General features: G+C 32.1%; 4 protein-coding genes, 2 long non-coding RNA genes and 1 pseudogene across 8 annotated transcripts in view; 2 read left to right on the forward strand and 5 right to left on the reverse strand.

Moving 5' to 3' along the window:
* Positions 1–5,494: 5,494 nt before the first annotated feature.
* On the reverse strand, positions 5,495–7,782 carry LOC134232735 (uncharacterized). Its single transcript, XR_009984839.1, has 3 exons — positions 7,703–7,782; positions 6,644–6,721; positions 5,495–5,733 (listed from the first exon to the last, which is right to left on the reverse strand). It is a non-coding gene; the product is annotated as an uncharacterized LOC134232735 (long non-coding RNA).
* Positions 7,783–13,221: 5,439 nt separating this feature from the next.
* On the reverse strand, positions 13,222–15,645 carry LOC134232742 (uncharacterized). Its single transcript, XM_062714726.1, has 4 exons — positions 15,094–15,645; positions 14,360–14,422; positions 14,135–14,187; positions 13,222–13,240 (listed from the first exon to the last, which is right to left on the reverse strand). Exons 1-4 carry the CDS (start codon positions 15,484–15,486, stop codon positions 13,222–13,224), a joined length of 528 nt encoding a protein of 175 aa, XP_062570710.1. The 5' UTR covers positions 15,487–15,645.
* Positions 15,646–26,083: 10,438 nt separating this feature from the next.
* On the forward strand, positions 26,084–30,975 carry LOC134232736 (proteasome assembly chaperone 2-like). 2 transcript variants are annotated; one of them, XM_062714722.1, is made up of 7 exons: positions 26,084–26,164; positions 28,800–28,971; positions 29,214–29,272; positions 29,400–29,518; positions 30,009–30,188; positions 30,432–30,552; positions 30,856–30,975. In XM_062714722.1, exons 2-7 carry the CDS (start codon positions 28,857–28,859, stop codon positions 30,967–30,969), a joined length of 708 nt encoding a protein of 235 aa, XP_062570706.1. In that variant the 5' UTR covers positions 26,084–26,164; positions 28,800–28,856; the 3' UTR covers positions 30,970–30,975. The 2 variants fall into 2 exon arrangements, with proteins under 2 accessions (XP_062570706.1, XP_062570705.1); XM_062714721.1 differs by lacking the exon at positions 26,084–26,164 and adding an exon at positions 26,345–26,484.
* Positions 30,976–33,588: 2,613 nt separating this feature from the next.
* Positions 33,589–43,444, reverse strand: LOC134232716 (AFG3-like protein 2). Its single transcript, XM_062714699.1, has 19 exons — positions 43,219–43,444; positions 42,058–42,265; positions 40,967–41,048; positions 40,273–40,489; positions 39,996–40,070; positions 39,582–39,691; positions 38,984–39,044; positions 38,549–38,670; positions 38,134–38,374; positions 37,727–37,880; positions 37,374–37,503; positions 37,011–37,108; positions 36,765–36,875; positions 36,499–36,614; positions 36,249–36,329; positions 35,374–35,493; positions 34,869–35,063; positions 34,630–34,744; positions 33,589–34,015 (listed from the first exon to the last, which is right to left on the reverse strand). The coding sequence occupies exons 1-19, from the start codon at positions 43,309–43,311 to the stop codon at positions 33,879–33,881; spliced, it is 2,466 nt and encodes an 821-aa protein (XP_062570683.1). The 5' UTR covers positions 43,312–43,444; the 3' UTR covers positions 33,589–33,878.
* Positions 43,445–45,733: 2,289 nt separating this feature from the next.
* On the forward strand, positions 45,734–52,173 carry LOC134232723 (dysbindin-like; annotated as a pseudogene).
* Positions 52,174–52,204: 31 nt separating this feature from the next.
* The window catches only part of LOC134232722 (uncharacterized), a 20,275-nt gene continuing 390 nt past the window's right edge, over positions 52,205–72,089 (reverse strand). The window contains exons 2-12 of one of the 2 annotated variants that reach the window (XM_062714710.1): positions 67,371–67,416; positions 66,726–66,890; positions 63,344–63,448; positions 63,150–63,186; positions 62,995–63,045; positions 61,630–61,754; positions 57,281–57,340; positions 56,893–56,916; positions 56,759–56,794; positions 54,542–55,009; positions 52,207–54,101 (exon numbers count right to left, since the gene is read on the reverse strand). In XM_062714710.1, the coding sequence (XP_062570694.1) occupies positions 53,380–54,101; positions 54,542–55,009; positions 56,759–56,794; positions 56,893–56,916; positions 57,281–57,340; positions 61,630–61,754; positions 62,995–63,045; positions 63,150–63,186; positions 63,344–63,448; positions 66,726–66,879 (1,782 nt within the window). In that variant the 5' untranslated portion in view covers positions 66,880–66,890; positions 67,371–67,416 and the 3' untranslated portion in view covers positions 52,207–53,379. Of the gene's footprint in view, positions 54,102–54,541; positions 55,010–56,758; positions 56,795–56,892; positions 56,917–57,280; positions 57,341–61,629; positions 61,755–62,994; positions 63,046–63,149; positions 63,187–63,343; positions 63,449–66,725; positions 66,891–67,370; positions 67,417–72,089 lie in introns of both variants that reach the window. The other variant, XM_062714711.1, reaches the window with a different exon arrangement.
* Positions 58,867–60,454, reverse strand: LOC134232724 (uncharacterized). Its single transcript, XR_009984834.1, has 3 exons — positions 60,158–60,454; positions 59,442–59,512; positions 58,867–58,983 (listed from the first exon to the last, which is right to left on the reverse strand). It is a non-coding gene; the product is annotated as an uncharacterized LOC134232724 (long non-coding RNA).

The following is a 72,089-nucleotide window of genomic DNA, read 5'->3' on the forward strand; positions in this document are numbered from 1 at the left end:
CATGAGCTATAAATTAATTCAATAAATAATTTGAGTAACACAAAGGACAATGTTTGGTAACACAATAGATGTAAAAACGATTAGATATTTATGTTATTAATATACTCTTGCATGTTCTTTTGTTTCTGTAGGAAAATATACAACTTTTACTCCTTTTGAATAAATTGAAATATCAAAATTCATTATGTAATGCAATCATATCCCCTTTTATGCTCTTTAAAGTAACCTATGGTAACACCATAGACAAATTCAGTTACTCAAGGGACACAGCAAGGATTAAAGATAGAAAAATGAAACAAGCGTATCGCATATGGAGTGGTAATTGCGTTCATTGTATTGCAGAAAACAAATGTGGTGGGATATTGCAATTCACTAACAATAAATAATGAAGTGCTAAAAATATATGATGGTTAAAAATGGTAACACAAAGGAAGTTTTAGGTAACACAAGGGAATGTGAAATAAGGCAGAATATGATTTGTTTTCTTTAGTCTGAGGATTCTAGTTATGTTCTCTTGATGAAGATGATGTAAACAAGACACATTAAAAAGTTGCAATGAAGCCAATAAAATCCAAGACGTAAAAGGTAGATTTATATCATTGAATTGAAAATACCTTTATCAGATACGGAACATTTCTTTGCAAATGCATTTAAAGTCCTTTAATCATGTAAACCCTTAGATGAAAAAGTCACAAATTGTTCATAACTGTTCTAAAAGGATTTCAAAAGATGTTTTTAAGGAGACAATGTACCAGTCATTACCCTAGAATACAGTTTTGCATTTAGTTGAGGATGTTCTTCAGATTTGTCCAACTGAAATCCCTCATGACTGTGTTCCACATCCTGTAAAAGTTGGTGCTGAAAGAAGTTTTTAACCTTGGATGTACATAAGCTTTTGGAAAGTGGTGGTGAAGATTATATAGTCGAGGCAGCATTGGACAACAACAAGGCCAGATATGATGGCAGACCACTACATTTCAAGCCACTTTGTTGGATTGTTACCCTGAAGAACTGTCAATGAAAGTTTGGCAAACGATCAGTGGATGCAAGAGCAAAAAGGGCAGAAAAATATCAATGAAAAAAATGAAAAAGAGTACAGATTAAAAAAAGTCAAAGAATTCCTGATAGGAAATTCGACTAAAGAAACTGAAAAGACTGACACCCTGGAAGAGAAAGAATTGGAGTCAATAACGAACATCAGACTACAGATGAAGAGAAATCAGATCCCTTGGAAGAGAGACTGGATAAAGATACAGAAAAAATTGAACTTAAATGTATCCACAGGGTTAGATAGAACCTAAAACCACGTTCCTTTTTAACAGGCCAAAAACTCTAAAAGATAAAAGCTGGTATAGCATTGCTAATGTTTTAATAATATTGTCACCATCATATCTTGTAGATGTGTATTAAGTAGAGAGCTCATTGTGGAAAGAGGCTAGCTGTAGATAAATGAAATGAAAATGTAAAATCCATAAAAAGATTAATGCATTCTATATGTTTGAAATCTGGTCATTTACAAATACATGTACATGTTCTAGTTTCACAATTATTTCTTCATTAAAAATTAGTTCTAGCTGATCTAAGACTCATCTATGTAAACCTTTGGATCTTTTAAAGGTGTCCTTTGTGTTATTTTTTGTCATTGGTGTTACAGCTTCTGCTTGGATATGTAAATACACTAACAAGTACTGATCAATGATTCAAAGTCATTTGATAGTAATTATTTATTATTTGGGGATAACAATTTGATTTCATTTTTCTACTGTAATATATCTTATGATTGGATAGTTATGTCTATGTCGTTACTGTTTTATCCTTGGTGTTACTAGTCAGACTCAAAATGTATAATGAAAGAAATCCCCCGCCAATTTCTTATGTTAAAACCATATACTCTTATATTCACCTCTAGGGTAATTTCCTTACTATCCTTTTCTGAAGGAAGGAGAACAACTTTATTATTTCTTTCTAAGTATTACACAAAATAACCTTAGTGTAACCTTTATGTCCTTTGTGTTATGCAAATATCCTTGGTGTTACCAACACATTTTTCCTATATTTATGTTCTAAATCTTTATACAATTTTATCGAAACTTGCAACACAATTCTGTCGTTTTCTAATACTAAGTTTATTTGCAAAGCAAGTAATTTGTGCTGAGGTAAATGATGTATGCCTTAAGTAAACGTGTAAGATATAGACAAAAGTTACAACACTTACAACTTCCAGCTATACTTTATCTGATAATTTTCTGTTATGAAACTTCAGTTTGATTCCATAGAATAATTTTATCACTATGTTGAGATTGTTATTCTAAAAACCTTAATTTTTTTTTTAAATTATGATTTTACTATGACTTTTAACTAAGTAACACCATGGACATTTATTGTTGGGTCCATGTACATATAATGGTTTTTTTAGTATAAGTTAATAGAATTCTTTGTGCTTTAACATTGTTTATGCATCTATGATGTTTAAATGCTAAAATAAAACTTTAAAAAGTTTAGATCACCACATTTATTTTTGCAAAATACTGGTGGTGGAATTTGGACAAATTTTGAAAATGACTCATGTACATATGACTTCTTAAGGTAACTCCACCCTCCTATAATGTCATAGGTTTTAGCAAAAACTGTTATTAAATTAAATTCATACCGAATAGAACAAAATATTTAGGAAGAATGATTTTCCGTAAGTGAAATGATAAATATTGTTAAGTAAAAGAGTTTTTAAAAATGCATATTTTCTTTATTCAATCAATTATTCAATCTTTAAAACATGTTGACGTGGGCAATAACTCCTGCTCAGGTAGATTCATTCAGGCATTTTCTTTATTGTACTTCTAATATAAAATAGTTTTCCTGATATTCACAATTCAAAAGTATCTTATAAGTAGCAAGTATATAGGAACTTTCAGAATCAGTTTTTACATACAACTGTAATATTTATGATTTACAAAAAATGTACAATTTTTTTATGTTGACATATATGCTTCTGTTTATTTACGTCTCCCATCTTAAATAATATGGCGACCTATACATTTTTGGCAATAATTGGTAAATTTAAACTTTATTGAATGAAAATAAAGTCAGTTTTTGTACTTGAAACCATTTAATTTGTGAGGGTAAAAAGACCTTAATATACAATAGACATGATCTAAAGCAAGCCAGTCGAAGACATCCGTTTAACTGCTATGGTCTGCTTATTCAATGGCTGAATAGTTTAACATTTGTTTATATATCTAGATTGCGTATATCATGAAGATATCATGGATACCACAGTGATGCTATTTTGAGGTATGAAGTTACGAATGTATAAAAGAAGTCGTTACAAGAAGCATAACTTCTTGCTACCGATTAGAAAAATATTTACAGAATAGTAATTTGATTTGCCCAAAGTATCATTGTGTTACTAACGTGTAATTACAATGTAAATATCAGTTAAATATCTACCAGTGGGCTTTTAATAAGATACCACAAAGTCTTCCATATCTTTTCCATATTTAGATATTTTACTAAATGGTAACCAAACCAGTCTTTATGATAAACGTGATTTCTACTTTTCTACGAAAGCCCAGAAGGCTCATTCGAGATTCGAGTTTCCAAATACGAGATTCGAAATTCGAGATTCAAAATTCGAGTTTCGAGATTCAAGATCCAAACGAACCAATCAAAAGCGGGTTCAAGATTTGATTACTTCCCTTTATTATGTTTTTACTATCAAGAAATAGTTCAATATAATTATATCAAATGGTTCATTTGATTAAATTACGATGCAAGAAAAAGTGTTATATATATTAGAAGGAAAGTTAAATAATTAATGGAATTTTGATCAGCAAAAAATATTTTAATTTATATTATAGATTCTTAAATATTAACAGCCTGTCTCCGAGAAAAGCATGCAAAATAGTCCGAAAGCAGGTTTCTCCGATTGCCTTCAAATTTTAAGAGTCAAATCTACTATGCATAAAATGAAATCAGACAAATTTCTATTTAGCTACTCCAACCCACATATGTTTTATGGACTGTTACTAAAAATAGCTCTTATGCAACAAAAATTGAGGTAATTTTTTTAACATTTTAGACATATTTTGAGAAGAAAAATAATTGCAACTTTAAAAATTATTCAAATATTTTGTTTTGTTGTAAAATAATAAAGATTAGTTCTTTTTAAATGCATAGTCAGAATGATTGACATTCATTTTGTTTTAGTGCAAATAGGTCATGAAATTGGCAATATTCCAAAATTTGAAAAAAGTTACAATTTTTAGTGGAATTGAAACTATTCTAGTTGAAAGGGGGGATGTTTTAATCCAGTAAATTTTATTGCTTATTGTTAATAATACCTATGTTAACAAAATATGAAAAAATTACCCTTGGCCAATGTACACTTTAGAAAATATTGAAAGTCAAAGTTTGTGAAATTTTCACATAAAAAAATTTCAAGGATACAGTTAGCGCTACTCAAAAAATAGCTCAAAACATGTCCAAGACTAAAAAAATTATTTTCTAGAGTTCTTCCTATCTGTATTACAGAATTTAAACAAACATAGCTCTCAATTTAATATTTAATGACTTTAAATTTTAAAAAATACATGGAAAAAGAGGCCGGGGGGGGGGGGGGGGGACTGGCTATGAATTCTTTATAAACCTCTAAATGGATAAACTTAAGTATAAACCTTTATTATACAATTATAACCTTTTGATGAGGTCAATCCCTCGATATATAAACCTTAGAGAAAGTATATCGACCGAGCACGAAGTGCGAGGTCGATATGCTTTCTCTAAGGTCTATATATCGAGGGATTGTACCGAATCAAAAGGCTACAATTGTTTTATTATTTTTCATCAGTTAATAAGAAAAGTCTTAAAATCCTTCTTTATAATATTCAGAGCCTTCTCATACAAGGCATTGTTATGTCATTGCATTATGATGTCACAGTAATGAAAACCAGCTGCAGTACCTGTTTTTAGAAACATCCAGTCTATAAAGACTATTGTGACGTCAGCACTATTGTTGCTTCACAGAAGAACGTTTCCAATTTTAGAAACAGCAGGTTTATAAATTTTTAAAATAGAAACATCCAGTCTGTAACACTTTTTATACTTGATCATGTGATCCAGTTTGAGCCAATCAGATAGTTGGAATAGTAAAGAAAAATAATAACACTTTTTATACTTGATCATATGATCCAGTTTGAGCCAATCAGATAGTTGGAACAATAAAGAAAATAATAATTACATTTAATGCATGTATACATACTTGGTCAATATTTACACAAGTGAACCAAGTGAACAGATTATTCATCATACTAGTCATTTGATCAACATATTCATTTGAGTGTTAAAGTACAAACAATTTCTGCAATTTTTCAACATCATCGATACAAACATTGAGATATTTCAGACAAGTTCTTTTTACTGGGGGAAGGTGAAATGACTTGAAAATTTTTTTTTGATGAATGTGATGTTCTTACTTGATCTTGAATTTGTAAAATAAGTGAGATTTCCAACTGCCAAATATTTTTCAAATTTCAAAATTGAACATTCTTTTTGATGTGATGAATATTAACAGGAGTTACATGAATTGATGATTACTACTCTCTTTGCTTGCTGTAGTGTTTTGACAACTTTCACAACTGGTATCATCTTTCACTTGATCAGTCAGATCATGGTTTTATTGAAATGAGTTTTCAGTTCTGCTCCATTGTTCCTGCTTTCTTGGAAAAACTGCATAACCTATGAAACAAAATGCACCATAAAATGAAAAGAAATATGTCCTCCTTCTTTGAGTATATATCAGTAAAATATGACGACATAAAGAATAATTTTTTGTACATGCATAAGTAACTGCTAAATGGAGGAAAAGTGAAGTTGGATCATTGGAAAGGACTAAGTAAGAAAATAATGACAAAATTATTGCTGTCATCAACACTGATTTTAAGAATATTACATTTATAATTAAAACAAGAGGCCCATGGGCCACATCGCTCATCTGAGCACCGTGGCTAGCATAAAAGCAGAAATTAATTTATTATTGAAAAGTTTAAACCCAAAAGTAGTCCCAATCATTCCTTAAAGGCGAGAGGTAATTGCACAAACTTGAATCAACACTACCCGAGAATGCTTCCATATAAATACATGTATGACCAATCATGGCTTTGCGATTCTTAAAAAGATTCTTAAAGAATTGTCCTATATATTTCTATGTAAAACTTTGGTCGGCCATTGTGGCCCTGTCCTATCCCCTGGGGTCATGATTTGAAAAAAAATTTGAATCTACACTACCTGAGGATGCTTCCATCTAAATATGATTATTCATGGCTTTGTTATTCTTGAGAAGAAGAATTTTAAAAAACTTTTCCTATACATTTCTATGTAAAACTTTGGTCGGTCATTGTGGCCCCGTTTTACGGTAAATCATTCACATTTACACTTAGACTTGATCTGTAGATAATTAAATTAGTGTGATCAAGAGAATAGCAAATATGTACCAAACAAAGTAAGAAATCACTGGCTTTATCATTGTGACAAAACTGAGTCATTGAACATGCTGAATAGCTCTATTAAAGAGCATTTGACTATTATAATAATTGTTTTTTTTTCATATAAGACTTCTAAAATATTTTTTTCAGATAACAATTCTTACCATTTACATCTGGATCAGGACACTTGTCTTTTAATGTATTGGGGTCCAAAAAAATCCTCTGCATGTTGACAAATGTTGCTACAAGAAGTGAAAGTTAATAGTAAATTATTTATAACTTTACCCAGGTTTGTTATACAATTTGAATAATTTGGACCTCTCCAACATATGGTATACTAATTAAATATCATATTGTGCATGCTTAAATGTTCTGTATAAACTTTCTGTTATGAGTTCATATTATCATGACCCATTACCTTTCTAAAATATCAATTTTGCAAAAATTGTTAAAGTAAATATGATAGAAAAATATGTGTGATAATATTTGGATAAAAAAAACTTTCCTTCTTTGAATACCTGGTACTTTTACATATACTCTTTAGTTTAGACTTATTTTGAGTAGCAAACTATTTCACTACTTGCACAATACCACAATTCAAAAGCATAAATTACATGTATGCGAATCAAAGCATATGTGCAGTTGAATGTTGAATATATCTTAATTAGAGAAGTTATAATTTTTACTCCATCTCTTAACAACTGTTTGAACTTTCTTAATTTCTTTACAAAAGTTTACATGTATGACATATCAAACGATAAACATGACTGTTCCTAGTTAGAACATTTTCATTCAATATATAAATTTCTATTACAAATTCTTTATAGGTCACTGTAGATATTGAAATAAATAGGAGCTGCAACTTGGATGTCCAATTTTTTTATTGCAGAATTATTTCAAGACCAGAGAAAAAATATTTATAATCTTCTGTTGTTCATATTTGCCGCATGGCGATGAAAAAACTTTTTCATAACCTATGATTGAAGCAAGATTGCATTATCGTTGTCCTGTACAATATTGATTTCTAAATAATTTTAATTTGCTTGTACAGAAGTCTTTCTTCTAAAACACTTTAATACTTCATTTTAGTCTTGCTGAGCATACAGGTTTTAATTTAAATACAAATCTAACATTATAACACATTATAAAATTTTTATGGCAAAATAAATTTCTTAAAAATGCAGCTCATATTACTTGAAGTAGAGATAAGATATTTGGCCTACCTGTCAGCATGGTCAGATCCTTCAGTTTCTCGTCAACTTCAAGGTAGCAGAAGTTTGTTATTCTTCTTCGCCATTTTAACCATTAACCCCCCCCCCCCCACGTTATCCGTATGTCTTGGGTAGATTCATAACTTAAAATATACCACTGTATACATGGTCAACATGGTCATGAGAAAAAATCCACATTTCACAATCAATCATCCAGTCGGTCCATAACTTTTTCCCATACAACCTGATACTATAGCATCTCGGTCGGAGCTTTAAAGAAGTGCAAACAGTGTGATGGATCCTTAATACAGTCATACAAATAAAATACTTGACATACACGGCACGAAATGTATAAAAAATCTCTGAAGTTGCATTGTCCTCTTGGCGATCCTGACACATTGGAATGTCATTTCCGCCTTTTTCACTTGAAGACTTCCACAACGGGAGATAACTCTTATGCACACTTACTCATTCTTGTCATCTTATTTTCTTTGATCATTTTTGGAGTAATTTTAAGTTTTATCAACTTATAAATTTTTACAGCCTTTCTAAATATAAATTCAGACTAAAATATGTTTATTGGTCATCAAATGAATCCATATTAATAGTATTTGATTAATTCTGTGGTACAAAATGAGAGCTTTGCTAACATGCTTAGGTCATCATTTCAACAATTTATAAAATATATCTGCACTAAATAGCCAAGGGTGAATTTTTTATATTTGATAGAACATAAATCAATTATTATAAAAAACTTTATTTGATCAAATTATTTTATCCCCCACCGCTGTACCATTGTACTAAATATCCATAATAATTCTGAATTTCCAAATTTCGCCTAAGATATGGCTTCAGTATAGACTGCAGATAGTTGTAATCATTATGGAAAATAGGTATTTGTAATTTTTGACATATATGTATTTATGAAATAATAAAATACTGTATCTAAAATAATTATGCAGTGACTTTATCAGGCCTCAAACTTTCCTATTTTTACCTTCTATATAATGCCAATTATTGCTAAATATAGAAATTGGGTTGTTACTAAAAATAGATGCATGTGACACACTTTTACAATTTATTTTTTATATCCTAATACAACCTAGATCTTAAAAATATATGACAAGATGAAAAGCTCTATACACCCTTTTGGACATTTTTTCAGATTTTGCATGTTTTTCTCAGAGACAGGCTGTTAAATAGATTTCATATATCAGGAGTATATACATTTTTGAATTGTCTACTAAGCGTCATTTTTATGAATTTCTTCTGTTAGGAAAACTACAGGTATTTGTGGGGGGGACCCCCCCCCCCCCCCCCCGCACACTCTCTTAATATTCAACCCAAGGGCTTATTGGAAATTTTTTTCACAAGATATATTTATTTAACTTATTCATCATGTATACAATAACAAAAAATGTAAAATCCCCAGAATAATCGCTCAACATCCCCCCAAATACCCACAATACATTATAAGAGAAAGATATGCCACTCTAGTCTGTTTACGTTGTACCCCCTCTGGTATTAAATGCATTTATTTTGTTTTAACTTTAAAAAGTTAAAACAAAATAAATGCATTTAAGAGGCAGTCCACCGAAAAACCAGGCAGTATTATACTGATAGGCGGCACATTGAATGTGAGGAATATTTGATATTTTATTGAAAACAACATCAATGTAGTCCAAATGGAATAATGTAATCGAAGATTTGTTTGAAAATTGCCTATTTTGTAAAATATCCTTTTCTTTCATTTAAAAATGTCGATTCACACTGCAGGCGCAGATTCAGAAATTTTTCAAAGAGGGGGGGGGGGGTGAAGTATTTTTCAAAAGCGGGGGTTGAAGGCGAAAACAGTTAAAACGTACGTTGTACACATACATATAGTTAAATAACTCAATAGAATATCGATACAGGGTGGAGTATGGTTTTTGAAAGTGGGACGTTGATCAATCTGGGAAAAAGTACTTGTATACATTACCAGAAAGTTTTTGAAAAAGAAAGGGAAATAAATCTCCGAACCTGAAAATCCTATTTTGTAAAGGGAGGGTTTTTATTTTGTTTTTACAACCGAATTTCTTTATATAATACAACATTAGCCTTTCACCTTACATTTCCTATAGTAAAAACACAACGAAAAAATTGGAACTTTCTTATTTCTCTTTCTCTTAAATTGCAAATCCAAAGGGGGGGGGGTTGCAACCCCCGTAACCCCCCCCTCTGGATCCGCCACTGCACTGTCTCTAAATATACAATGTATTTCTGTCTTAGTCCATGCTATCAGACTGACTCTGCATCACGTAATAATCCCACATTTTCTCCGTAAACAGCATTCTTTCTTGTAAAGTGGAGTAGTAAATTGTGTGTTTTTTTTTTTTTTTTTTTTTTTTTTTTTTGTTGTTTTTTTTTTTTTTTTTTTGGTTGAGCGATTATTCTGGGGGTTTTACGCCAGCAATTTTTTCGTATTGTAAGGTTACACATAACAGAGAAATAAGCCCTGGGGTTCAATATCAAGGGGATGGGGGTGGGGGAGGGTCTTGTCCACACGTACCTGTGTTTTTCTAAAAATTAAGACAAGAAACATAAATTATATTGACGCAAGCGTAAAAAATCATCCGCAAACCAATTAATTGTTCCTTTTATGGTCCCTCTAGATCCGCCACTACATTTCTTTATCGGCCGCAGCAGCGGCCGATCTATTTGTGGTTGTGTTAGAAAGTGCACATGGGGAAATGAGATATTATTATTTTATTAGATCAGAAAAATAATTCTCAAATGATAACATGTATAAAATCATGAGTAAAATATTTTAAAAACTTGCTTTAAATTAAGTTTTAATCGTTGTTATTTTGTTTCAATTTCATTATCATTTGACATCAGATAATTGATAATTTATGGTCACATAAAAAGATTTTACAATAGGTACTCCCCATCCAGGGAGTGTGTAAGATACGAAAGGAAATCGTTATGATTTTCCGGATAAAAATAACGTGCACGTGGTAAAAGTGCATGTTGAATAAAAAATTGAAAAGTTTCTCTACTAGTAAAAATTTGTTTGAAAATCCAACAGCTGTGAATGACACAAAGATTATTTTTATACATTTTGCACCCGCACCATGCAGCATAGCCATCATATAGGCATTATCACGTGACAAATGACCAGGATATCAACACGTGGTATATCTTGAAAGGCATACATCTTCATTTTGATGACAATAAAACTTCTCATATCATAGGCGTCGGAACCGGAGTAGGGGGGGGGGGGGTTAGCGCGCACACATTTTTTGCAAAGATATACATTATACCTAGGCTTTGAAAATGGGCTTCACCATTTTTTGTTGGTTAAGCCCCCCCCCCCCACTTTCAATTAGCCCACCCCAACCCAACCCACTTTCGATTTGCTTCCGATGCCCATGCATATTCATCATAGACTTTTTTACATCGATAAATCCTTTGGATGAGTAAATGCACTATTTCTAGTTCAAAATATATATTTTATTCATTGAATTGGACAGAACAGCAGGTCAATCTAATTAAAATTAGATCTTTGATCCGCTCCAGTAGCGATCAAACTGGAGCGGATCAAAGATCTAATTTTAATTAGATTGAACAGCAGGTATGATACCCAAATTTCTATCAATTTTTAAAAAAATATTTATCTATTTATTTTGAAGACGGCCTGAAATAAAAATGATGACTATTTCAGCTTTGAATATCCTGTTGTTTTCTTGCATGAATGCTTTGAATTGTGAAATTACTTTCTTGACATCTTAAATATGTTAGCGGCCGATTTGATGCTTTGCATCAATTAACTTGTCTCTTTGAGTTGTAGCGGGAAAATTCTTGGCACATTGTAAAACGTGCATTATCCTCGTCTGCTAAGGGCCAAATCTTGTAATATTCTGTAGCCTGCTAAGTCTTTTAATGAATTAACATTTAAACATATGTTTCAAAATGTTTATATATGTACATATGTACACGTCATTTTAAAATAAATACGTACAACAAATCCCGTTTGAATGGAGAAAGTAAAATTGCGTAATATACATAACGCGGTCTTTGCTTTAGACTACGCCCAACACATGTCCTAATTTTCTCCGCACCTCAAACATGTCTAAGTTCATAAATAGGATTGGATGAAATATTTACCTCATTCTTCATAAGAATTTTTAATTTTATGTTTATGATGCGTTCTTCTTTAACCTTTAGACGCTCTTTTTAATATACTATTATATTAATGTTAAATATTTTTATTTAAATTGTTTTCACACCGCAAAAACGCACAGCGACTTCGAACTTTCATATCATAGAGCCGACCGCCTCCTGGCCGGTAATTAGTTGACGATACAAAAATATAATACTTCTGATATATGTAATCTATTTAATATTTAAGAATCTATAATATAAATTGATATATTTTTTGCTGATCAAAAATCCATTAATTATTTAAATTTAGGTCTAATATATATAACACTTTTTCTTGCATTGTAATTTAATCAAATGACCCATTTGATATAATTATATTGAATTATTTCTTGATAGTAAGAACATAATAAAGGGGAGTAATCAAATGTTGAACTCGCTTTTGATTGGTTCGTTTGGATATTGAATCTCGAAACTCGAATTTTGAATCTCGAATTTCGAATTTTGAATCTCGAATTTCGAATCTCGTATTTGGAAACTCGAATCTCGAATGAGCCTTCTGGGCTTTCGTACTTTTCAGCTGTCAACTTCTATTACTTATGTTGCAACATAAACTTATCATCTGCCTATTTACGCAAGAGCATGCTAACTATTTCCAGAACGAAGCAAACAACAGCGAAGCAGGATAATGAAACAAAGATATCAACAGTCTCGTTTAAAGTCATCATAATACAAGTTCTATGGCCGATACAGTGACCTCACCAAATACAATCTATCATTAAGTCGAATGCGAACTGACGTTTTTCATACTAATTTTTAACATAGACATGGATTTCCTATTATTTGAAAAAAAAATTGATCGTGATAAGGAGCAGACGGCGGAGCTAACCGGTTGGCAGGGGAGTTCATTCCTCCATGGCATCTAATCCTAACTCTGGTTGTTTTAAAAATTTAGGTCCGTGTATGCTCTCCTCCTAATTTGTATTCTTAATTTGAATGGACTTACTCGTATAAAGTTGAATGCTGTTTGTTATTTCAATATTTCGCTGTATTGAAATGCAAATCACTTATCATGCTTATGGGAGCCATAACGATTTAAAAAAGAATATACATTTTGTACTTTCGATCAATTTTAAGAGGAGCAGCACACAGAGTACTTGAACAAAAGTACCCTTATGCCGTTCTTGTGAGCATGTACAATCTCTGATCAAGTTTGTTATGTATGTATTATTATTCAAGGGGCGCATTGGAAAGTGCAGAGGTTAAAGAATCATGTGAATCTTCTGAGTTTTATCCAAATCAAGGAAGGTAAATTGTCAAGGGAGTTTAAAATACTCTCCAAATCAGTCCCTTCTGTTTTCATGTGAACAGCAGTTAAAACTAGTAGTTGTTTACCTCTTCAACTGCAAGCTGTTGAACAATCAAACATTACATTAAATATTAATAAATAACAAATGATAACGTCTCTGTTATTTTTTACTACTTGGTAACGTTAGTATATACATGATTCACATTTTTTAAGTTACACTTTTACATATTTCTCTCTTAATTTTTTATATTAATTTAAATATATCAGAGATGAACTGGTGTTCTCTTCTTCACTGCAAAGACAAAAAAACAAGTCACCTTTCATTAATTAGTTAAAGAAGAAGCAAGCATGAGAGAGAGAGAGAGAGAGAGAGAGAGAGAGAGAGAGAGAGAGATTAATTTAAACGTATCCTTTGTTCAAAGTAACGTAGAAGTTTTTAATTTTAAAATTTACTCGATGATTTATGAAGATAGTTTACCATATGTAAACTAAAATATGTCTATTAACTTACACTAATTTAGCTAGGTTCAATGTGCTTGTTACATAAAACATACTTAAGTCTGAGAACGCTCTCAAATCTGAGAATTTTCTCAAATCCAAAATTCTCAGACTCAGCGGCCGCCATAAAAAAATTGAGAAAAATAGAAATTCTAAACTCTTTTATCCTCAAATTCTCAGCTGAGTAATTCTCAAGAGTTCAGTTGAGATTTTTTTTGAAAATTTTCAAAAGTTTTATGACGGCGGACCCTGGTGTACTGTTTTTATCTAGTCTTAAGTGACCGGTCCGGTCTTATAATAAACTGAAACTTTTTATTTCTTCTTTATAAAAACTATATATAGATCTGCATGGTCTCAGATAAAAGTCAAAATCAAATGATTGATAAGAACAACCGTAATATAATATACTTCAGAAATCAATTAATGTTTTCGTCCCTTCACCACGGAGTTGGAGGTTACATAAATGTAGTAAGAACAAATCGTAAAAAAATACTTACATTGATCCACAACAAAACTTTCGTTTCAGCCACTTTCTGAATTTTTTCATTCTCTGAAAGTAAGAAGAGGTTTTCAAGCAAGAGATACTTCCAATACAAGCCACAGGTGTTTTTGGTATAATAATGCTATTTTGTATACTAAAATCGACTTTAAAATATGTCTGTATATATTATAATCAAAGGATGATTTTGCGTTTAATGAGCCTTAATAGTCATAAAAAATACCCCTAATTTCTTTGATTTTTTCTTTTCTTCTTTTGGACTCTTTTCTTCTTTCATCTTCATCTCCTGAAATTTAAGAAACCCCAAAACTATTACACCTGCCAGAATTGTTTTTCTCCAGGGTTTTGACTTGATCTCCTTAGTTTGTAAAGTACCTTAGTTTGTAAAAGTAAAGGAGCCTAAAGAACTTAAGAAATATGCTTTTTGTTTTATAATAAAACACCAAGTTTGTTTGAAATTGGTCAAGTGATTCCAAAAAAGCGGACATTTTAGTTCAAAGAAATATCACGTGACAGATAAATAGAGCAAGATTTCATTGAATAAATATCTGAGGTACCGATATTTAATTTCAATCCTTTATCCAGATTTCGCATTGAAAAGCCACCTTTTCCATTCAAGAGAACTGTTGAATGGTTAGCTCTTTCTAGAGTTCAGAGAAATACCCAGAGAGAGTGCAGACCTGAGGCTGTTCAACAGAGCGAGCGCTCGCAAACCTATCTGTTTGAGTTATAGGGAATTTTGGCGAGCGCTCGCGAAAGTTCGTTCTGTTGAACAGGCCTCTGTTTAGCTCTTCGCATATATAGCTTATCAGAGAAACATGCACATAGAGAGAGGGAGAGATACAAAGAGTGAGACTTTTAATAGTCGGCTGTTTGTCGAGTTTACCAGAAAGAAAAAAAAACACACAGAGGGGTAGACCCTAAATGTAATTTAGCACTATAGCGCCATTGACATACCTCCGTGTTTTTCTTCAACTTTTTAAATCTTTGGACAACAACACGCTTTCTGACCAAAGCTTGGATGTGGATAACTGCTTGCCTCTGTCTATTGTAGTTTAGCTGCTGACGATGCATTCTATAGTGGGCTTGGATTTTGATGGCTGCGTCCTTGGCAATTAAGAATTCCTTTCTAACTTTTGCTGCACGAAATTTTCTCTGAAGTCCAATCACGGTATGTTTCTGTTTTCCATATCTGCTCTGGCAGAGGATCTTTCTGGTACCTGACTGTAATTTGACAATGGCCGCTTTCTGTTTTCTGTATTCTTGGCGAATCAAGTAACCCCTAAACCAAGCTTGAATTGTAATGACAGCTACTCTAAGAACGAAGTAGTTTTTCTGTGCCAGTTTCATTTCAACGTACGCTCTCTATTGTGTTTGTATAATAAACACCGACTTCTTGATTTTAATGTACCTCTTCTGGACTAGACAATGTCGTATGAAAGATTGAAGTTTGATGGCAGATGTTTTCATTTCTTTGAATTTTTGTGTGGCCTGACACTTTCTGTGAGCTGCTTGAATTATAATCGCTGCTGCTGTCTTGAAAAAAAGATTTTGTTGAAATAAATCAGAAAAAAATCGTTGTGAAATATTTTTTTTCTCGTTTAGTTTTTTCTATATTCGATCTATACAATGAATATAATACATGTATTATGTCTACAGATATTGTGTTTTATTTTACTTCAGACTTAATGGATACATGATGTTTACAGTATATAATCCAGTTTAACATTTGACGATGTGTATAATTCATTGAGAAGACGAATTCCCTTTTCATGCAGTTTATAAATTACTATAAAATATTGCTTCACTAAATACTCCTAAGAATTAAGGTACCTGTGTCTCTTTGTCAAAAAAATACCAAGACTCTGACATCAAGGATACAAATGGGGATGGTTCCTCCTGAAAAAAAGGAATATTCTATACAAAGGACAACAGGCACTGACTTTGCGTATTCGGGGCACATTTGCCTGACCCATGAGATGCTAAAGAAATTACTCTGCTTTCAAAATTTATAACATGCAATTTGATCTACACCCCAACTTACAGAAAGAAAAGGAATTTTAAGATGCCAGAATGCAGTTTTAAAAACTATAAGTGTTTCCTACAATCTGAGTAATCAGGTACTTATTTTCACGGAGGTTTAACATTGATGTTCATTTTTTTAAATGTAGGTCAAACGTCAAGGTCATAGGGTCAACAATAACAGTTTATTTGGAAAGGTCTTGTTACGGGTAAAAAACTGTGAAATATAAAAACGCTCTCTTTTTCTCTTTCTTATCCCGTCAATTCATACTCACCATCAGAGCTTGGACGATCTTACGTCTAAGCTCATCTCTGATCTTCCTATGTTTTCTCCTTTCTTCAGATTCGAAACGAACAAAGCCCTGCTATTTAAAACAAGATTTAATGTACATAGTATAATTAATGTTGTAATTAGCTCAATACGAGAAACAAACATCCTTGATATGTTTTGGGGGAGGGGGAACGTGTTAAACTCATCTGCCTTTTTAATTAAGGGGAAATAATAGTACAGAATATTTGACAATTCTAGGCATTTTTCAAAAATATATTTTATTCTCAACAAATAGCACACCAGAGGAGATGAAACTTATGTGAAAATTGCTTTACATACACTGTAGTATAGATACATATTTATTCAAATCATGACCCCTGGGGAGGGCGGGAGCACAACGGGGGATCAAAATAATGCAAGGAATATAAAGGAATTATTAAAACATCCCGTTAAGAACAGTAAAGTCATAATGTCATATCAATTAATTCAGAATCATGCATTCTAAGAAAGTATAATTTCAAATTTGTTCAAAACATCATGCTGTAAGTTGGGTCCACAATAGGGGATCAAAGTTATGCACATAAATTTAAGTACAGGAAATGACTTTAGAAACTCTTTGCAGTAAATTCATAAAATAATAGAAAATTAAAGTTTGTTCAAATCATGACCTCATTGGTTGTAGGTTCGGACCTGTGTTGGGATCGCTTATATAAAATTTAACCTGTCAATAATGTACCAATTACTGCTTTTCTCTGGCCATTTGTGCTCATGTAAGCGATGAAGCCCCTGGGTCTCTTGCTTAATTTTTTTCAACATATTTCCTTTACCTAAAAATTAATCGTTTATTTATCTTGTTAAGAATTACTATAGTACGAGGGTTGTTCAATAAACAATGTCCTGAACTGTATGACTTACAATACAGATATCATATGATATTAAACTTGAACTTCTCTCATTATTGAATCTTTACTAAATTTATAACAGTTTATGTGACCACTTTTCATCACATAGTTTCATCGTGAGAAGCTGGGAAACAAGGGCTTTTCGAGACACTGCATTATAAATAAATAGTAAGGAATCAGTAAACTAGAGTGAAAATAAAGGCTACATTAAAGCTGCTATAAAACTTGTTAAAAATCCCAAAGAAATATTCACTGAAATATGTGTCATTTACAGCAACCAATGCCTGTTTTATAGACAAATGAGCAGGTGGATTTCAATGATAAAAAAAATATATAATGGACATCAAAAATGGGTACCCTCCTTGCCAACAAAAATTATAACAACATATGTATTGTTTGCCAAATTTCAACAAATAATATTTGATAATGTAAGACACATAGCAAATTTGGTAGACATCATATCGGGAGTAGTTTAGACTGTTTTTAAGAAACGTTTGACAGTAAAAAAGCTTGGTACTCAAAGGTCACCCTATATTTTGAAAAATGAGTGAAAAAGACAGCGTGTACGAAAGTCTTAACAATCATTTTAAAATATCAGTAATTGTAGTTATCCACGTTTGTTTTATATTCAAACAGATATTGGAACATGAATCTATTGCTTAAAACCATCAAAACAAAATTTACCATAAGATATACATGTACTTGATAAAAACGGCGAAGGTCTGACAAAAGCAAAGGTATGCAAGAGCACATAGACAGATTTATATGCAATTTTCTTAAATATTAGTGGTATTGTTGTTCAAATTCGTATTCGGGGAGACAGTTTAATATCTGGAGGAGTCTGGAAAGCATTTTTTTTGCAAAAAGATCGAAAGGTTTATTAGAGGAAGGACGCAGAATCAGGAATTCACTACATTGAATATCTTCATGACAGCGTCCAAACCCGCTAATGATAGGATGATACCTAAGGGTAAAAGGGTTTTCGGGATAAACAGAAAGTTAATGTTTTTTCACATTAAAAATATTTGCCATATCTTTGACCTTTTGACTTGTTTCTATTTCCAAACTTGAAAAAAACAACTTTTTGAAGGAAAAAACAAGTCCAGGATATCATTGGATCTGCCATTTTCCAGTATACTAAGGGTCATACCAAAAAATGAGTTCTAAAAACAATCAGAAATTGGATAAAAATGTTACAGACATGTGTTTGAATTAAAAGAGATTAATAAGTAAAAACATAAAGACTCATTGAAAAGCATCGTTTGCTTCTTTCTGAGCACCGAGGACATTATTTATTGAACATCCCTCGTATGTCGCCACTCGCCAATAAAAACTTGATCGATCTACGGTGATAGTGCTTGCTGCCAAATATTTTCATGTGCAAAAACACTAGAGTGGTAATGTTGCTCCTAAGCGTTGAATTTCGAGTGAGGAACATGTAGTTTACGACTCATATCACAAGATACCGTTAATAAACAAGAGGCCCAGGGGCCACATCGCTCACCTGAGCACATCGGCTAGGAAAAAATCACAGATTAGGTCAGAACTGAAAAGTTTACTGAGGGGGGGGGGGGGGGGGGGAAGGGGGGGTCCTACCCTCCCTACCCCAAAAGACCATGATTTGAACAAATTTAAATCTTCAATACATGAGGATGCTTTCATGTCAATATGACTAAACATAGATTTTCTGTTCTTGGGATCTTTCCTTTATGTAAATGAGTATGTAAAACTTTGATCGACCTTTGTGGCCCCACCCTATCTCTGGGGGAGGTGTTATGATTTGAACAAACTAAAATCTACACTAAGGAGTATGATTCCATATAGATATCACTAATCATGGCTTTGAAGTACTTGAGAAGAAGATTTAAAAAGATTTACCTATATATTACTATGTAAAACTTTAAGCGGCCATTGTGGCCCCACCCTAACCGCAGGGGTCATGATTTGAACAAACTTGAATCTACACTACCTGAGGATGATTCCAAATGAGTTTCATCTTTCCTGGCCCAGTGGTTCTTGAGAAGAAGATTTTTAAAGATTTTTCCTATATACATGTACTCTTATGCAAAACTTTGATTGGCCATTGTGGTCCCGCCCTACCCCCCGGGGGTCATGATTTAAACTTGAATCTATACTACCTGAGGATGATTACACATGAGTTTCATCTTTCTTGGCCCAATATTTCTTGAGAAGAAGATTTTTAAAGATTTTTCCTATATACTCATGTAAAACTTTGATTGGCCATTGTGGCCCCACCCTACCCCCGGGGGTCATGATTTGAACAAATTTGAATCTACACTACCTGTGGATGATTCCACATGGGTTTCATCTTTCCTGGTCCAGTGGTTCTTGAGAAGAAGGTTTTTAAAGATTTTTCCTATATACTCTTATGTAAAACTTTGATCGGCCATTGTGGCCCCGCCCTAACCCCAGGGGTCATGATTTGAACAAAATTGAATCTACACTACCTGTGGATGATTCCATATGAGTTTCTTCTTTCCTGGCCCAGTGGTTCTTGAGAAGATTTTTTAAAAATGCCACTAATTTTTCACTAATTCATTATTATCTAGCCTTGGAATAGAGCGTGGCTCTTTGTAGCAAGTTTGGTTGAAATTGGTCCAGTGGTTCTTGAGAAGAAGATGAAAATGTGAAAAGTTTACGACGACAACGACGACAACAACGACAGACAACGGACAAATTTTGATCAGAAAAGCTCACTTGAGCCTTCGGCTCAGGTGAGCTAATAATAAGTATGTCACATTGATGCAAGAAATTGAATTGTCCCTTCGAAAAAGTACTGTATAGGGAAATTTTCGCCCCCGATTTATTTCGCCCTTGTCACAAGTGGGCGAATCTAAAACGGGGTGAAATCAAAAAACAGATTATAATTTCTCAAACAAAACTGTAACTGGGCGAATTTAAAACGGGGCAAAATTGTTATCAAGTGTAAACGGGCGAAACTAACACGTGACGAATAAACCCTTATACAGTATTTCTTACAGCCGAAACAGATTTACAAATTGCATGGGTAAATAGGCAGGCTGTTGTTTTCTTGGGACAACCGCTCGTCAACACGTTAACTCAAGAGTCCTGGTATTGCGAGGATTGATTGTACATGTATGTTGAATTACGTCCCATTTGAGAATCTTTCCGTGAAGGGCTTTAAATTTAAGCAGTGAGGGATCTTTATTCTGCCAATGCTTGTCGTGACACGAAACCTCGGTTTCTAAAGTCTCATCCTAAGGACCCGCAACTTGCACTCCAAAGTGCCGAGCGCATGGCAAAGGAAACGGTTTCTATCCATTTTTTATCAACTTAGGTCAGTCGCATTGTCTCACGCCGCGGTCCAGAGTCCGCATAAAGCTCTCTCCTACGGCCAGAATGGGAGAGGATAGTACATATTGGCCGTGGTTTGCGACGATGGGTCAGTCGCGACCGATTGCGAGATTCGTACTCACGACCTTCCGATCACGGATCGAGCGCTTTATCTAGCGATCGAGCTACCATGATGGGATTACGAGGATGAAAGCCAGCTTCAGTTTACACAATTGAATCCTTCCTCATATGATGCTTAGGAAAGGAAAGGAAATGAATGCCATTATGCTGATGTTTTACTATATCAGACAGAAAGTCAAAAAGTAAACTCACGTTTAGCTGAATACTCTCCATGATATTTTTGCTGTACTGTGCAAAGTTTACCTGGCAACTTCGAAGTGAATAATTGTGACATAAAAGCCATTTGTGATGTATGTGGGGAAATGCATTATGACGTTCTTTCTTTGTGACGTCAAAAAGAAGCATTTTCTACTTTATTTTACATTTTATTGTAGGCGTTCAAAGAGGAGATGGATGTAGAAAAATAAATTTGATGCTAATAAGGCAAGGGTACGTTACTCTTTCTTGTCACGGCGCTACCAAGATGTTTGTATACCAGTTAGGTACATGTTCGTCGAGAAAATGACATAAGAGATGAAATTCACAATCGTAATATGACAGTGACATTTATAAACATAATATTCCCGTCTGTCAGCCCTATATGTAATAAGTTTTGTTTTTATTTAACTTTCAAATTTCTCTAATAGTTTAGCTAAAACAGACTAGAAGTAACAATTTACTTTTCAATTTTTTGTTGTCCCCCGCTTTCGCGAAAGCGAGGGGACATTAAGAATTATTCGTCTGTCTGTAAGTCAGTCTGTCTGTCTGTCCGTCCGTAGCTGCAGATCTGTAGCTCTCCGAAAAAAATATATTGATAGACCGGGGTCTATCAATATATTTTTTTTTCGGAGAGCTACAGACCTGCAGCTACGTCCGTCACAAAGAAATTGAAGTAGGCAGATATTCAAAGCCTTGTATCCCAAAAGAATCCCGTTTTTGTCACTATTGTAAAACTGTTGTAGAAAGTGAAATACATTTCATATATGACTGTCCCTTATATAAAGATTTGCGAAAAAAGTATTACATGTATCCCTCGAACATCTGTATAATTTAAATGATAACATGTTGAAAGAAAATCATTATAAAGTACAGTGTAATCCTTACATTGCGCTTCACTCTAGAAGACTATGTGAATTTTTATATGAATGTTTTGAATTGCGTTCCAAAAATAAAGTGCAATTATAATATATATATATATATATATATATACACAGTATATTTAATGCATTTATTAGTTCATCACTGTCCATGCTATACTGCTTGCATAATAATTATGTTTATATTAAATCTTCAAGTTGTAAACCACTGCATATTTGATTTCACTGATCCATACACTTGCATGTATGTATATGTATTTTTTTTTATTATTTTTGTCTTTTGTATGTAACATGGTTGTATGCCAACATATTTGGTGAATCAATAAAGAAACTGAATAATCTTGCCGATAGCTTTTGATTTAGTGGAGATATTACTTTCATATTTCACTTGTGTATTCCTTGTGACAAGACCTTTCTTTTGGTACCACCAAATTTGACCTTTTGACCTTGGCCTTGGAGTTTGATCCACTTTTACACAAAAATTCTTACTTTGGCCATAACTTTTGAACAGTAGATACTAGGGCTTTCATACTTCACATATGTAATTCTTTTGAAAAGTCCTTTGAATATCAAGAACTTTGACCTTCTGACCGTAGAGTTTGGCCCACTTTTTAAAAACTTTAATCTTGGCCATAACATTTGAAGGGTTAGGGCTAGAGCTATCATTCTTCTAATATTTAATCCTTGTGACAAGACCTTTCACTGGTTGTACATTCTGCGTTTCTTTTTGTTCTTCTCCTTAATTGTTGCGGTCATCTTAGAAATAAATATTTTCTCCTGCAAGAGCATGAAAATAAATAATATGTTTCGATTAAATCTGGCTACCCCTTCCGTCAAATGAACGACAGTCTCTTGGCATGCACGCAAACAGAGGAACTTAATTTGTGTTCAGCGTCCAAAAGATCTCTCTTGTTTTTAACGCTATACTACATCAACTAAAATCTGATAAATTAATTTTGTCGTAAAAAGGCTGTGTTTGTGAAACACTGTTGCCCCCGTATGGCAACATAGCAAAGATTAAACTTTTTTAAATGCAAATTTAATATATTTATACCAAAAGTACGTAGGATATTCTCACTGAAAATACAAATGTGAAATATGAAAGTAGGCCAGGGTTAAAGTTTTTTCATAAGTACGGAAATCTTCAATGTCATTGGCCAATGAAAGGTCTTGCCACAAAAAATACATATGTAAAGTATGGAATTCCTAGCCCTAACCGTTCAGAAGTTATGGCCAATGTTAAAAATTTTTAAAAGTAGGTCAAATTCCAAGGTCAAGGTCAAAGGTTTTGCTATCAAATGAATGGTCTTGTCACAAAGATTAAATATGTAAAGTATGAAAGCATTAGCCCCTACTCTTTAAAAATTATGGTCAAGGTTTGCTTTTTAAAAAGTTGGTCAAACTCCAAGGTCAAGGTTAAAGTTCTTGGTATCCAATGAAGGATCTTTTCACAAGGGTTACATAAATTCCTAAATACAGAAATCTGCGAGGTCAAGGTCAAAAGGTCACGGTAATTGGTATCCAATTAAAGGTCTTGCCACATAGAATATGTGTAAAGTGTGGAAGCCCTAACCCTAACCGTCCAAAAGTTATTGCCAAAGTTAAAACATTTTTAAAGTAGGTCAAACTCCAAGGTCAAAAGTCTTGCAATCAAATTAAAGGTCTTGTCGCAAGGATTAAATATGTAAAGTATGAAAGCACTAGCCCTAACCCTTTATAAGTTATGGTCAATGTTTGCTTTTTAAAAGAAGATCAAACTCCAAGGTCAAGATCAAAGTTCCTGGTATCGAATGAAAGGTCTTTTCACAAGAATTACACATATACATGTGTGAAGTATGAAAGCATTTTCCCTTACCGTTCAAACGTTATGGCCAAGGTTAAAGTTTTTTCACAAGTACGGAAATCTCCAAGGTCAAAACGTCAAAGCTGTTGATATTCATTAAAAGGTCTTTCAACAAAGAATATATATGTGAAGTATAAATGTCCTGGTATCTACTGTTCAAAAGATATGACCAAAGTAAAAGTTTGGAATTTTTGTGTAAAAGTTGGTCAAACTCCAAGGTCAAGGTTAAAAGGTCAAATTTGGTGGTACCCAAAGAAAGGTCTTGTCACAAGAAATACACATGTGAAATATGAAAGTAATATCTCCACTAAATCAAAAGTTATGGGCAAGGTTAAAGTTTTTGCGGACAAACAAACAGAGAGACAGACAGACAGAGAGACAGACGGACGGACACGACAAAAACTATTTACCCCCGAGACTTCGTTTACGGGGGCATAAAAATAATAAACAGTTCCTTGGATACAGTTAAACTTTAGTCTGCATTTTAAAGCCTCCCAGTTGCAGCTGGTTTCTGAAATCCATCGTGAATTTAAAAAAAACCTCTAGGGTTCGTGTAACACTTAACAATTCAAATTTCTAAAACGATTTAGAGTTTTAGAATGTCAGTATAATAGTTCAAATTTCTAAATTTCAAAAACTCAAACTGATTTCGTATATTGGAATCTAATAATTTAGTTCAAAAACCTAAATTTGTAATTTAAACTTTTGAGTTTTTAATCTATCGTTTGTTTAGAAAGTTAACGCCTAACAATCTAATTTAAGATTGTTAAGCGTAAACTTCCTGAAGAAACGGTAGATTAAAGACTCAAAAGCTTAGAATACAAAAATCTAAAATTCTAAAACCTGTTTGGAAATTTGAAAATTTAGATTTTTGAACTAAAATATTAGACTTCAATACACCAAATCAGTTTGAGTTTTTGAAATTTAGATATTTTAACTAATATATTAACATTCTAAAACTATAAATCATTTTAGAGAGAGTAAACTTCTGAAAACTCAAAATGTAGAAAGTTATTTGGTTATTTAAAAGTTGAGTGTTTGAATCAAAATTCTAAATTTCTAAAAATTTAATCTAAAACGTTTGAGAGTTGGAAGTTTGAAGTGAATTTTAAATAATTAAAAGAAGAAAAATGTTATTGAATTTTAGATTGTTAAGCGTAAACTTTCTAAAGAAACGATAGTTTAAAAACTCAAAAGTTTAAAATACAAAATTTGTTTTTGGAAATTTGAATTTTGAATATTTAAGGTAAAAATCTAAAAACATAAAACTCTAAAACTCTGTTTAGAAAATTTAATAATTTAGATTTTTGAACTAAAATATTAAATTCAGTATACCAAATCAGTTTGGGTTTTTGAAAGTGAAAAATTTGAACTGACATATTAACATTCTAAAACTCAAAATCATTTTAGAAATTTGAATTGTTAAGTGTTACACGGACCCTCTAGGTGCAGGTAAATTTGACATCCATCTAGTAAATTTAGAATTTACAATATGATTAATTTCCACTTGGATTATCTTTTTTTTTCACAGTAATCTCCAGTCAGAATTCTCAAGTTTAATAACATATGTATGTATATACTTTTTTATCTGAGTCATGTAAAAAAAAACGAGTTGTCTTTATGTTGCTATCTAATTAGTATCTATCATTAACTTTTGGACGCAGAGATAGTTAAATCACATATAGACAAACGTGACAAAAGCTGTATGAATATACACCACGTATACAAAACTCTCCAAATATTAATGTTGCAAATGGTACTCACGTTTGAACAGTTTAGTTGACCGACATCCATGATGATTTTGCTGTAAAATCGCAGTTTTTTAGGAAAACTTTCCTGAAAATGTCAATAATGAGGTATTGTGACGTATAATGTTTTGTGACTATGACGTCATAATAGATATTTACACCGGTATTCTAAATATAAGATTTTTTTTTTATTTTCGGAGATCTGTAATTTCTCAGTTATAACTTAAATGAAAACGAAAATTAAAAAACTCATTTTAAAAATTCTATATATATTTATTTCATAGATGTAAAAATATCCGCTTACAGGTTTGTGAAGATGTTCCGTGAAAAGACTTAATTTGAGGCTCGGATATACCATTTGTTTTGTCCATCTTCCTATCTATCTATCTATCTATCTTTCTTTTTTTCTTTTTTTATTTGTTAATTTAACTGTGACAGTCAATTTTTTTATATATAGATGCATAAAGAAATATGTTCTGATACAATATATTTTTTATTGACCTTAAAATTTTCATCTACATTAAAAATGTATTTCTATGAATGTAGGCTTTATTGGTGTTAAAAAATCAATAAATTAAAATAAAGTATTCTTTCAAGTTTCAAATATCTATTTAAAAAAATTAGGTAATGCGTTCGACAGTTGGGACTACTAGGCCGCAGTTGCAGAACTTTGGAAGACACTTGAGATCACATGCAGGGTACATGCACAGGTAAAATTCAACATGTCAAGAACTTTTCTACATTTTTATTTTGCTCATTTTGACCAAAAGTTTTACAAACATTAACATTGTCTTAAAAATTCACTGATATATATTTTCTAAAGTTTTCCCCAAGATTTTTTTTTATGTTTACGAATAACTTTTTGTAACACTTCTCCATAGCAAACAAAATGGCGGCCTCCATGAGTAAACATATTTTTTGTATTTTGTGAGCGTTTATATTATTTTATTCTCATTCGAAGACATACAAAATGTTTATACCAGTAGACAAAAAGAATCCACGGTCATTTGAAGGATATACCTTAATCTTGGTAAGAAATATGCTTTTTTAAATGCTGGAATATTGTGAAGGCGATCTAGCCCGTACATGTAAACAACAAGGGCCACGAGATAGGACATTCTAGCGATAAAATTATATTGTCTTACTGATCCAGTTGTGTTTAGTACATGCCTTGAGATACCGTTAGCTGCAGATCTGTAGCTCTCTGCTCTAAAAAAAAAAGGGGGATGGACAACCATAATGATATTTAAATTTTATACAGGTCTGGTACAATCACTAGATTTAGCTAAGTAGCTTGATTTACCTACTTAGCGTTATTTACCTACCTGAGGTAGCTTTATTTAGCTACCAAATCTATTTATTTATATAAAAAAGCATTTTTCTCAGCATGTGCAGAAAATCTCATTTTGATGCAGTGATCATTTTCAGCTTTGAACTCATCTGAAAACAATTCATGTAGAAATCACTCTTGAAGAATTGTCTTTTTCTGCGCAATTGCAATCAAAGTTCTGAAAGTTTTGGGGCTTTATGACAGTTATAACGGTTACTCCTTGAATGAAATGACAAAGAAGTCCAGTTCTGGTCAACATGATAATAGGTGTGTAATTATTCAGCACAATGTGAAGTAATCATACTCAGTCATGCCTCACCGCACTCAATAGAAAGGACAGTTAACCAAACAATGAAATTACATGTTATGCTACAAAGTGTCCAAACGCAACAATGTATAAACTATCTCTGCTTTAGATTGTTTTTTAAAACCTCCCTAGTATAAATATTAATCGTCATTTAATTGCGATTTTTTTGTCTCCTTTTAATAAAAAGATAAATTGTGAAAAGTTTCATTGAAATAGCTAAATAAAGCTACCCGAGGTAGGTAAATAAAGCTACGTAGGTAATTCTACCTACGTAGCTAAATCTAGTGATTGTACTGGACCTGTTATTTGAAGAATCAACATTCAATTTCATAATTATTGAAAAATTTAATTATTTGAAGTCCATTGACATCCATTAAATGCAAATGTTCCATATACGTTTTCAATGCATTAAGCTTTAAATCACCTAAATAAGTAAACCGGGCCAGCTACCCATTTTAGTCACCTGGAAAAGTACAATCGGTAATAATCATTGAAAAACACAACATTTTGAGTTAAAACTCTCAGCAAAGGCAAATCGTATGATTATTAATTATGTCCGTAAATTTCGTGAAGAAAGAATGAGTATTTATTTGGTAATTGACTAATTGTCAAAAACCGGTTTGCAGTTTCCAAATTCCCGGCTCGGGTTTGGCTACCCATTTTAGTCACACTCAGTCATAAGTCCTTTTGTAAAACGGGCCCCATATTTTTTTTTTTAGAATTCAATATATAGGCCCAGTCCAAAGACTACATATAGCTATTAAAAGCTACAGTATGAATTTAAACGTACTCCAGGTTGCTATTTTTACTACTATTTGCTTTACCTGCATTTTGTTGTGTATTACAGAAACAACACAATCTCGTATGATTAGTGCCACAATCACACTAAAGATGAATGTGACAGTATTTGAGCCCAAAATTTATTACTTTCTGACAGACTTAATTTGTTGACAGTGTGATCACTAGGGCAAGTGTAGACACCTATTCAGCTTTATCTTAGATTAACTGAAACTCTACATCACATGACTTCATATGTATATTACATGTTACCAAAACAAAGTCTGATCAGGGGTATTTTTAACCACAAATGTTTAATCTACTTTTTATCTGCTTTATATCAATTAAATCAAGGTGAATTTAATTTTTTTTTTTTGAGTTTCATGTTACTGCAAGAATGTAGTTTGCAGCGAGATGCATTTCACTAAGGACCATAGGTAACTGCAGAAAAAAAATCATTTGGATCAATGTGTAATTTAAATCTTAATTTCTCTACACCTAGGTATTGCTGTAAGAGCTCACACTCATAGTGATGATGGATGATAAGGGCCACTCGCTATTAATTTTGCATCAATACATAATGCTCTATACTTTCAATTAATTTTTGGTAGTTAAAAATCAAAAACAAGTAGAAAAAGTCACACAAATCTTTATCAGTTTTAAAACAATATCATGCTTTCTTAAAAAAATGTTTTTATGATGGTTTTCAGTGATTTTCTCGCAATTCTTCAATCTTGCAAAGTTTTTATAAATTAAAACCCTGAACATACTGTCAGAAGGTTAAATAATGACAAATTGTGGTAGATAACGGTCAATCATTTCTTTTTCCTCCATCTTTCATGTGCCTCGATCCACCTGCTGAAATTGATATTACACAGAGTTACATAAATTTCCTTATTTGCCTTTTATTTACTTGGATTATTTATTGTAGCCAGCAGTATCAGTGGGAAATGTAGGACAGCTAGCAGCTGACTTGTTAATTTCCACCATGTGGCTGGACAAATGTGGCTTCATCTATCATGACAGTATTCTGCCCTTGGTTGGAAATGATCCTTTTGCCCATCCAGAAGCAGATGTCTGCAAAGTTGTTACTGCATGTGAGGGTAAGACTTTGGGGGAAAATATAGAATTAAATTAGTGCCCCCTCTCTGAAATAATAAAAATAAAAACCACTGGAAATTTTTCAACTGTTAATTTAATGGAAAAATTTTATGAATATAAAGTTTGCAATAGAAAAAAAATGCAACCCCCAACAATTATTCCCCTTCCTCTCCCAAAAATACTGTCATATAAAAAAGACACATGTAACTTTTACTTGGAATATATGATCCATTTTTTATTGTAGTGTATGAAAGTAAACTAGATCAGCTGGTTGTTGTTCAACAGAGGGCTCCCTTTGTAAAGGTAAGCTTATATCATATATTAAAGAAGAAAAGATACATACGTACCTCCATTCTACCAATCCATCTCAGAAGGCTGTTTGTTAATGGTAAATTTCCTCAAATAAAGTATTCATTTTCTTCCACTTCAGGGAAAGATGCCAAGTTTTCGACGCTGGTTGATAAGTTGGATTAAGGAAAATAAGTTTGAGAAGGTTGTCATACTCAGCAGTATGCATGCACATGAACGACTTGATGTTCAGTTACAAGGGTATTACACAGTATTCATTCATGTTAACTTAAGGAAAAAGCAAAACTTGTTGAAAAGTATTATCTGTCAAAGGTTTCGGTTTTGCAAAAGGGGGATAACAGGATACAGTCAAATGATAAAACATGAGAAACACTCTCAGCTCAGTAATTTAGATTTTTAAAGATCAATAGGAATTTTCTAACCAATGATGCAGATTAAAATGAAATGCACACTTTATCACTTTGAAATAAAATTTTACTTTAATTAACATTTTGTAAATGAAACAAAGATTCATATATTTCATGCAATTCATGCAAGCAATATTGTGAAAAGTTTAACTTTCTTGGGTGGCTTGTATTGATACATATCATATAATGGTAAACTTACAACCTTATAAAAATTATTTTAGTTTGTATATCAATAATTATGTTGTCAGAAGTACTCGATTCATTTCATTGTTGAAAAACACTAAAAATGATCCTGGTAGCAGTAACATTAATTACATTTTCAGGTCCCAGTTTAGGTATGTTGCCACCTCTGATATAGAAGACAAACACAAAGAAAGGTTTTGTCACGAGGCTCTACAGTGGAAGCCTTTAGAACAGAGACCCTGTGTGAGCGAGTCTGGGAGGACCGAGGATTCTCTCTATCTCCCCGGGGGTGGCATTGCCAGAACCCTGTTTGATGAATGGCAAGTAAAAAAGTTTAATAAAATTTATTCCTTTATCCAAATTGCACAAAAATAATGGGTATACGAAAATCTATGGAAGGTTTTATTAGTAATTTTTCACTGAATGATCCAATAAAAAGTTGGCTTATTACAAAAATGTAATTAGGAGTCCCTCATTCATAAAGAAGAATCTGATTTATTATTCCTAAATCAAAGTAGTTAACTGAACACATGTTCTTCATGACACAAATATTTTTGTTGCAGTTCTAAGGAAAGTATATCTGCTGTTGTTCTTCTTGTGTTTTGTGCAGAAGGAGACAATGCACAGGATGCTGTTAAATTGGCTTACAACCTCAACCTGTGGCTAGATTTAATTGATTTTAAGGTAAATTTCTATATGAAAATTATATGGCTTTTCTTTGTGGTTATATCATAAGGATTGGTATTTGTCCATCTATTAACGGACTTGTATGGAAAAAAGTTTCTCTTCCTTTGGCCCAGTGTCTTACGGGTCTTTCATACATGTTCTCAAAGAGTGTCTCAAGGGAAAAGTGGACACAGTGAATTGAAGAAGTTTATAATTTCAAAAGTCAAGAAATGTAATTGTAACATGTTTTTAATCCAATGATTTGAACCAGTTGGATGGATGTAAGCAAAAGATTTACAACTTTAATTTTCCAATTTGCAGCCAAAATATGATTTGGATGGAAAGACCATTATAAAGCCTGCCTCCACATGGAAAATTCCTTCATCTTGGAGACTTTTGTTTGGGACAGCTGTGGATCAAACTTTATTTCACTAATTTTAAGAGAGAGAGAGAGAGAGAGATCCTTTAAAAATGACAATTGTACACTGCTGCCACAGCATTTTTCACCAGATTTTATCTTTCCAGTCTATATACACTGATGGCATTTTTATCTCAGCATAATACATGTATATGCAATTACTGCCATCTGCTCATATTTTGTTTACTGGTATGTGATATTAATCCCCAAATATTTACATCCACTGAATATTTTCTTTATTTCTTAAGAAAACCCATTGCGTTAATCACTGCATGAACTACAGTAGGCATGTCTCCTGTACAGATTTTTTGATCAGTGGCTGTTCCATCAATGAAACGTCTAAAGACGTTCGCATCATTAATACAATAATTAATCTTTTTAATCCTACTTTAAATGATTATTTCAACAGATATACATGTAAATTTAAACAATAAAATGTCTTTCTTTGTTTGTTATTACTGGAATTAACGGAAGAAGCTGTTGCAGAAAAAATACATAACCCTCGTAAGCGGGTTTTGTAATTTTTTTCTGCAGTAGCTGCGACTGTTAATAATAACAAACAAAGAAAGCATTTTATTGTTTAACAAATGCTACTTTATTTATTTAAAATCACTTGTTTTAAATTGCATTCTTTTCAACATTATAAGAAACCTGGTTTGTACATTTTTTTGTATATAAAGTTTTTATCACTGAATATATTTTGTGTTGTATATTTTTTGTGGATTTTAAAAATGACGATTGAATATTGATCCACAAGCGATGCGAGAGATTACCAGACACATTCTTGTAATACAGATCTTGACTTCAACATCTGAGATGGAGAGGAGAAATCCAATTCATGTTTATATCTGTACAAGAAAAACGTCAAGGTAACAGTGACGATCAGATGTCTTTTCTTGAAAGTTTTGTTGAAAATAAATTCACTTAATGATCCCATCGTCCCAAGCCATGGATTTTGTGTCCATTCTATTCCCACAATGTGGAAATAGAGTGGCTTGTGATGATGTAATGATCTACAATAATGATTATGTGTTTGGTCAAAATAACTGATTTCAAATGAACAAAGCTGTCAAATCATAAAATTTAATATCATGAGGAGGAGAGAGTTTGCTTTGCCCATTGCCACTGGATATTTTCATTTTGATTACTTTATGAATGATTTAGATCGTAAGACGTAAGTTATCAAAGAAAAAAAACAGTGACAGCACAGATGCTTGTTTCATACAGTATGTTAGATTTCTATTTAATTATTATATAGTAGAAAACTAGCATTCTATATGAAACAAGTGCTTGTGAGTGACAGTATAAGAGGGCTAAGAGGCCCAAGGTCCCTGACTTGCTCTCCTAATAAACTTTATCCTATGTATTTAGTAGGAATGCCAAATCGGTCAATTTTCAATACTCGGTTACTCGGACGTTTTTCCGATCGAGTACCTGGGTACTCGGTAAAAGTGTAAATAAATATGAATAAGTAAATTGAAGACTGCAAAACATTGTAAACACTTGTAGAAATAAAACCAGATGCACTGATAGGAGGCTTATCCGTAAATGTATTTCTGTTGTAATAATGATGAGCACTTCGTATCCGACGAAATTTAATATAACATTTTTTAAAATTCAATTTATTTATCAAATAAACACAAAAAATAAAATCATAAGTTGTTCACAGTGTTTTTATTTTAAAAAATAATCTGGACCGTAATTGTAATGTAACTCTTTGTCGCGTTTGACGACCAGGTATCAGTCGTCAGAGCTACGTACAGTATCAACTTGAACTTGATCAAACTCTTTTAACAGAGCGGATTTACGATTTTTGTACACTTTTTCGATCTTATATTTCATAATATTACGGGACGGTATTTTGTAGTTTGGTGCAATGATGGACATCAGTTTTTTTTAAAGCCTTTGCCTTCAACCAGTTGTATTGGCATGTAATCAGACACAACCATATCAACAATCGCATGTGTAATATCATCCGCTCTTTTCCCGAGAATTTACAGCTTCTCGGAGAATTGACAAAATTATCTAATTTATTTAAACATAATGGATCTTAAACGATGTTCAGTGAAAACAAATAATTAAAGCCAAACAAAAAATAAGGGAAGAAGGCAGCGGAAGGTGAGAAAAGTCAGGTACCCCAGGTGCTTGGTCACGATAATTACTGTATAAACACTGCCACAGGCGATAACGGTCATTTAGAGTCGTAGTAAACCCTAATTACTGTATGTACAAGTGCAATGAGCATTTTACGTTTTAAAACAGATTGTTTAATGCATTAATAAATAAGCTTAAAAATATTCAAAAATATACATCCGAGTAACCGAGTACCGATTTTCGTATTCGATACGTGGACGTTCGATCGAGTACCCGGTTAACCAGGTACTCGTTGACGTCCCTAGTATTTAGATAAAGCCTTGAATTTCAAAAAGAGAAAAAGCCAAGAACCAAAGAAGCATCAACTGACAAAGTTTGATGTACTAAGTATCTTATTTGAGGTATTTATATGTAGATATTTTGTACCTTTGGTTTTATTTAATTTAGCTGAATTCTAATATCACATAATGATTTAAATTAAATGTGAATCTTCAAACCCTGAATTTGAAAAAATAAGCAGAAGTACATGTATTTATGAAATTTAATATTTTAACAAGTACAGTTCCATCACAATAATATGGCATTTCTTAAACTCAAAAAGCCAAATTTCTTACATTTGAATTTTCATAAATTACAATGTTTCAAAACAATTAGACATTGACTTTCTACACATACAGTTCAGGAAAGTGTCTTTAAAAAACGATGAATAATTAAATATATTACACTCCATATTTCTTGAAGTTAATACACATGACGCAAAATCCCACTACACAGTTTATAGAACTTGATGGCTAGCAGTGGACTGGTATTCATGGCTAGCAATGGACTCCCATTAATGGGTGGCTGTGGACTCGGCCTCTTGTTTCTTTGTTTCCTCCTCGGGTTTCTTTTCCTCCTTGTCTTTCTCCTCCTCCGATTTGTTCCAGTCTTTTAAGCCCTCTGGTAAAGTCGTGTCCTCCTCTATAGATCCTGTCATATCAAATTAAAGCTATATTAATAATCATGTCTGCCATGGATGAGCCATTATACATAATACTGTGTAATCATTATTGTTCTTGGGGCCCCGTTTTTGGGGATCATTTCATGGGTTACACTAATGGTAAACCTATGAATTAACATACCATGAATTATCTACAGCGTATGTATGGTTTCATGATGTCTTCTACATATACCAGTAAACTTCAAAATATGTCCCCTAGAAACCAGTGAAATTCTGGTTGCCCATAAAGACTGATCCTCACAAATAAATACCAGTATGATACCACAGTACATGTATTTATCTATCCGACAGCCAAATCGCAAACCATGAAATACATTGTAATTTAAAATACCTTCCAAAGAACACACTACAAACTTGAGGGAAAATGCACATAAAAATTCTGTACTTTTTAGTATACACATTAAATAAAAAAATTTATTCCCGTCTTTAATAATATAATATCTGCACAATTAAATTAAGACATTTTTACATATTAAAGATCTAGAATATTGACATTTTTAAAATGACCATGGCTTAGAATCAAGAAATATCCTACACTGATAAGCAGTCATTATTAATATATCTATAGTTCAAGCAAACCAACCTGTGCCTTCAACGAATTCTTCATATGTTGTCTTCTCTGCAAAAGGTCTCTTTCCAAGTAGTTCTTCTAAATCTGCCTTTTCTATTTTTTCTCTCTCCATCAGCCTTGTAGCCACCTATTCAATGGAAGGTAATCATATACAGAATGCATATTCAAGTATCCTATAACACTATCACATTTTCTAAACCCTTCATGAGGAAATTTCTCCATTTAAAGTATAATTACAATGACATGCTTACCCTCTCTACTTCTGCTTTCTTTGTTTTGAGGAGTTGGAAGGTCCTATCTGAGCACTCTTTGACCATGGCCCTCACTTCCTCATCTATCATCTTAGCTGTCTCCTCACTGTACGGCTTGGTGAAGCCCTGGTCTTGTTTGGATGGATCGTGATAGGAGACCTGACCTATTTTTTCATTCATTCCATATGTAACCACCTGAAAAACAGTCAATCAAGTACTTATTTTCCTTAAACTCATCATAAAAATGCTATATTTATAAATTTATAAGATACCAACAACAATTGTGAACTTAAATGAGAAAGACAAGGATCCAAAAACAGGATTTATATTGTATACTTCAATAAGATTTATCAAGACAAGACAGTCAAAAAAAACAATTGCCAAAACAATTTTCAGAAAACTAATTTTACAACCTATATACAGTAAAATTCATTTATAACAATAGATGCATATGAAATCTTTTTTAGAGCATGTCAAAATAATTGAAAATCCATGCTTTCTATACCTGTGAATAAGCCATAGAAGTCACTTTTTGCAGGTCATCCATGGCCCCTGAGGTATACTCCCCAAAGAACAGCTTTTCTGATTCTCTTCCTCCCAAGGCTAGGCACATCTGATCTTGGATCTGATTTATAAAAAATATTCCATTATTTACTAAGGAATCACTACTTACAGCACATTTCACTGAATACTTCATTAGGCCACCTTGAACATTTTGGTTTGCTTCACTCTCCTGCTTGCAAGTGGAAAAAAAAATATGTAGGTAGAAGGCAAGAGAATAATTTTTTTTTCTAACATCAATGCTTTAAAAAGCAATATGAGCTGCATTTATGAAAATTTTATTTTGCTGTTAAAATGTGTTATTATGATAAATGTGTACATGTAACTTAAAACATTTATGATCAATTAGACTAAAATAAAGGAGAAGAACGACTTCTTTATAAAATCCAATATATAGTTTTATATAAGAAATCATTATTGTACAGGATGACAATAATGTAATTTTGATTCAATCGAAGCTTATAAATAGTTCTTCCATCTCAAATATGAACAAGAGTAGTTTATTTAAATTTTTTTTTGTTATTGACAGAAGTTGCAGCTCATTTTGCTTTAATTTTCAAAATTATTTCAAAAATGAAGTTACATGTATCAATTAGATTTAAATAGTTGTTGACAAGATTAGAAATTCCATATAAAATAAAAAAGTCAATCAGTCAGGAGAGGGAAAACAGACAATAATTTTAAGACGGCTTACATATTAAAGTATCTGCAGTAAATATTCTAATCGATAGATTACCATTCATTTTATAGCACTGTACATATATACCAGTAGGTACATATCATGATAAATCAGAAGTATTATTAGACATCCAATCCTACCTGTTGCTGTGTGTATAGTTGTCTCTCTACAGGGACATACATGGCATACCCTAATGCTTTGCCTCGTGGTATAATCGAGACCTATCAATGTAAATGATGAGTAACTATTACATGTATATATCATTCTCAGCCTAACATGTTACATTTTTTTGTTCTAAGGTAGAGTAGTTCAACAGATACAGCATTGGTCTCAGTTACAGTATGTAAAGAGTCTGGTCACTTAAAATCAGACTTATACTGAAGGGCTTACTTTCAGTAATGGAGCACAGTGTTCTAAGAACCATCCAGCTACTGCATGGCCTGCCTCGTGAAAAGCAATCTTCTTCTTCTCATGTGGCAGGAAAATCTTTGTTTTCTTTTCCAAACCTTTAAAAAATTCATTTTCATTTAAAATTTACACATGTACATTAATGTGTTATCACCAATCATAAAAGACATAGATATGCAGTAAAGATCAACATTTAACATTAAACTTAAACACTAATCAATTTTTGAGAATTGAACAATTTTTTTTACCTGCAATGACTCTATCAATGGCTGCATCAAAATGTTTGACTGTGACGGATGCTGCACTCTCCCTAGCAGCAATCAATGCTGCTTCGTTACATATGTTAGCTATGTCAGCTCCTGTGTATAAAAAAAAAATCATCAATTATAGGACAATCAATTTGTAAGTAACATAAATAGTACCCATTTATTAAACACTGTAAATCTTTTGTAATCACCAACAGTAAATTTTGAGTAAAATTAAATTCAAGCTACCTGAAAAACCTGAAGTCATGGAAGCCATTTTCTTTGCCAATTCTTTTTTATCCATCTCTGTTTTTATTCTTTCTAAATGAACTTTAAATATTGAGGCTCTAAAAGAAAAAAAAAACAGATTCATATTTTAACTATTTCATAATGAACCCCCATTGAAAAAGTGGTTGCTCTTCATTCCAAAAGGAATTCAATACCCTTTATTTAGGTATTTCATTTTTAAAAACACATGTGTAGATCACATTATGAAAGCTACTCATTTACTTATCTTTACAAAGTCATTGCAAAGGTTTTACTTGTATTTAATTTCCTTGCTCCCAATAACTTTTGGGGGCAATGGTTTGACTACTGGCAATTAATGCTGACCTTCCTTTAATGTCTGGGGTGGGTACATATATTTGTCTGTCAAATCGACCTGGTCGCAGTAGAGCTTGGTCCAAAACATCCATTCTGTTGGTAGCTGCTAAAATCACAACTCCTTCCTGGGTATTGAAACCTGAGAAAGCAAAAAAAAAAAGAATTCTAAGTGTTTCACCATTAAGTGTAAACAAGTGTCAAAATATTTTTTGTATATTTATTAAGATTTTTCTTAATTACATCACCTGTTATTATATATACAGATCCCACTTTACAAAGTACATGTATTCTTAGATGTACAAGTACCTTATATCATTTTGAGAACAAAAAAAGGTAAAAGTGTTTAATAATTCTGAAAGTACCGTCCATTTCGACTAGAAGCTGATTCAGTGTGTTTTCTTGTTCATTGTGACCTCCAAATGACCTTCCAGACCTTTTCCTTCCTACAGCGTCAATTTCATCGATAAATAATATACAGGGGGCATTAGATCTGGCTTGTGCAAACATCTCTCTGATCTACAATCAAAATGCAAGGACTGAAACTCATCACCAGTATGGCATTTTACCACGAACAGGAAGTTTTACTTTTCTTTAAAATGCATCCCTTGAGTCTAACAATTTACAATTGTACAAATTAAACTTAAATAATTTCTCTATATGTATATGCAAGTGTACTACAACAACATCAAAATATTTTTCTAAACATCTTTCAAAAGCAAAAGAATTTCAGTATGAAGTCTGTAAAGTAAGTTCATGCAAAACTACATACCCTTTTTGGACCAACACCGACAAACATCTCTAAGAATTCAGATCCTGAGGCACTGAGGAAGGGAACATTTGCCTCCCCTGCTGTTGCCTTGGCGAGGAGAGTTTTCCCTGTCCCCGGGGGTCCTGTCAGTAAGGCCCCCTTTGGAATTTTGGCTCCTAATTCTTTGTACCGCTGTGGGTGTTTTAGAAAGTTCACAAATTCCATTATTTCAATCTTGGCTTCTTCACACCCTGCTACATCCCTGGAAAAAGAAGAGGAGTAAAAGTGAATTCAAATAATTGAATAAAACTGCAACTTTATTATTCAAACAAGGCAAAGCATTATACATGTACTTGCAAAAGTATATTTTGAAACTCTTGAATGCAATGTTTAACAGTATTTTTATACATGCACATCTTCAAATGGAATTACTCACTTGAATTTAACCCCTGTGTCCTTGGTGACCTTCTTGACTTGATATTTTCCCATTCCAAAAAGATCTCCCAAACCTCCCCCACCGGGCCCCTTTCCAACTTGTCCTCTTCTGGCAAAAGTCCGCTAGGAAATAAATTTAAGTTGAACAGAAATAAATAACTTTTAGAAAATTATCTTTCAGAGTTTAAAACTTTTTTTTAAAATTACCATTCTCTAAAATATACCCTTTGAATTATGGGATCAAAACATGGCTTGTTTTAGAGAGAGGCAGTTATGTTCCACAGCCATCATAATGGCAAAGAACATGTACATCTTAAAAATTCATCTGATAGACAAACATATGCACTAGCCAATTAAGATATGTCTTAAGTTAACAAATAAAGGAGATATTAATTTTTTTTAAATAACTACCTTTGAGACTATTTAATCAACTCACCATCATTGATAACACAAGGAGAAAAGTCAACAGAGATGCCAATGAAAAACCAGGTCTAAACCTGTAAAATTAAGGAAGAAAACCGAGATAAATGATTTGTGAATAGATAATAAAAAGTACAGTGTTCACATATAATGATTTAATATTTAAAGAAGTTATATACTATAAAGATACATGTACCTGGGTAAATGCACCTTTGATTACACATGTGTATACATGTACTTGATCCAGATCTTGTAATTTTACCAAATTGTACTTAAAATTCAATTTAATATTAAATTAGCACATACTCCTAGATAATTACTGTATACAGGGAAATTTTCGCCCCCGTTTTATTTTCGCCCCTTTCGCCCTCTTCCTGATTGGGTGAATTTAAAACGGTGCGAATTCAAATTGCACAGCATAATTTCTTAAACAAAACTAAGACTGGGCGAATTTAAAAGGGGTAAAATAGTTCGCAAGTGCAAGAGGGCGAAAATACCCCTGTATACAGTATGTACCGGGTATTTTCAACTGTATTCATAATTGTATTACGTAACTACAATTTAACATCTATGAAGTTTTACATACTTAGTGAATTTCCCTACAGTATACTTACGGTTGTTCATATTTAATTTCTACAGAGTCTGGAGCCCCCATATCCTCTAGTGCCTCTTGAAGATTGTCTTCAAACTTAGAAATACTTCCTATGTGGAAATATGGAGCTTTCTGTTGAATAAACAAAAAATTCAGGGATTAAAAGACTTTTTAATAACAATCTAGAATATTTGTTATCAACAGTTACATAGGCAAATGATTTGCCTAATCCTATTCACTTTTACATCTGTGAATATTATTTTAAAATTCATTAGTCAGATGATCAAGAAACAGGGATATTATGAGGTTTTGATGTGTTTTCTATAAATATTTTTATATTGTACAATATTTCAAACCAATATCTTAATATTAAACTACAGTGTATAACTGATCAGAGTTAGTGCTTATATGATTGTACTATACATCATGTACTTACAACTATTCCTCGAAACTGGGGTTTAAGCTGAAGAAGCACAGTTTTAGTGTCTGCATGTATTATCACAGCGTCCACCTAAAAGGGAATCAATATCAATTGTTTAATTCCTTTACTTCTCAGAGTTATGTTTACTTAAACATTTGCTTGTTCAATTTGATACATACATGTATATCTCTCATTAACCACAAACCAAAAATGACAAAGCACATTTGAAAATTACTGCTAAAGGACATGATAATTCAGGTCATCATGGTCATAGAAGATCAATTTTACTTACTTTGTTCTCTCTAAGGAAATCTCTCTCGAACTGTTTATATGTGATTTCTTGGCGTTGATAAGAGTCATTCAGAACATACAGTATGATGAAACAGCCAAACAGAAATGCCGTAGCATACACCATTCTCTCAAACTCCTGGTTGGGATTTTTCCCTCCCCCACCCCCTCCGCCGGATCCTTCCTGTTTTTCTCTTTCTTTGGCAGCTTTGGCAATATTTCTGTAAAAGTCAAATGCAAAAAACTTTAAGCTTCTATGGATTCAAAATAGACAACTTGAATATTATGGATTCAAAATAGAAACTTGAATTATATAACTTTTTTTTTTTTTTACAAGATGTAATAGGTCAATTATGGACAAATTTCCCCCACTTTTTGAAATGAATATGATCACTATGATCATCATTAGATTTGAGAGAAAAAGAGTGGGTTGTGGTGTGGACAAAGAGCAAATAATGATTAAAGGGAGATAACGAAAAGAAAATAGTGAACACAGAAAACTTGGAAAGGGATAATAAAACCTCTATAAGGATGGATATGGCTGGTCAAAAGTTTGAAGTGAAATTTAAGTCACTGTAACATGCATCAGCACAATGTCCAATGATACTAATGTTAATGTGGCGGTGAGCCGGGTTCGATCAACGGTGGCAAGACAGCTCAATTGCTCAAAAGTATGTTTTAAAAATGCAAACTCTTACTCAAAAACTTCTTTGAGGGATTTGTTGAAGTCTGGCACATCTTGTCCATCTTTCTTTTCTTTTGGTTCTTTAGATTCTTTTGCTATAAAAAAAGAATTTCAAATATTTTATAGCATGAACTTCTTTTATAAATGAATAGTAAAAGGATTCTGAAATCTCTAATTATACAATCCTTTCTCTCAGATTAACAATCAGTTATAACAAATTACCCGGTACCGATTCATTCTCACAGATTATAAATTCGTTCCCTCAAATAACCAATACAGTTTTTATTCGGACTTTTATATTCATTCTCTTGGTTTTAACGATTTGTTCCATAGAAATGTATATTGACTTAATCATACAAAGGAATGGATTTTCCGAGTCGTAATTTACACATTATATATGCAATTGAAGTCCAAGAAAACGGATTGCATAAATCACGAGGCTGATGTGATGAGCTGTGGGATCAGAGATCGAATTCCAAAACAAGATCTCCAACTGAATGATTTTTTTTATAATTTCAAGATCTCGAATTTTATATCAATCGAAAGAATTAGTAATCTGGTAAAATGAATTTTGTAGTTTGAGATTTTGAATTATAAATTGAGGGAAAGAACTGATAATCTGTGGGAATGGATTATGTAATTTGAGATCTCAAATTAGTTTTTACTTTTTTGAGAAATTAATGTATCCCTTCAGTGCTTTCATACAATTGTGACAATGACATATTTATTGCATTTACATGTAAGTGTTTTTCCTATTTTTTTCTCATTCTCTTTTAAAATGTTCAATCAGGAGAAAATGAAAATGGTATTTAATAACTCAGAATCATTTTTACTGCTGTTATTGGGCATATATACATGTGTATATACCCATAAAGTTTTTATTGTGTTGTCTAAATGTTTACTCTGAGATGTGTTTGTTTTAAAAATAATTAACAAAACTGCCTATTTAGTTTACCAATTTGTGCACCTGAGAATGAATATTTCAGTGTCTATATTGTTGTGTTATCTAATTTGACAATGTCTCTCATATTTATGATCCTAATTTGTTCTCCTTTTTTGTTTTCAATAGACTTTTATAGAGCCTCTTAATCCCTATATACTCACAGCTGTCTGTCTTTGAAGTATCAGAGTCTGAGGATGAAGCTCCCTTGCTTGGAGTACCTTCACTTTCATTTTTGTCTTGTGTGTTTTTTCCTTTTTCAAACCTTCCAAATCCTTCTGGCAGTTTTTGATGGTATATTAATTCCTCTAAAACATGGTTTAATTTGCCGGATGATGCAAGGGTTCTAGCAAGGTGCAAACTGTGCCTTATCTAAATAAAAAGTACAGTAAAAAAAAAAATATTTATTTTTTTTCTAGCATTTGAAATTCTTGAAATGCATCATACTTTTAAAAATTTAACCATGATAACAGGTCTGGCACAATATCTTGAATTAGTTACAAAACCACTGTTTGAATAAGAAATATCATAATAGTAGAATTTAGCTATTAAAATATTAATCAGAGATTCCTCTGACTCTAACCCCGCTTTTTTATTATGACTTGTGCCCGGGGGGGGTTGGATGTTAAAAATATGAGTAGTGGAAATGTGGAATGTATGTTTGATTGCTGTAAAATGAATTCATCCCTTGATAATGCTTGTCTTAGTTCCAGTTACCGCCGTTACCTGTGTCCATTTGCTCCATTCTAATGTAATTTTAACATTACAAATGCACAGCACTGGACCATTAACTACTGTTATCATGTTTTGTTTGTTTGTTTTTTAAATTAGACAGTTAAGTATTACTTTGAATCCTGCAGTGTACGAACCCTGCACTTGGGAGCTTAATTTTACTGTAGAACAAATATGTTTTAGATAATGCCAATGATAAATGCCAACACACAATTATGATGAAATTTCTCCTGCGATTATGTAATGATCAGATGACAGTTTAACAATTTTATAATTTATTCAGAATCAATGTTTGAAAAACTTCTAACCAAATAGAAAAGAAAATCCAAAGAAAAAAGTATTAAGTAATTAAACTTTATTTATCATATTGCAGTTTAACATTTTCTACAAGTAACACGATTATCATTTATCACTTATGAGTCTCCGTCAAAGACACACCAGAGGAAATTCGGAATGCAGAGAAAATCTCACTGGCGCTAACGTTTTTCCAAAATACCATTAAGTTACATCTGTTTTCATCATATAAATGCAAAATTAAAATTAATGAACAAGAATAAGTCTGGAAAGAGGCCAATGTAAAGGGTTATAAATACCTCTTTCTGATGCAAACAGCCATGCTGCAGCGCTAAACATCGATACAAAATCTTTTCACTTTTCTTAGCAGCCTTCAAAAATCTTGCAGACATCTTCCTCTTTGCATCCAATAAATCTTATAACACTTCTTTATACAAGTTACTGCGTTTTGTACATTTCATTTTGCGGTCACATTTCCCCTCATTTTATGTAACTAAAATGAAGTCGAAAAGTCTAGAGAGAGTCCGAGTGTGTTGAATAACTAAATATTACGATCTTCGATCTCGATCGAAAAAAAAAATGTCTTGTTACAAAACACATATTCGTTCACTTTCTTAGATAAATAATGGTTCATTCATTTATTCTGTAAAATTCAATGTTGAAAATTTATTTTTCAAGTATCAAAGTATGGACCCGAAGAACGCGAACGTCCAGTCCTTGTTTTCTGAGTAAATAGTGTGGTATATGTTGCAATGCAGGCAAATAATTAGAGAAATTTTGAGTAAAAGATCTAAGACTTGAAAAAATTAAAAATAGTCACCAGAAACTTCAATTTTCAGATAACAATCAAAAGAGGCCTCTTTTTTTGGGTGGGTTGGAGAGTGTTTGGAGGATGTATAATATTTCAACACAGTAGAGTTAACTAGAAAGGAGTCTGGACTGATTTTACTGAGGGCAAAGATGGAAAGAATTAGAGGGTCTGGAAAAAAAGAATGAGAAGTTTGTCTTTCATGTGCTGAAGGTATATAGGGTGTATTTTGTGGACATATTTACCTTCTTTTTACAGCTGTTTTAATAACTGAAGCCTCCGTCATTGAAATATGAAAGAGAGTTGCAGCATCTCAGAAGGACTTGCAGACTATAGGTTCTCCTTCAATTCAGAAATGTTTTTGCAGTTGAATTCACAAGATATGTAAAAACTTTCTGCACACCAGTAAAATACTGAAATTAATTCAGCATACAAATTAAGAAGATCGCATGCAAGATATGTTTCACAAGGACTTTTTCGTCTGTGAACTTTGGGGAAATTAGCTTGGTAGGATAGCAACTCGCTTTTTTCTACTGTAATGCTAAATTGGTAAAGAGAAACAATTCCGATTAAAGTTGAATGATGTAAATGTTGCATAAAAAATCAATGTCATAAAAAATCCGGTGAATATATGTAGCGTTATGAACTATTTGCCCTTGTATAGGTTATATAGGGACTATAAATAGACTATGTATATAAAGATATATTATACAATAATCAGTTTTATTGCATTCAAATCCAGACCCTTGGGCTTAGCTAGGTAAAGACTCATCGGACTGGGGTGGGGAGGGAGGGGGATCATTTGACATGAAGTTAATTGCATACAATATTTCTGTTTGAGATCAGAAATGTTATATATAATAAGTCATCTTAATTAAAGAAAAAAAATTCTATGTAGCCTTTATTTCAGTTCAAAAATCTTCTTTTTTTTTTAAATTGCACCTAAATTAATCTTGTACAACTTGCTGATTTATAAAAGCTACAAGTATTATAATACTGAAAAGCTATATTATAATAACATATTGCTTGTATAAAGTAGCAAGTTGCACAATTAAGATTGAATTAGTGGGTACCAAAAAAGATATGACATGTTTTTTTTCTATATATTTGCGGTCACTGCCCTTCATTTTATTTTACAGAAAAAGAGCATGTGTAAATGGGCCAAGGACTAGGATAAAGCCACAAATGTCTGTCAAAATTTCATATACGTACAGTAAAGGAATAGAAGAAAAATATATCACTGATATAGGTGTGAGAACCGTGGGGCTAGTGGGAGAGGGGACATATAGCCATATCAGAAATCTTACACCCCTTCCCACAAAATACCGAGAATTGGGTTTGGACATTTTTAAATTTTTTGTCTCAGTTTCAATCACCCCCCCCTTCAATTTGTTTCGGCGACGCATGCTCAGGAAAAAAAAAGATTAGTATACATATGCCTCCGGAAATAGTCCTGGTCTTGGGGAACTGTCCAGAATCTTGCTAACTCCCTCAATGATATACTTTAAGTTTTTAACTGTTTTATTATACCGATATAAAAAGAGGATTACGAGGATTTAGTTTCAAGACTAACGCACGGGGAATTAGTCCATTAACATATTAGACCGATGCAAAAGTAAAATCTAAAGGATTGCGGATAACAGGGGAATTAGCTTTCAAAGCAAGGATCAGCTCATTCAACTAACGCACGGGGAATTAGTCCATTCACTGATATTTCTAGGGAATAATTCACATTTTACCGCCTTACTTTTATATAAGAAAAAATCAGTAGAGGTATAATAACTTAATTAATCACGTTAATTAGTAAATGCATGGACTCTTTCAACTTATTCATGTTATTGTGGATATTGTGCTTCAATAATTAATAGAAATACCACAAACCCTCCACTCTACATAGAGATTAATATTTATCCCAGATAGTTTTGCAGTGTCGTCACAATATCACTGAATCTACACATTGGTTCTGTACAAATAATTACAACTGTACAAATAGACTGTTCAATCTGAGATAACTCACTGATCTCGATAAGGGTGTCATTTGATCAACTTTCTTGGTTCAATGTCAGTTTGTTGATCATTTTCTAATCAAAATGTCTGAATTTGAAATAGATATAGTTACAATGAATATCATTGGAACGATAAGATCGGGGTAGGTAATTTTTTTTTTCTCTCGAGTTTTTTTTAATCGAGATCGAACTTCGTGGTATAAATCATGTGATCGCTAAAATGGCGGAAGATTTCACAGTAAACATTGTCATGTCATATATTTCAACTATTGTTTAAACAGAGGACATGAGCGTGTTTGAAACTTTAAAAGCAGGGTACATTGTAGCAGGCGAAATGCTATTTAATACTTATATCTCTGAGATTTAAATTGAAATCCCTACGTTGCTGTAAACGAGTGAAATCACTACAGCTGCACTATACATTGTACTAATCGATAGCGGATCAGCTGTAGTTTAATAAGTGTAGTTTGATAAACTAAATACAATTTTAACCTCTATTGAATATGCTGATTTACAGATCTGTGCCAAAAGTGAAGATAATTTTTATTTTTTCTCTGTATATTTCTTTGAAAATAACATTTTGTAAAATCACTGGCAAATGGTCAATTTTTGTCCAATTTCATTATTTATTTCAGTACTTTAACCAGAAAATATGTAGTTATTTAAAAAAAAAAGATCGTTACATATTAAGTTTTTAGTAAAAGATAGTTCATCACTTATCATCAGTTCCAAAATTCAAGATCAATGTTGACTATATAATTAATTGGTGACACTTAATTGTCACACTTTAAATACAATATTTTTAAAATATCGATAGTGATTAGATAAAAGCAGTTGATGTTTTTATCAACTGCAACAATTTCTTGGATTAACAAGACATTTGTGGTAAAATCAGATATAGTCAAGAATTGTTGTCATTAAACCAGTGAATTTACAAATTGTTGTTTTCAATGAATATAGAGAAAAAATAAAATGATCTTATTACTTTTGGCACACAACTGTACATACTGTAAATAATATACAAGGCATCTATGTGATCATTCTAAACACTTGGTTTATCACCGCATGTACATGTATATTAGTTCCAGCACAATCTCTTGATTTATATAGCCTTAGCTTTAGCTTGAAATAGAGCAATATAGCTTTATTAAGCTATTCAAAATAGCTTGATATACATGTAGCTATTTCTATGCAGTTTTCCTAAAAAAAAAGGGGTTTTTTTGTGTGAAGTAGACAAAAAGTCAAGTATTTGAGCATTTATAAATGTACATGTATACATACTATGGGTTATAAAAACAATAACTAAAATCAAAGATAACTTCTAATATTGCAGCTTTTGAATACTTTTAAGCAAAAAATGAATTTCCATTGATTAGATAACTGCACATTACCTAATGTTTGTGTTGAGGCACGGTTAAAAAAGATTGCTTCTCGTTTTACTGAATAGTTGGGTACCTATCAATTTTCTTACTGATTGATAATAGCTATAAATTGGCCTTTTTAATTTCATTGGATAAGTATTAACTGTATCAATTGCTTAAATATATCCCCCAAAGTTTTAAAACTTTGAGTACAAAGACACAATTTTACATGCATTATTTTCAGATATGAGTTCATGCAAAGATGGACGTTGCTGCACCAAAGTGTACCTGACTTTTAGTACATGCTGAGAAAATCAACATGTTTAAAAAAAGTGTTACAAATTTTTTATTAAGCTAAACCAAACTATTCTGAATAGTTGAATAAAGCTATATATAGCTAAATAAAGCTAAGTAGCTTTCTGCTTAATCAAGAGATTGTGCCTGCAGACCTAGACAAAGTAATTATTGTAATAGTCCCTAGTTAGGATACTTGTATACTCTGACACTTCTCAGTACAAATATATTCTTTATGATTATTGTTGTATTATATTGATTTCCTTTTCAAGCTTTATTGCAATACATTCCAGACTGAAGTCTTTTACATCACGTGACCCAAGCAACGAGTCCACAACCCAGTACTCGAAAACCTCTTTTAATTTAGATGCTGGAGCAGATTTACTTCAAAGGTATAGCAATGTACATGATGTAATGAACATCCTCTAACAAAGTACTTATGCAATAATTTGTGCATAACATTAAGCAAGTTAGTATTATTTTTGGAGGATCTTTAATCAAGCCAAATAAAAGTAAAGGTTAGTGAAAAGTAATTGAAATTAATTATCATGTCAAGAAATTACCCTAGTAGTTGTGTTTTAAGAAACAGAATAAGGAGTAATGCAAAAATTAATCCTTGCTCTAAATTGTTTAACTTAGAATCACTTGCAGCTGAAATGTAGAAATGTTTAGGAGCATTTTATCTTAAGGAATTTTTCTACTTTCAGTAATAATGTATTACATGTATGTACCCTTTTTTTTAGTTTTTCTACATTTTTTGATTTAGCCATTTAGTTTGAAATTTATCATCTAGATTTTTGATGTACCATTTGGGTTAGAAATCACTACCTATATAGAAACTCAGCACCAAGGTCCTGTCATGTCTTTTTATAGACTTAATAGACTAGAGAATTTTCATGATAAATAAATTTTAATATTTTTTAAAAAATCAATAAACATAGTTAGGATTATATTATGGTTTGTAGATATCAATTGATATGGAAAGAGCTACAGGATAATACAGAACAGAATGCCAGACAAGCTGAGGTAATGAACATTTCTATACAAGAGTACCACTTTTTATATATATGACATAAAAGTCTTAGTAGTAGGGTTTTCTAGAAATATAATTTGTTTCTCAAAGAGAAGATTCATATGGACTCTTTCTGGTTGTTATTTGTTAATTCTCTTTGCTTGTTCCAAGTGAAACCCTCTATCTTTTATAGACAGATGATTAACATGTATATATCCTCTCTTTGCTTTTTAGTTTTTACGTGTCAAAATTGAAATTTTAGTCCTATAAAAGCACTAATATGTTTTAGAAATGTTTAGGAATGAATTTCTTTCCATCTCTCATTGATTTGTACACATTTTGACTTAAAATAATTTTTTTGATCTACATGTATAAAGAAGTAATTTTTTTTATGAGATGTGAATTTCAACCTGGCTGGTTTCTTTGGCTAACCACTTAGAGCTATATACCATCCATATGCATAAATTTTCAATTACAAGACAATTCTGTTGTACACCTGGTACACGTAAATTCTCTTCTTTTAAAACATGATTAATTAAATCAGGTGATAAAAATTTATGTATTTTTTCAGGAGGTTGACATATTGGTAAACAAGTTGTATGTGGAGTATGACAGACAGAATGAAATTCTGGGCAGACTTCATGAAGGAGCAAAAGCACTTCCTCTCATACTGAGTGACCTTCAGAATCTTACAGATGTCCTAGGTAACCCTTGTAACTAAAAAAAGATGTCCAATATAACTTACTGATGTTTTAAGTATAACTAAATAAAAGTTACTGTAAAGTTGATCAATATCTTACCAATGTTTTAGGTAACTAAAAGAAGCTTTTAAACAACTTACATGTACCAATGTTCTAAATATTTAAAATGAATTTAAAGTTCTGAATTGTGTTGTAGCGATCCTTGATGAGGAGTATGACAAAGTTGAGGCAGTTTTCAAATCTGATACAGCTAGAAAACATCTGTGAGGAGCAGGAGCGTACAGAACGCTCAAAAAACTACTACACAGGACTCCCAGAAGTTAGCAGCGTATCGCAACAGAAAGATGGACGAATTAGAAAAACTAAAAGGTATACTGTGTATGAAAGTAAAATACAGATTTTATGGTTTAGCATAATTAAGAGAATCTTCTTTTTAAGTTGAAAGACACATTTGATGATGAATATACTGTAAACCAAGTTTTATTTGCAAGGACTTTATTTCGCGATTTCCAAGGGGTAAAATGGTTCGCGACGATTAATTTTCGCAATCAAGCCTTTTTGAATCTGTTGTTAATAGACACAGAGATTTTAAGGACCGGTTCGCAGCGAGAAATTTTCGCGATGATGAGGCCCTCACGAACCTCGCAAAAATTTCTCGCAGATGAATAAAAGTTGGTTTACAGTAATCACGATTATTAAGCATTGAACATTAATTGTTGTCACTATTTGTGTTACTTATGTTTGTTGCATTTAAAAAAAAGTGTCATATTTATACATTTATTGCACTTTCCTCTCAAGCCGGAAATCACATTTACTGTAAATGAAGTATAACTGGTGTGAGACTTTTTTTTTTATAATGACTTCGAATTCAAAATGGACACATGCATGTACATAATACTTAACCTAGACAATACAATCCAACTTTTATCACAGTGAATATTTTCTGCATACTAATTAATCAATTTCAGTTCAACTTGCAAAAGAGCATGTTAAAAAGATGCAAAAAGTAGAGAAACACAAACAGATCAAACTGAAAGAACGACAAGAAGCATTTCAGGACGCATTTGACCAGGACGTAGACTATTACAGAACCCACGGCAGACTAGAGCGTGAGTCACAATCATGCACATGTGAAGTTAAAAGTTGCAAGTTGTGAGGCACAAACTTTTATCATAAATCTTGAAAATAACAAACTAAGTTATATTTATAGGAGTAAAAAGAATTAATTCAACAGCACAGATTTGAATTTTAATTTTCATTCAGAGTTTCTCAATGATATGATTTCAAGTGACAGATATTTGTATAGATTAATAAGGATGAATTCAGAAAGGTTGAATTTTGAACATTATTGAAAATTTACAAATTCTAAAATTTTATTTCTGTGAAGTCACATTAATTACAACCAAATAGGTCAAAAAATATATACCAATCCAGGCATCCATATTTTTGTTTGTATCATCTGTCCATATAAGAACAGATGATGCAAAAAAGAAAAAAAATGGATGCCATGATAGGTTTATATTTTCAGGCTTATTTTGGTTGTAAATGATGCAAATAATACATTTTCAAAATATTGGAAACTTCTATAAAGTTCAAATTCTACCATTCTGCAACTTACCATTCTTATTAATCTAGACCAACTTTTCATCACTTTAAATTCCATTATTGTGAAACTTTGAATGAAAAATTGAAACTCCATGCAGTTGCTTACATATTTAAGTCACTGAACACGAATTAAGTTGTTATTTTGAAGATTTTTGACAAAAGTTTTAATATGTCCCTATGAAAATGGACAAATTTACGCTTATCAATGGAAAGTCTTCATCAATGTTGATTTATATATTTAAGGTTTATCAGTGTCTAGTTCTGACAGTGGGAAGAAGGCAGATTTAGGAGACATTGTTGTAGACTCGGACCCTGAAGGTCTGGACGAATTCCTTAATGACACAGACACCACTCCCTCAGCTGAAACAGGTTTGTCCTGTATATTGATCATTGAATAAAACAACAAAGGATTAAGATTATTGACAAATTCTCATTTTATAGAGTGATGTTTCACTATAAAGCTGGATATATTTTCTCTTGGACATAGTGATCTTTACATGGTAAACTCTTATATAAGTAAACTCAGTAATCAGCCGAGTTTTATTATCTCGATGATTGTATTTGGAATGAAGTTGCCTGGTCTATATATGTAGAAACCACTGTATTTTCTTGTTAAAAAAATTTCTTGTTAGTTTCATTGACCAATTCATTGAAAAACTTAAAAACTTATTTTTAAAAATATTATTTAACATGTCTATGGTAATTAAAGTTCAGTTTGTAAATCCCTGGTTTAAAACACTGCACTCATATGTTAAACCCTTTTTTGACATGAAGATTCACAAACATTGCAAGTAAACTAGGGGCCTGTTTTTACAAAGGAACTTACAATGTAGACCAAAATTAAATTATGCTGATTACTTGGTATTTTACATTGATTTGAAAAGGAATTCATTCTTTTTAAAAACTTAAAAGAACAAACATGTTATTTTTATGTTAGAAATTTCTAACAGAATCATAAATATTGCAAAATTTTTCAATCAGCTTACGTTTTTGGTCTAAGTTTTTTGTAAAATGGGCCCTTGGTTTACATTTTCAGTCTTCCTGATTTCATTTTTTATTTCGCAGTAACACAATCAACAGATAAAACTGAGGAGACGGTCAGTGATGATGAGGATCCAGTTGTAGTGAGGAGTACTGATGAGGTCGACATTGAGGATGAGTACTATGAAGACGACCTTGGGGCCTCCCACGGGGACCAGGAACAATATGTAGATTCTGAGGAAATGACGGGGGAAAGTGATGTAGAAAAAGTTATACCAGGGAAATCAGAGAGTGAAAGTTAACTTCTGAAGACATTGAAATTGAAGATAAAAGAAATCATACTCCTGTTGTATACCAGTTAAAATGTTAAAAAAAACCCATATATGATGATCTTTGACCAAATCCAGAGTACATAACTTTCTTGAGTTATAATTATTTATATAATAAATAACATTCAAATTATGTAAAACTAGTTTTGTTGCAGAACAATAAATTCAATAATAGTCAATTATAACGCATGTAAAGACTAGTTTATTGTAATGCATGTAAGGACAAGTTGCACAAAGAAATATCTGAGTAAATATTGCATTTTTAATGCTCACTTCTTAGAACTAAAGTGTGGAATGAAAATCAGAATAAATGACTATAATTATGTATAATTTTCACATATAAACCAAAAAATCAAAGCATATAAAGTCAAACCAAAGCATTCATATATACAGCTGTACTAGGTCACAAAATTTTAAAACAAAATTTTCCACCAATATGTACATACTGTGTATGAAGTAGAATTCTCACATTTACAGGGGTCCAGAGTACTCTCATGATTGTAGAACTAAGGACCCCTCAATGATGCTGTAAGGATATACAATGTACAGTGTATATACATGTATATATAATCATAAAAGAAAAAAATGCAGTTTCCAATTTTCATTCCACAAATCGCTTTATGAATTTAATAACTGCCTTCAGGCAAACATACATTTGAACTGCATTTTTTTTCGTATATGATTATTTTTACTGTGTGACACCATCTTTGCACTACTTTTGAATATATAGATATAGTAGTTCACTATATTAAGTAGATTTGATTGTACATTTGCCTTGCATTGGTAAACTGTTCTTACTGTAGAGCAATCAAGCCTACTTGTGGACCTTTTGCATAACTTTATATTTTATAATAATTCCTTTTTTCTGTACAAAATAATGCATTGTTCAGTTTTGATGTATGAGGCTGGGCAGCTCATCAGTCATGTAGCTTAGTCACCAAGTGTTGTTTCAGATTCGAAATATCTTTTAAATGGATGATCAGTTTTAAAAATCAAATCCTTACATTGATTCCTGCTCTTCAGGTGTCTTAAATCAATGTCATCTACCTTAACTGTAAATTCTTCTGGATCATCTTTAGGTCTACAAATACTAAGCATTGTGTGCAATTCACAAAATTTTAAAACCATGCTGATATCCTCTTTAGATATACATTGAAAAAGCGCAATTTGAAAAATTTCATGTGAAATTTGAATGGTATCTCCTTCTTGATGTAAATATGCAGCAATATCGGTTTTACTAACATCATTAAGGTCCTCTTTATTGAGAGACGTAGGTAGCTCCTTTGCCCATTCTTCTAAAGCATTGCCTTTGTGATATTCTCTTACAAATAAAATGTACAGCAAGATGGAAAAGGATTTGGAATCATCTGATTTTAAGCTTTGGAAATTCCTTATTCCGTACTAAAAAATCTATAGTTTTAGTTGGAAATGCTTCATTGAAGAGATTGTGATTTTTTGCCAACGCCATCAGTAGAAAAGGATCTCCAACTTTCCCTGAATTACTCTTCAGTTTAGTATCTACAGGTGAGAAGTCATTTTTTTTATACCAGCAGTCCTTATGTGACGAACATCCTTTCTCAATGGTCGTTTTGAAAATAAGGTACAGTTCTGCTGATTTCAATCTGTCCATTTCCACCGTAAAATTCCGGTTTTTCAGCGATTGAAAGTTTTCACGTCTGTCCTTTTCAAGCTCTTGCAAAACATGATTGTGAACAGATACTAGTAACTTAAACTTTTTTGTCTTTGAGTCTCCCTGGCACTGTGAGCATTCTTCAAGCAATTCTTTTATACTCTTCAATTGTTCTAAGGTAAAATATTCATAGGCCACTTCCCCAAACAAGTTATCACAGCAGAGAAGCACTTTTTGCTTATATGTGGGAAGTGGTATCTTTTCTGTCCACTCCACTTTCCAACCCTCTTTGCGATATTTCTCTGCAACGTATTTCAATGCCTCCGATTTACCGGAGCCTATAGCACCACTGCAGACGACCAGGCCCATCTCTTCCAACTTTTGAATGATATAATTTACCTTTTTTGTCAAAACGAAATCTTTGCCTCCTTCACAATCAGGTTTCAGTGGTTTCCCTACAAAATGTTGCAGAAATGAATTTGCTAGAAAGCTTTATGATTCTCAGTTTGGCACATTGATAGGTTGGAAAATTAGTTTTGAATGTAAGAGAATCTTTGTAAAATATACCTCTCCTTTGTTTAGAATAAAGTAAAAAAAAACAAACAAACTATTTTTACGTTTTAAATCTATGAGAACACTTTTCATTAATTATAAAAATGATATAAAAGGATAAATGCTCGTTATAATTACATTATACGTAGTTTATATAATGTGATTTTTCAGGAAATGTTCAACAGATCATTTAAAGAGAAATAATACCAGTGTACATTTAAACATTATGTATAACACCATTTTTCTTCTCTTAAGTTTAAAAAGGCATTATTTGATAATTCCAATGCCTTTACAAAATTCATAATTTGTTTTAGGTTTCTTGTATATGAAGCATTCCACTTACAATTTATTTTTTCTTTGGATCCCATATTTTCAACATTTTCGATAGGCATTTCCCCATATTTAATTCGTAGTCGTTCGAATGTTTCTCTGATCATCTTTTCATCCACATCACCGTCACACATTCCATTCCAAAGAATTCGAATTCTGGCGATATCAGCTTCAAGAGAGACATCTTTGTCGAAAGGTTTACTTTCCCATCCTTTCGTTGGTTTTTCAAAGCCGCACAGATTTGTCAGAAATATAAAGACAGTGGAATTTGTTAATACTTTAAAGTCTTCTGTTTCTAACCCCTGAACCTCAGCACTATTGAGGTCATTCATGAAAGATTTTTTGTATAGATATTTTGTTTCCTTCACTATTTCTTTGATATCGATGTTGCATTTTTTGGGTAGTTCTTTCAGGAAAAGCACAAGAGAATATAGTTTATTTACTGCTTCCAGTTTCTTCTCACTTTCAACATTTCTATTATCTATCAATCAAAAAGAAAACGTCTAATGAATTATATAATTTCAGAATAAGATATCATTAGAAAGAAAAAAAAATACTAGCATAAAATTACTGTAATCAGAGAAAGGAGGGGAAATACATTCTATACATGTATATGGGATACAGTTATTTAGTTTAAGAACGTTCGATCCTAAGCTTTTGAGCAGATTTTGGTCCTGTCCTTTATTTATGAAATTCTGCATCATTTTTACATTCTAACATTAAATCTAAATTCTACAATGCAAATTGAGCTACATTCAATGAAAAAACCGCAATTAAATTCCATTCACGCAAAGTTAAGTAAGCTAGGAACTATATTTTGTGGCGGAAGGTTTTCTTTTTAGAAGAAAATGACCAGTTTTTTCCCTTTTGAACTATAACAGTACTGTTAATTGTAGATTCCTATTTTCCCATGCTGGTTGCACAAAAAGCTGTTTTTTGCAGTGAAATGTGTTATGCTGGTTCTGAAATATCTTTTTAAGTATTTCTTGTGAATTATTTAAACAAAGTGTGACAAATATAGTAAATATATTCTGAAAATCCGGGAAAAAATTTAGCCAATTTTAATGTAAAACTGACACTTTTTTTGTAATATCTGAAAATTTAAATCAGATACCCCCACTTTTGATGTTCTTTTATAAATTAATATTTAAGATATCTTTGACCTGTTTGCTTAAATTCAGAAAAAGTGTAAGACTGTTAAATAATTTTCTTGCTTATTAAATTTTCAATGCCAGAAAAATCACATTTTATTAGTGCAGAAAGGTCAAATAATTAATTATGCGAGGCAATTTGAAACTTTTTCCTAGTCACAATTTTAAAGTGTCTAATTTTTTAAACAGAAGTAGAGTTCATTTTGTTTCATGCTTTAACTGAATAAAAATATTAGAGGGAAAACGTCGAAGAAGTGATTTTTAATTAAGACACAAATTTCAGTGCAAAAAGGTCATATTAAATGTACTGTAGCGCCAAAAGAAGCATACTGACCCCCATTTTTTTTTATTTGAAGTTTAACTGAGCTATGTATGTAAAAACTAAAAATATTCTTGGCAAAAACAGTTTAAGACTTTAAATATCAGGATCCAACGTCGTTAATTAAGAAAGGGCTTTATATGAATTTAATTATCATAATGGTACAATAGCAGAAAAATAATTTAAAACAAGAACTTCATGGGCCACATCGCTCACATCAGGACATTGGCTAAGAAAAAAAAAAGAAATCAGTTCAGCATTGAAAACTTAAAGATATACCGCTATATATATAAGTACTCGTGGCCATTGAGGCCCCAGCTTACTCCAAGGGTTTTAATTTGAACAAAAGTATACCAACACTGCCTGAGAATGCTTCCATATAAATGTCATTTTTTCAGACCCTGTGGTTCTTGGAAAGATTTATAATCTCATCTTGGAAGAAGGGCATGGTCCCTTATCTAAACAAGCTTGAATTCCCTTTACCCAAGCATACACATCTTCGCTGACCAAGGGTTTCTGATACGCAACTCTTCTCATGAATATGAGGAGAGTAGCGTATCAGAAACCTTTGGCCAACGAAGATGAAGGAAACATTAATTATATAGTGGCACGTTTAGTTTAAATTGGCCGAACAATTCTTGAGAAGTTGAAATTCTGAAAAGTTTGCAGATGGACAGACAGACGGACATCGGAAAACAGCAGACCAGAGAAACCTACTTAAGCCTTTGGCTCGGGTGAGCTAAAATGATTTCTGCCATACCTTTAAAGGTCTTTTTTCCCTGTGTTGGAGTCGTTGCTTTTATGAAAAAAAAATCAAGGTGAATAGAGGAATTTGTTCATAAGTAATATTTAAATGTCTTTTATGTTATAATCGCAAATAGTATAGAAATGTACCTTGATTCGGTAAAAATGCAACACCTGAAAAATAGAAATAAAAGCACATGTAAAGCTATTTATTCCAAACATTCTGCATGTATATTATATTGTGAAGATATAGGAAAAATGTTCATTAATGTAATTTAAGTTTGCTACTACAGAAAAACGTCAAAATTTAATCACTAGTAACTTATAGGTAACGTAAATTTTGACGTGTTTGGATCTTCTCGTATAGAAGGAATGTTGAACAAAACAAACATTAGTTTACTTCATATAACTAATAACCAAAAAAAATATAACACACATATTTATTTGTCTAAATAGGGTGTCTGGAAAGTAAATCGAGTGGATTTGTAGAATATCTTCAAAATTAATGAAACATTTTGTTTAACCATCTTTTCCTAACCTTCCAAGGGCCCTGACTCCTGGGAATTGCCAATGCAACCCAATCCTCTGAGAATAGTACCTGTTTCAAAAAAAACAATTGAGAAATATTTTTAAAAAGCTGTTTTCATGTTCTACTTGCGTAAGTTCTAACATAACGTCATACATGAACAATGGGGGCATCATAATATTTTTTTTTAACTCGGTGGGGAAAATTGTCCTTAAATGAAACCCTTCTCACTTTTAATTTACGTATCATAAGGAAACGTTTTGTTTGCACCATAGTATTTTGTTGGATTATGATTAAAAATTATTGCCGGGAATTATTTTGCAAAACAATAAAGTTTTAATTTTAAAGCAATTCTATATAGGGGAAATTCATTTAACACGAAGATAACAGTATGAAAGATGCATCTTTGAATACATTGTAAGCGGGAAACCATTTATTACATTAATTAAAATTATGTAGCTGCTTTAGCAAATTTTAAATTGAACAAATAGCTATTTTTTAATGATCAATGTTTGCTTTGGTTTCTTTAACCTAATAATGAGTATTGCATTCTTCCACAATTCAACACAAAAACAATTCATTAAATCATGTATAAAAATCTAATAGCTTAGCAAAAGACTACACAGGAAAAATGTCCACATGTGTTGAACATATGTTAAACATGTGTTTAACATATATTTTTTACACATGTAAAACACATAAAAGGAGCACACATGTATAGGGTGTTTATTTTTACACATGTTAAACATATGTTTCACATGTGTTTAACATGTGTAAAAATAAACACATTGTATATTTATACATATGAAACATGTGTTAAACATGTGTTTTATATATGTTATACTTTATATGTGAATTATACGTGTATAATATTACTGTTGTACTTATTATCATTTTTATACTTTTTTCATGTCTGTCCACAATGTGAATCATATGAAAAGGGCAGCATATGTAAGTCATATGAAATAGTTACATGTGTTCTCTTTCAATATTTATCACAAGGAAAAACACATTCTTGTACACATTTAAAAATCAGATATTTCTGCTTTAGATGAAAATCCATTACATTCCAGTGATCCATCTTCATGGGTTAAATATTTGAAAATTAATATCTTAAAATGCTTACACAACTTTTTTGATAAATTATTTTCATCAAGAGAAATAACTTATTTTTCAGTGTACTTTCTAAACAGGAAAGTATACAAACAAGTCAGTAGCATTTGTCGATACATATATTTTACATATTCTAAGTTGAGTACAATTATAAGATTTCCACAAAATGATTAAATAGTTAAACATGCATACATGTACAAATGAATAGCATAATTAGTCCATGTACTATTTTATAATTTATATGATTTGACATGAAAGTGTCCAAAGCGAAATTGAAATATCACATATAACATTTGTCATGTATTCTCTATTGTAAATTTATGAAAAATCAAGTTATTTGATATTACAGCATACAAATAAGAATGGGAATTAAATCTTTACAGGTCAAATGCAGACAAGATTGTGTACATCCTCCCAATTTCATAATTATTTCATATATTTTCTTGTTCTTTTTCCTTCTGTATCTTTCAGTTTTCTTCAGTTGACCTCCCTCTGATCTTCCATGAGCTTGACCATTTTGAACTCTCTTTGAACAGTACCCAAAATGCAAATCCACCATTTCTCCCTTTCCTGAACAATTTCTTTGTGGCACAGAATGGTCTCTACAAAAATTTCAAAAGTAAAAATAAAACAATTCTTAAATTACAAAATCATTTCTACAAGTAATATTAAAGTTCAGCAAACAAATGTATACCCAATTCACCAACAGAGATATGATAAGAGATAAAACTAATGTTATATATGCTATACAAGGTGTTTTGTGGAATCCTATGATGTAATTTGCAAGACAATTACACTGTTGGAAGATATGCTTCATAATAAAGTCATAAAAAGCATTTTTTTTTATTTTGACAATTAAATTTGGAATGTTCAAACAGTATTACTACCCCCCGGTAATTCATATTGCCAAAAATTAAGAAGATTCTGACACAAATATTTTATTTTTGGACAAAAAATATAAGAGAAGTAGACAGGCAGAAAAACAGACAATGTGATTCCAGGATATCCCAAACGTTGTTGGGAAGAATATAACAAAGTTTATTTAACAGTGTGTAGTTACCTTAATTCAGCTTTTAAGCAAGTCTTGGATCTTGGGATTTATTCTTATGAGACGCTGACTGTATATTGAACCTGTAAAACAAATAGTCATGCAGTAGATATCTTATAAGCATAACTAAAACTTAATTAAACTACAAAACTACAACTACAAAAAAGAGAGAGTACATGTTTGTAGGTTCTTAATAGTCTTAATTAATATCTTACATTTTACCAGAAACTATGTTCTCTTGTGTTGGAAAAAAATAATAAATGTCAGGTAATGAATACCGGTACATAATAGATGTAAATATCCAATGGATTAGCTAGCTGATGTACTTTCAACAATCAACACATATGCACATGTACTTGTACCTTGAAAGTTGGATGTCACTGTTATTATTAATTTTTAACTGAAATTCAAAAATTCAATACCCCCCCTCCCCCCTGAAGTCATTTACAGTACATGTACCAGTTTCATAGTTTTTAAAGCCAGCAAATTCTATCCATACTTTCCATATTTTAAAAGTGCACTGCATTAAAACTGTTTTATAATATAGAATAAAATTATTGTAGTATTGAGTTGGACTTATTATTTATGAAGTCGTGCAAACAATAATGTAAATTATAAAGGAACAAAAAGAAATTACAAAGTATCAAGAAATATTTTGTCATGAAGGAGTCATTACAGATGTTCACTTTGATTTTTTATTGCAAGTAGTATTTATTTTTACCTTTAACATTTGTTATATATTGTGAAGATGCAATCGTCTGTCAAATCAGCTTTAGGATCAATCGCCAGTCTTATCAGCTTTGGGCTTTTTAGACGCAGCAATGTGACACTGAACTCAAGTTACTGCATGCATCTATAGGCCATAAAAACAAACACTTGTTATTAAGTTGATGAAAGAATCGACTTGACAGCCATCTCAGCATACATAAACACCAACTGACAGTCACAATGGTTTCAAGGTTTCTACTTTCACTTTCATATCAGTACGTAACAAAAGGAAAACCAATAATGCCTTTAAAAAATAGCCTAACATGTAATGTTAACGTTCATTCAGAAACAAATTTATCCAAAATTACTTACATGTACCTGTATACAAATGATAAAAAATAGTCATGCCTTTAGCCTAACATGTAACCGCTTACATTCACGGACACTGGAAGTTAATAGAAATAATATAGTATGTGTATGTATAAAAAATAGAAGGGTCTTTTTTATACATACACATACTATATATTTACATTAACTTCCAGTGCCCGTGCTTACATTCATTCAGAAACATTTTTCACCAAAATTACTTACAGATCATGATCACTATCGTTAGGTTTACGAAATGCATGACAAGTCACAATGATAAGAGTATTACATGTATATAGAAAGTTCATACGCACCTGTAACTATAATGAAATGATATTTAAACAATATGAATTAAGTCTTTAAAAAATTGTTTGGAGATCACTTACCTTTCCAATACACCCAGCACGTCTGCTGCAGCAGTGACGTCAAAAATGACGTAAATTTTCATCCGATAAAAGACAAAACCGGCCCGGAGACAAATACGGAATTATTTTAATTTTACTCAAGAAGTAAGCCAAGCCCAAAAGATTTAAAATGAAAAGAAAATGAATTCATTCTTTATCAATTTTGTCTGATAAATGCATTATTACAGAAAAAAAATTGTTGTGAAAGTTTTTTTAAGAAGGGAAAGCGGGGGGGGGGGGGGGGGGGTAAACAAAGTAAAACTTTACATGAGTAAAATTTTACTAACATTTAACAAATTCTTTTGAATTAATGTACACACACATATGAGATAAAACTTAACATGTGTATAACATGTGTTTATGAATACACATATATTTTATATAAATTAAACATGTATAATTCATCTGTATTTTCGCACACATATATTACATATATATAATACGTGTTATACATGTGTGGTGAAAAACATGTGTTTAACATATATATTATCTCACAGGTGTATAACATGTGTATATTATATATGTTTTACATATAAATGAAACACATATTTTACATGTGTTTATTTACACACATGTATTACATGTATAAAACATGTGTTGAACACATGTGAAACCAAACATATGTTTAACACATGTGGACATTTTTCCTGTGTAATGAACTAATGTCTTCATAAGAAACACAGCATATAGTTAGTACTAGAAACATTAAATTTTTACATTACTTCTACGAAAACGGTCTCTTAATCCACAGTAGTTCTTCCAATAAGCAACCGCTAGTACTACTAGTATCAGTATAATAGCTATCCCAAGTAATGATATTACAACAGCTGCTATATTGACCTTCTCCCTGCAAAAACCAGGAAATGATTGCTAAAATACGAAAAAAAAATGATTTAAAAGAAGTGAATTATCTTTTTATAAAATATCAAATATCCCTATTTTTGATTGATCAAAACTTAAAGAATGAAAAATGTGAAATAAATGAACAGTAATTCATCTAAATACCGGTATATCTTACAAACAATGGCAATCTTTAATCATGAACAGGGCATAAAATCGGAACCCCAAAATTTTCAGAGTGGGATCAAGTGAATAGAAGGAGTAGACATTCCTTGTTGATCGAGCACACCCGCTTTGAGTCCCATATTTTTATTAGTACACAAATAATTCCCAGAAAAAAATATTGTTTAAAAACAAGATCTTACAAATAATGCAAAAGACGTTATCCAACCCAAAAATGACCCAAAGATGGTTCATTATTTCAAAGAAGATCATTATAACTACCATAGAATGTACGAGTTCTGACGTTAAATGGGGTTGCTGAAATCCCTGTAACATCAACTTACTGGTTTCATCTTACTGAGTAGCGAATAAGTTAGAATACATAAATAATGAAAGCTGAAATCATCTTATATATTATATAATTATAGTTCTTAGTTTGTGACTTTTACATACATAGTCAGTCAAACATCCAAATTTGAAACAGATTTGGCAATATCCGGGAGGTCTTTTATTTCACTAAGATATATGAATTTAAAAGTTACTATTGCTAAATAAAAATAATGATAACATTGTCGATGCATCTGAATGTCGACCTGTAGGCAACACTTAGTGTTTCTTCTCAAACAGAAGTATTTGACCAAATTCTGCTTCAAATGAATACAAAAACAAAGTCAGCTGAAAAAAGGAGCACACTTGGAATTCCAATAGATTAATGGAAGCTCTGGTCTCTGATTCTGAAGACTACACAAATATTGTCAATAAGGCACTCCAGCATCATTTAAACATCAACTTATTACTTTTGTGTAGAATAAGAATGACTAATCACAAGATACATGTAGATATAGTAGTTGTCTAGAATGTCAAAAAAGCTAGTTTAAATGGTCGATTATAGTCTAGAACGGTGTTTGATGTTTATGACTTTAGACAAATTTGATGATTTTAAATTTTCTGAATTCGAGAAAAGACAGGGTATCATGAACATGAACATGTAGAAGATTTCGTGACCATTTAGGTTAAAATGATAAAATGGAGACCGCAGTTACCATAAAATTTCTCTGTAAAATAAAGGAATTAGAATAACTTACGATGGAGATTGGGCTGTGTCGAAAGTTGTTCTCTCAGGATTTCTTGAATCTCTGTAAAAAAAATCTTATATCATGCACTCAATAAACAAACAAAATGATGTTAATATACACATGATACATGTATACGTTTTTCTTTACAATATTTGCAAGTTTACCTTTGGTCTTTGAATAAATTTTGAAAGCATACGGGATCTAAAAGGAAAAACAAAAATGAATTATCAGACATTAATATTTTGACGTGCTTGATTGCGATTGAAAGTTTTCAAAATATAAACTGATATCTATAGGATCGCCGCCATCAACTTCTTGATATCATAACTACTAGACTGGTATATGATTAAATCCTTACATTTATAGACTTCGTCAGAAGAATATGTTGAATTCGGACATTTCTCGCTGAAACTGCAGTTTTTCCAGTTAAGTTGTTCAGTGGATGTGATGTACGGACAATAACCTGCATCATATTAAGCATCGATCAGCAGAAATGTCACACTAAAGACTGAAAAACCTTATTCAGACAAAAACGAATATACGAGGGTTGTTCATAAATAATGTCCTGAACTCTATGACACACAACATAGAAATCATATGACATTAAGCTTGCCTTTCTCTCATTATTGAATTTTTAATTAATTGATTGCAGTTTAAGTGACCTCTTTTCATCACATAGTTTCATTCTGAGAAGCTGGAAAACAAGGGCTATTCGAGACACTGCATTAAAATGAATGGTAAAGAATCAGTGAACTAGAGTGAAATTAAACGCTTCATTAAAGCTGCTGTAAAACTCGTTAAGAATCCAAAAGAAATATTCACTGAAATATGTAAAATTTACAGCAATCAATGTCTGTCTGATAGACACATGAGCAGGTGGATTTCACTGCACAAAAATGATATAATAGGCATCAAAAATGTGTACCGTCCTTGGCGACAGGGACTTACTGTTTGCCAAAATTCAACAAATTATCACTGACGATGTTTTGATTGACTTTAAGACGCATAGAAAAAGTGATAGGCAGTATTTAGGGGTAGTTTACACTATTTAAAAGAAACATTTGACAGTAAAAATATAGGTACTGAATGATCACCCCATGATTTGAAAAAAGAGCGAAATCAACAGCGTGTAAGAATATCTAAACAGTTATATTAAAAAAAATCAAATATTGTACTTGTCAATGTTTGTCTGAAATTCAAACGGATAATGAAACTTTAATCCATTGCTTTAAACCTCAAAACAAATTTACAATAAGATGCACTTGACAAAAACAGCAAAGGTCTGAGAAGAGCAAAGAATTGCAAGAGGACAAAGACAGTTTTATATGCCATTTTCTTAAATATTAGTGGTCTTGTTGTTCAAATTCTTATTTGGGGAGGCAGTTCAATTTCTGGAGAAGTCTAAAAAAAAAAATCAAAAGGTTTATGAGAGGATGGAACCAGAATCAGTAATTCACTACATTAAATTTCTTCATGACAGCGTCCAAAACCTTTCTTTATGAAGAGTGAAGGAATTTTGGGGATAGTTAATATTTTGTCACACCAACACTATTCTTCAGATCTTTCACCATTTGACTTGTTTCATTTTCCAAACTTGAACAAAACACCTTTCAGAAAGAAGAAACAGGTCCAGGAAATCAAATGAACTGCCATATACGTATACATGTATACCGATATACGAAGAGTCATACTCAAAAATGTGTTCTAAAAACAATCAGAAATTAAATTAAAATGTCACGGACAATGTCACGGACATGCGTTGTACTTAAAAGAAAATATTTAAGTAAAATCATTAAGACTAAATCATTGACAAGAGGGCCATGGGCCACATCGCTCACTTGAGCACTTTGGCCAAGAAAAAAAAGAGAAGAAATTAGTGTATTATTGAAAAGTTTGAACTCAAAAGTAGTCCCAACCATTTTAAAAGGGGAGAGGGTATGATTTGCACAACTTGAATCTACACTACCTGAAAATGCTTCCATATAAATATGACCAATCATGGCTTTGCTATTCTTGAGAAGAACATTTTTACAGAATTTTCCTATATATTTCTATGTAAAACTTTGGTCGGCCATTGTGGCCCCGCCCTTATACCGGGGGTCATGATTTGAACAAACTAGAATCTACACTACCTGAGGATACTTCCATTTAAATATTACTAATCATGGCTTTGTATTCTTGAGAAGAAGATTTTAAAAGAATTTTCCTATATATTTCTATGTAAAACTTTGGTCGGCCATTGTGGCCCCGCCCTTATACCGGGGGTCATGATTTGAACAAACTAGAATCTACACTACCTGAGGATGCTTCCAAATAAGTATGGTCAATCATGTCTTTGTTGTTCTTGAGAAAAAGATTTTTAAGAATTTTTTTTATATATTTCTATGTAAAACATTGATCGGCAATTGTGGCCCCGCCCAACCACCGGGGGTCATGAATTGAAAGACTAGAATCTACACTACCTTAGGATGTTTCCCCATAAGTTTGATCTTTCCTGGCATAGTGGTATTTGAGAAAATTTTTAAAACATGCCACCAAATTTTCACTATTTCTGAATTATCTCCCCTTGAATGAGGGTGTAGCCCTTCATTTGAACAAAATTGAATCCCCTTTACACAAGGATGCTTTGTGGCAAGTTTTGTTGAAATTGGCCCGGTGGTTCTAGAGAAGAAGTCGAAAATGTAAAAAAGTTTACAGACAGACCGAGAGACAGCTAGACGGTCAGACATACAGCTAGACTGACTGACGTCGGACAAACTGTGATCCAAAAAGCTCACTTGAGCCTTCGGCTCAGGTGAACTAAAAATGATTTTTGTTTCTTTCCGAGCATCGAGAACATTATTTATTGAACAGCCCTCGTATAACGAGCATTTATATATCAATGCACTGAAATCGCTATTACAGCCACTCACCTGAAAGTCTTATTGTCATTGAAAGGAGAAGGCATAACTAGTTTTCAGAACTTGTTCCCAATTTCTTGTACATGTAAGGCTTAAAAAAAAAGTTTGTTTCCTGTAACATTCCCATAAAATCAAGGGTCGGTAGGTCGGAAAATGGCTGCCTAGCGGCGGAAAACGAACTATAGAAAGTAGTAGGGGGAAACTGTTGTTACAATAATGATTACTCTTTATATTTAAGGTAAATGTACACTAAGTTGACAAATTTTAAGTCTCAAATTATGCTACAAGCTATTTTTTTTAATTTAATAAATGAAATCAGCTGATTGATCAAACGAAGTTTTGCCATTTGTCAGAAAAAAAAGTCCACCCGGGGATAATTTGAATGGGTCGGTCGGGTGACAGGAAACAAACATAATTTTTTTTTTAGGCCTAATCATATAATTTAATTATGCTCAGAATAAACTATCATCGAAAATTCTTACAAATCTTCCTATCATTATGTTGTAAATTTTGAATTTACTAGAGGGATGTAAATGCAAAAATTGCAAAAGGAAAACTTTGCTATTTCAGATAATTTTAAACCAATTCATGCATGTTCATTGTGACATAAAATAAATCCACGTTAAATTTACATTGCTTTGTTACATTTCCAGTTTCGCATTTGGAGGGAAAAATATAAAGTTATAAACATATAAATATTCTTTGCTAAAAAATTAGAGTAAAAGTTGATTCGAGTGTATCAAATTTGAAAATAGTTGTCATTCGGAGATAGAATACACCGGTATAATGTTTTTGCCATTCTTCAGTGTAAATTATTGCAGATCTAAGGTAAGAGCGTACCTCCTGTAAGAGACGTTCTTTCAATGCACACTTCCCTATGTACACCATTATAATCTGGCAGACAGTGGTATGTAAAGTTACAGTTCTTCATTACCGCTGCTCTGTTTTCCCAATCTTTCTTTATTTTAGGACACGTTGAGACTTTTCCCACCATAATGTCTAAAGCTGTTGGATTATAATAAGCATTCAAACATTTGAATCGGACATTGAGTAATCCCAGGGAACTCTAAAAAAAACACATTTTCGTACCCAATGTTTTCTGATACGCTACTCTCCTCATAAGCAGGATGCATGAGGGAAGTAGTGGTATTAGAAACCCTTGGCTATAGCGAAGATTAATAAAAGACAGAATCTATACCTCATCTGTTTCATATTTGGACGTTTTAGTGACTATGGATCTTATATCACCAACTAACAACTTAACATGACTGCATTTTTATTTGATTTAATTGGAATGTTTACATTATCTATAAAAACTATATACTCATTATAATAAAACAGAGATCAGTAATTTTTTGTCCAGCCATCAAGGGAACTACATGTAAACGAATTTAAATCTTCTATTTCTTACCAAAGTCTAGAACAAATCAAATTATAAAAAATTAAGATTTATTCAAATTAAATGAAATGGAATGTGCTTCTCACCAGACTGTTCGATGTGGACCTTCTGTTTGGAAGAAATCTTCTTTACCTGTAAGCACGAATTATGAAAATGTGAATCATATTTTGGCTAAACCTCAAACCTAAGACTCGTAATTAAAAAAAGATCTACTCTTAGTTATGTTTTGCTTACAGTTGTATGTATAAGATTTAAAGTTATCTTGCTCAGTCAGGGGTGGTACTGAAATCAGTCATTTTTGAAAACGATGGATAATGGTCATTTCTTCTAAGTATATAATGTACACAATTTTCTGATTTTTGTAAATATGACGTCTTTTCATCATATTTCCATTCTCAAGTCAATTTTCCCATCCCATTTACTACAGTAATTAGACATAGTACACTATCCTGCCATAGACCCTTGTGTAGAGAAACATCTTGACAAGTAATTGAAACCAAAATAATTTAGTGCGCCCCGTAAAACTAATGAGATAATTAAGTGCGCCCAGACCTAACAATTTGATAAAAAATGATGAAAAACAGTCATTTTTAATATCAGAGATAACTCTATTTCTAAAATAAATTTCAAGATAGAAATGACTGTTTTTCATCATTTTACTAAAAAAAGATGAATTTCCATCATTATTAAAAATCAATTTAATGACTGAAAATCATAATTTTCAAAAATGACTGATTTCAGTACCACCCCTGACTGTTGCTGCGCGTTTTAAAACTCAAACTTCCTTATTGATCATGAAGCCTTGCTCTTTGCTCTTTTCTCGAGGACCAAGGACAAGACGAGGACAAAAAAAATTGAATTTAAAACAACTTGAGAATGCCTGTATAATAATATGACTTGTCCGTATACTTGTAATCAGCAAATTTTTCCATATATATTCTCTTACAGTGTTAATTTTGATCACCTAATGCGGCTCAACCCAAGGGATTTACACAAACAATGATTAACCAGAAAAATTGTAGCACATCGTAATGACATTCTTTTAAAGTTCATGTAGTTCAATCTTGTTAATTCTGTCAGAAAGTCTTTATCATTGTTTACAACAAAGAGCTACATAAGTGATGTATTTACTGGTTGATAGACTGTATGTGATACGCTTGGGAGCGTGCAAAGAAAAGCAAAATTAATTAGCTTAACAGTTAAAGAATGTTATACCGGTATATTAATATTAAAAATTTCTAATTGGATTCACAAATATTAAGGAGGATATGGAGATAACGAACAGTACTCAATCTCAAAGTCCATTAAACAATAAAAAATAGGAGCAGAGCAAATACAAACCTCCAAAACATCAGAGGTGGGGTCAGATGCCATGGAGGAGTGAGCATCCCCTGCCGACCAGTCACACCCGCCGTGTGCTCCTTGTCATACTCGGAAAGTAACGGAAAAATCCGTCGTCAATTCAGAATATAAATAGTGGACTAACAATTAGTATCAAAAAACATTAGTCAGCATTTGACTCAATGATAAATTGTATTTGCTGACAAGGTCATGGTATCGACCATAAAACTTAAGAAATGATGACTTTAAATGAGACTGCTGATATTCTTGTTTCATCAACTTGCTTGTCAATAATTTACCTCGTTTTAGAAATTGTTCATACGTAGAGCATGCTCTGGTGGCTCTCTAATCAACCGAGATATATATATATACTCCGTATGCATGGAGGTGATGAAGGTATATTGCTGCATATTGGGTCTATGAACATTAATACAGTCGATCTAGTTTTACTTTATAAAAAAGATATATGTATTGCAATTCATTTTTTTATTCTTAGTTTTTGTAAGTGTGCATTTTAAACAAAGATACATCATTTACTACTAACTAAAATTTATGTCTTTGTTTTTGGGAGGTGGCTAAGTGTGCTTTAATTCATACGTAACAAATAGAAGCTTAAAATAGAAGCTTGAGTTTCTGATTGACAATATCTATGTGTTTTTTGGAGACCAGGTATTCCAATAATCTATTGGAATTCCAATGGGTACTAATTGCGCTCCGTTATTAGCAGACATATTTTGTATTCATATGTTAGATATATCGACGACGTATTGTCAATTAACAATGGTAATTACCATTCCTACGTCGATACAGAAGCTGTCAACACTTCCTACTAGGTTTATTTGTTTTTGGAAAGGAGTGTAGAGTCATATAATGGCGATTCCCCTGTGTGCTATTTAAATGTCATAAAAAGTAGTTTTTTTGGTTGGATGATAAAAAATTCTTATGAATTTCTTTTCTTTCTTGTTCCTTCACAGGGGAAAAGATCTCATGCAACAACTTAATGTTTTAATACAGGATCCACTGATTGACTCCGCATAACTTAATTCACTCCACTCAGCTTAAGATATCCAATGCCTAATAGGAACAAATTCAATGAAATTTAATACATAAGATATGTAGGCATTGAATACTCAGATATTTAGACACAATTCCCATCTATACGATGGCCGATATCAGCCATGACAGTTTACATACAAATTTAAGGGTAGCGTGTCAGTGAATTGTTTCACATGGCAGTCTAACCTTAAAGCAAAGTGGTAAAATGTACAAGCTGTCATTCCCTGATGTCAAGATACTGTGGCAAGATATACACTTTGCTTTTCGTAAAGTGTACAGCGTGTTCATACAACTTTGCTTGATGGCACTTTACCCTTAAGTGCAATTAAAATACTTTATATCCAAAAAAAAAACCAAATAAATGAATAAATAAAAAAAAGATAAGATCAACCAACCAGCATGGGGGAACTATTAGCATTGAGTAAGTTCGGTTTCTGAGACATTTATTTCGGTTGCGATCGGGGCCGATTACAAACATATATAATTATATTAACATATATAAACGTTAACTGTGTAAAACTATAAAATGATTTTTTTGTGAAAGTAAGGATATTTATAGTATATCACTCATGCCTCCCCCCAAAAGGTCCTTTGAACAGCTACAAAAGTACGCAATCTGAATACCGGTAATATCTTACACCTCTACCTAGTGAATGCCCCCTCCCCTAAAACAATTAAAGATTTTAAAATAAACAAAAATAACGAGTTTTCTAAACTTCTTGTAATATGGCAATGCTTTGCAGGTGTTATCTACCCTCTTAGTATTCTAAGGATTCATTTCGTCATCCTTTTTTTTTTATCAAAACGTAACTTGAAAGCTTTGTGAAAAAAATAATTTCAAAGGAATGAAATGATAATGTGATTGATTGAATGATTGATTTTATACTATCCATTCAAACATTTTTCACTCATATAATGAAGTCACAATATACCGGTGATGGACTCCAAAAATTTACCTTTACTGACACTCAGACGATAGATTTGAACATATTTTATTATGAAATAAATACATAAATAGATTAGGCAGCAGGTATATAGCCACATGTTTAAGGTTAATTAAAATACATTCTACTACATAGTTAAAGGTTCATAAATGTATATCAACAATAAGTTAAAGTTAAGTAACACAAAATTGGATATACGCATATGTTAAAAATCATTTTGGCCCCGATTGCGACCACAATAAAGTCTCAGAAAGTGCAGTTTCTCAATGTTAATAGTTTCCCATGCTGGTTGGTTGATCTTATCTTTTTTTTATTTATTCATTTATTTGTTTTTTTTGGATATAAAGTATTTTTAATTGCACTTAAGGGTAAAGTGCCATCAAGCAAAGTTGTATGAACACGCTGTACACTTTACGAAAAGCAAAGTGTATATCTTGCCACAGTAACTTGACATCACGGAATGACAGCTTGTACATTTTGCCACTTTGCTTTAAGGTTAGACTGCCATGTGAAACAATTCACAGACACGCTACCCTTAAATTTGTATGTAAACTGTCATGGCTGATATCGGCCATCGTACATCTATTACTATTGGCATGTATAGTGGGATGTGTTCCAATTTATGACCTTGAATTTTGGTGAGAGTTATCTCCCTCCTTTTTTTTTAATTAATAAAAAGATCAATTAAAAAATTTTAGCCAGTAAAAAATTGTTTTCAATTGTCATTCTATTTTTAATGTTTCAACGCATTTTTCATGCACCGCAGTATTTCTTGACATTCAAATTATTTAAATGTTTATGTAAAAAAAAACCGCTTTTCCCCGTAGACTTCGATGCAAACTTTGTTAATTAATTACTGCTTAATTAATGACATTTTTGAAACTTTCTCGTGAGCAATCCCTTTCCACTGTAAAATGCTTTAGTATAATATCTTGAACTTGAACTTTGATCTCATAACTGACAAAACAGTGAAGAGAAAATATGTGCATTATAATAAACAGGAAATATTAATACATGCATGTCAGAGTATTATATATATGTACTTGACGGATATTTACGGGTAGAGAATTTGGTCTTAATTTATTAGGGATGGAAAACTATGCATGTATTGCATCGTCGCAAATCATAACCAAAATGTACGATCCTCTCCCATTCTGACCATGGCTTGAGACGTCCGATGCATGTATATTGTAGAGTAATAATTAAAGAGTAAATAATTATTCAACTGTGTTTCAACTTATTTAACCCAGTGGGTCTTGGAAGGAATATTTCTTAGCAGAAAACCCAGCTTCATCCTCACAATGTCAAGGGTTTGTGATTTCTCGCACTCCACACGTTTGTGTGGAGTTCGAGAAATCACAAACCCTTGACATTGTGAGGATGACCCAGCTTATGCAGTGGTTCTGATTGCCTGGAAAGGCTAATGCATGAGTCATACACTGAAGGAAAACAGTCAGAACATTA

This window comes from Saccostrea cucullata, unplaced genomic scaffold (assembly GCF_032062105.1).
Source record: "Saccostrea cucullata isolate Sc308-1 unplaced genomic scaffold, CSIRO_AGI_Scuc_v1 ctg366, whole genome shotgun sequence".
Classification (NCBI taxonomy): Eukaryota; Metazoa; Mollusca; class Bivalvia; order Ostreida; family Ostreidae; genus Saccostrea; species Saccostrea cuccullata.

What these genes read in the sequence shown, in the direction of transcription:
- LOC134232736 (XM_062714721.1), top strand. Translation starts at nt 26,425, where the DNA reads ATGTTTATACCAGTAGACAAAAAGAATCCACGGTCATTTGAAGGATAT. An exon ending in AGTTGTTACTGCATGTGAGG is followed by an intron (nt 28,972 to 29,213) that starts GTAAGACTTTGG and finishes TTTTTATTGTAG; the next exon opens with TGTATGAAAGTAAACTAGAT. An exon ending in AGAACCCTGTTTGATGAATG is followed by an intron (nt 30,189 to 30,431) that starts GCAAGTAAAAAA and finishes TTTTTGTTGCAG; the next exon opens with TTCTAAGGAAAGTATATCTG.
- LOC134232716 (XM_062714699.1), bottom strand. Translation starts at nt 43,311, where the DNA reads ATGTCTGCAAGATTTTTGAAGGCTGCTAAGAAAAGTGAAAAGATTTTG. An exon ending in GCTGTTTGCATCAGAAAGAG is followed by an intron (nt 42,266 to 43,218) that starts GTATTTATAACC and finishes CTTTTTATTTAG; the next exon opens with ATAAGGCACAGTTTGCACCT. An exon ending in CCCAGTTTCGAGGAATAGTT is followed by an intron (nt 39,692 to 39,995) that starts GTAAGTACATGA and finishes TTTATTCAACAG; the next exon opens with AAAGCTCCATATTTCCACAT.
- LOC134232742 (XM_062714726.1), bottom strand. Translation starts at nt 15,486, where the DNA reads ATGAAACTGGCACAGAAAAACTACTTCGTTCTTAGAGTAGCTGTCATT. An exon ending in AGTTGAAGAAAAACACGGAG is followed by an intron (nt 14,423 to 15,093) that starts GTATGTCAATGG and finishes CTTAAATTTCAG; the next exon opens with GAGATGAAGATGAAAGAAGA. An exon ending in AAAAATCAAAGAAATTAGGG is followed by an intron (nt 14,188 to 14,359) that starts GTATTTTTTATG and finishes TCTTACTTTCAG; the next exon opens with AGAATGAAAAAATTCAGAAA.